Source organism: Notechis scutatus, chromosome 11 (assembly GCF_049901735.1).
Source record: "Notechis scutatus isolate UNSWTSFEM ecotype Mainland chromosome 11, rNotScu1.2, whole genome shotgun sequence".
Lineage (NCBI taxonomy): Eukaryota > Metazoa > Chordata > Lepidosauria > Squamata > Elapidae > Notechis > Notechis scutatus.
In genome coordinates, this window is record NC_142019.1 from 15,055,906 (window position 1) to 15,127,994 (window position 72,089).

Below are 72,089 nucleotides of genomic sequence, written 5' to 3' on the forward strand. Positions count from 1 at the left end.
ATGATGGGGGCAGGGTCAGGATAGTAAACATACAAATTACATTTATTGTTTTTCAATTTAAACAGAATGGATTCTTTGTTAGTTTCTTGTATTTCTTTCTTTTCCTTTTATGGTCTTTTGGTGGAGGAAACGGAATAAACCTTTTAAAATGTTCTGGCTGTTTGTTTTCAGAGGCAAGACTAAAATGGATAAGTATCTCCCAATACATTATCTATTAGATAAGTATTTTACATCCCAATATTATGCTTACTATCATGCAGTAAGATCACAGCCCATCAGCTATTTGTATCTGAAAGAAATAGAAGTGCTAAATAACAATATATTTTGCACGAGATATTTGGCAGATAAAATTCTCAGCTTCTTGTTGTCTGAGTGTTAGTTATTCCTTTTGTTGTTTGAGTGTTAGTTATTAACCTATGGCAACTGAGTGAATTAAGTAAACTCTCGCAAGCATCCCTCTTCGATTAAATGGATCTTCCCAATCAGCAATCTCTTTCTTTTCTTATAGAGCCAACATTCAGCTTCTTGCCAAGATGTATACTTGACCCTCCCCATTTGTTACTTTATATTCCTGAAGTTATAAGAGACCATTAATAAAAGTCATCCTAACATTAGCACTGCCACATTAGATTAACACGTATAACAAGTAGCTGTACAGCTTTTGTTTGCCTGAGGAACGAATGTTTCTCCTGTCTTGGTTCCCACTCTAATGGGGAATATACTTTGTTTAACTGCATTTGCATTGCATTTTTATTTTGTCCAGCATCCATCATTTTCTGGATAGTATACAGAGAATAAAACACCGTTTAATTCAGGATGCTGATAAGAAAAGCTCTTACGATGGAATGATTTTTGGATTGTTTATTAATTAGTTTCCCTTATGCAGAAAATTAACAGTGTAACCCTAGCTGATCTTGGCTGGTCATGGCAATGTTAAAGAAGATAAGACCTAGTTAGTACTTGTATAAGTGACTCCAAGAATATATTCAGCTTAACCAGAATATATTTTTCTCCCCTCTCCTCTCCCCTTCTCTCTCTCCCTTCTCCTCCTCTCATCTCCTTCCTTCTCCCTTCTCCCCTTTTTCTCCCTTCTCCTCCTCTCCTTTCCTCTCCACCTCTTCTTCCCTTTCTTCTTTTCCTTGAGCAGCCCAGAGTGATCGACAAGAGAGTATGAGGAAAGTCTTAAATATCTACATAAATAACTCAATCTTTATGACACTGTAATCTACATAAATATGGTATATACAACAGCAGGTTACAGCCTCTATGGCTCTGGATGCTCTTAATAAAACAAAGCAGAACTGGACCAGGTCATTGCTTGAATGAGAGGAATTCAAGGTTTAGGCTTAGGTTGCCCTGGCATATGGATAGATAAATTGCAAAAGGCAGCAATGATCGACCCTTTTCATTTTATCATCAAGGCAACACTTGGGTGCATTCCATTTATTCAACAGGAGTGGAGCTTAACTTGAAGCACCATCTTTTAAGTCAATAAATGAAGCAATGCTTACTGATGAGAAACACAAAAGTGAAAACAAAGTTTGTTTTACAAAACAAAAAAGCAAAATAAGTCACTGGCAAACTTAAAGAACAGAAGAAGCCATCTGGCTTCTGTTTTGTGCAAGTGCAGTCATTCTTTCTTCTTAATGTGATCACCTATGTGTTCAAACTGGATTTTTCTAGATGACCTCCTCCTCCTCCTCCTCTTCCATCACAGAAAACTAAAACTAAACTAAACCAAAATAAAATAAAACCCATCCAAAAAACTGTTGCTCACTGAGAACTTCAGATGAAGCTTTCAACAGCCTTGTTTCATCATTTCACAGGGGGCAAAATCATTAAAGCTGGATGGAAATGGATCTTCAAATATTTCTCAGCTAATTTTACTACCCCTTTCCCAGACTGTGTTTTACTGGAATTTCTCCTCCCCTTGGATTTTTTTTTAATTTAAATACAGCAGCTGGAAATCTTCAGCAACTTGGCTACCTTTCTGAAATGGAATTCATTTTCCATTGCTTGATATATTTTGTTTCTCCCAAAGGTCAACATTAATTGGCAAGACATTGCTTGTAGAAGTCTTGAGACTGATAAATGTAGGGGAAGATTCACACAGTAGTTCAGTTTAGTTCTTAAAAGAAGTGGGGAATATATATATATATCTGGTTCCTTCCCATCCTTTGTGCCAATCACCACCAAAACTCTGCCAATCTGAAATATCTACTTATAGCCTCAAATGTTGGGCTTGCTCTAATTTTCGGAATGGACAGAATATAGAATTATCAAACTCTGGATGAAACACACTTCAATCAACATGTTGAGGCTTTTCTCAACTGTTTTGATCAACCTATTAAAATATTCACTCTGATTTTCTGAAAACCGGGTTTGGGGGGAGAGAAAGGGAATGGAAAGATTGGTTTCTATATTAACTTTGACCAATGGAAAGGGGATTTATTCTTCGGATTCTAGACCTGGTTTGGATGTCCTGCTTTACAACTTGATTAATAAACTCTGGTAACATTTTTCTCCATCTATATTCTTAAGGGGAATGTCAACTAATTAAAAAAACCTGGCTTGAGATAAAATTTAGGAGCAACTTTAGTTGGTTCTCCATGACTTCTTCTGAAGACTGTGTCATGTGCTTCATGGGACTTGAAGCACAACACAGTCTTCAGAAGAAGTCATGGAGAACCAACTAAAGTTACCCCTAATTTTTTTTTCTGCATTTCATGATGAAATTGATCCATTTCATGTCCCAGCTGTGTTTGGAGGTCCGTTGCATGGGAACCAAACCTATGGATCAACGCTCAGATCTCAAAAGAACCATTTCCATTTCCAACATTTAGCAGAATGTCTTGTTTTAACAGAATAACAGAGTTGGAAGGGACCTTGGAGGTCTTCTAGTCTAGCCCCCTGCTCAAGCAGGAGTCCCTATACTATTTCAGACAAATGGCTGTCTAGTCTCTTTTTAAAAACCATGGTGATGAAGCACTCACAACTTCTGAAAGCAAGCTGTTCCATTGGTTAATTGTCCTCACTGTTAGGATGTTTCTCCTCAAGTCCAGGTTACTTCTCTCTTTGGTTAGTTTCTGCCATTGCTTTTTGTCCTGCCCTCCAGTGCTTTGGAGAATAACTTGACCCCCTCTTCTTTGTGGCAGCCCCTCAAATACTGGAATATTGCTATTATGTCACCCCTAGTTCTTCTTTTCTTTAGACTAGCCAAACCCAAATCCTGCAACCATTCTTCATATGTTTTTGTCTCTAGGCCTTTGATCATTTTAATTGCTCTTCTCTGAACTTTTTCCAAAGTTTCAACATCTTTTTTGTAATGTGTTGACCAAAATTGGTTGCAGTATTTCAAGTGTGGTGTTACTAAGGCTTTATAATCCAGTAGTACTAATACTTCATGTGACTTGTGGAATGCCATCTTCAGATACTAACAAGAATGGGGACTTCATGTATAACCACTTCACTTTCTCTACATCACAGATTCATAGTTTTGAAGGATCCTTCAGCTTTAATAGTTTATTTCTTCATTTGTCTTCTTTGCAATGTGAATTTGGGTTTTGAGACATAAAATGATACCAATCCCATTGTCTTCTTAGTTCTTCTCTCATATGTAGTGGACTTTACATGTTTATGGTGGAAATAATTGCACACATTCCTTCATCCTTTCTTAGTCTGCATTCTCATGAGATTTAATTTCAGTTTGCTAAGAGTGCTTCACACTTAATTTATACATAATTCTTCATTATCAGATGTATTCACACTTCTTAAAGTGTCTTGAAATCTTGGCTTCAAAATGTTTTTAGCATTTTCTATAATCTCTTCCAGAATGATAGAGGTTTCTTTTTTTCTTCCCACTTGTAAAATTATGAGATCATGTTTTGCAAGAGGATTCCGGCAAATGAAGCTATTGCTTATGGTATTTGTGAGTTTTTTGGCTTGTCATATCAGGTAGATTTGAGTCCTAATTTGAGTGTTTACAAGCTAATTGTAAGCAGTTCCATAACATTCCTCCTCAGCTAAACATAGATGCATTAAGAATAATTTTAATATTTCAGGGACTTGCATACCATTATCTAAAGTTCAACTATATACTCGCACAGAGGCAGAAAAGACACAATTGGAACATTGGTTTTAAGCTGTTCAGCCAAACTGCTTGAAGAATCCCCCCCCTCAAATATTTTTAATACTTTAAAAACATTTTTAAAAATTCCATATCCATCTGAACGGCGTGTTGTCTGGGCACAGTTAATTTTAAATAAAGATACAACAATAACCATAATTATACTAGTAATTTTAATAGAAATATCAATATTAATCACAAAATAATAATACAATTAGCTTGTCCATCTTGCAAAATTTTCAATACAAAAATAGATCAATGGATCTATGGTATGGAGCAGCAAACCAACCGCTGTACAAGAGTTCAAATCTATGCTATGCTATGCTGCCCTCAGAATAAGAGGAAGACTTGGTCCTGGATCTGCACCATCTGTCCAGCTAATAAAAGCCTGGGAATCTGTTTGGATACATTGATGAACTTAAAGTCCACAGAGAGGTTCTCCTGCAAGCATTTGAACCTCTCCCCAGGATGAAATCTGATAGCTGGTTATGTCTACTTTATGATGCACTGGAGCAAGCTACCAAGCTGACTATATATAGTTCTTTGCATCAAACCTGGACAATACTTTAGTACAGGAGTCCTCAAACTTGACAACTTTAAGACTTGTGGACTTCAACTCCCAGAATTCCTCAACCAGCTATGCTGGCTGAGGAATTCTGGGAGTTGAAGTCCACAAGTCTTAAAGTTGCCAAGTTTGGAGACCCTTGCTTTAGTATCAAATTGATAACAATATAAATGCAAACTGAAAAGAATACAAAATATTTCGAAAAAGCAAGATATTTAGGCAGCACCCTTGGTTATCTACAAGGGAGAGAGTGAGAGATTCCTGTGCGACATCCCAGCTATGGGGGATAAACTCCCCACTCAAGGTCACACTATCAAGCTTCACCATTTCTACAAAAATTTCTCCTAATAGTTCATAACGCAACAATTAAAGTGCATGATAAAAATCAATGAAATGCAATAAAACTAAAAGGAAAGGAATGGACTGCAAAAGTACCTTTGCAGCACAAACATTTTTTTAAATTACAAAATTCAGAGCAAGACACATTATGGAAGATAGATAGCTGTGTTGTTTCTTTGTGTCATATAATATATGTAGGTGTGTGCATATATTATTTATTGTTTGTTTATTTATTTAGTCATATTTATGTAGTGTATATTGGAGGTGGAGACCCTTTGAGAGCTGTATGTAATGAAATTTCATTTTAATGTATGCCGATATGTGTGCATTCCAAGTGACAATAAAGTTATTCTAAGTCTAAATCTAACTGCATGGCACATCTTACTCTAGAAAATGCAAACCCGATTGATTTGTTTAAACAAATACAAACCCTACACATTTTTTTCAACATGGTTATTGATAATCTGGGTCATGCTTAGTTCAAGGGTTTGGTTGTTTAACTCCTTTGCAAAAGTACCGATTCAGTTTAGCTTATTATAGATATTTCTATCTATAGACTGTGCAGATTTCCCACTATTCCTTTGCATGGATACCACCTGTGGAGCACCACATTCCACATCAAAAATCACACATTCAGTCTGATTCATTTATGAATTTATTCAATTTAGGCACTGCAGGACTCCAGGCTTTGGCTGGCCCACGATCTAGTAGACAATAAAAACTTAATACAGAGCAAGTAAACAAGAACTGTGACCAATGCAGCTCATAGAGCAGGGTTGCCACGTGGCCAAACTGAAGCATGTCCAAACACTGACTGTGTTGCTACATTTTGGGGGGGATCAGCTGAAGCTTTCATGTGTTTTTCAAGGGCAATCCCATGTAGGGTGCATTGTTGTAGTTGATCCTTGAGATGATTAGGTCATGTTAGAGGGACATTCTGATCCAGGAAGAAGTACCATTGTCCTACCAGATGGAGCTGTGCATTAAATTCTCTTGGCCAGAGCTCAGCGGTTAACCGAGCAGGAACTGTGAAACTAAGATTACTCCCAGATTGCGCATCATTCTTGAGTGGGGAAGTACTACCCCATCGAATAGTAAAGATGGAAAATCATCAGATCTCCCACATCTCTATTGACCTCAAGTAATTTGGCTACAAAAACTTGAGAAACTGGTCAGCAGCTTGTGTTGAGTAATTGTTGAGTGCTTGGCAAGAAACTCAGTTACAATAATCACAATTTTCTTTTATCCATGATCATCATTTGGAATTTCCAGAACTGGTTGAGAATTTTCTCTTACCACAGCTCCCATCATTGGGTCATTTAAACACGTACAAAAATTACTGTCATGACAGCAGATAGTCCTCAATTTACCACCATGACTTACTTATCCCAATATTTCTGTTCCTAAGTGAGACATTGTTAAGTGAATTTTGCTCCATTTTATCACATTTCTTGCCACCTTTCACGTTGTTAAGTGAATCATTGCAGTTGTTTAGTTGGTAACCCAGTTATTAAGTGAATCCAGCTTCCCCATTGAGTTTGCTTATCAGAAGATGGCAAAAAGTGATTGCATGATCCCAGAGTGCTGCAACTGTCATAAGTGTGTCATTGTGGCCTTGTGGGATGCCACAATGGTCGTAAGTGTGAAAAGGGGTCATAAGACACTTTTTCCATGCTGTTATAACTTTGAATGGTCACAAAATTAACTTTTGTAAGTCAAGGAATACCTGTAGTTACAAAATAGTCAATTAAGAGAAGCAAACTGGTAAGTTTGCCCTGATGACACTCCTTTTTGCTGTCTCTGATGTCTTGTATAGCTTGGTTTTATTTTTATTTTTTTCCCCTGAGCAGATAATGGATCATTCTAAATAAAAAAAGTGTTATTATTTTCTCATAATGCCAACAGGCTCTAGAAGCATTCTTCATTGTCATCTTTTTATTATGGTCATCGACCAATATTGAAATAATAACATAAAACAGAACAGCTACAACACATCTCTATATAAGTGAGGAAATATCATGCGGAATGAATTGCCAATCAAGTTGTATGTTACGCTGAACCTGCTCTCATCTTATGTTGGAACAGAGCAAGGGCTTCCATTGTAGCTTTGTCAGCTATTAATGGTGACTGGATTCTGCAGGATATTGACATAGATTTGGCGGTGATAAATATTGCTTTAGGGATTATCTGACTGCAGGTCAAACATCCATAACTCATATGATTTGACTGAGGTGCTAGGAGGCTATTTTGAAATTGTTGGAGAAGACCCAATAAACTAAGATATGTACCAATGACTCAGCAGTTCCTTTTCTGCCGGAGAGAAGCTTTTCTAGAAATAAAGATGATGTTAGACTATGCTTCCCAGCATAACAGCTTTCTAGACAATGGCTTTATTAAAATAACAAAGAATTTAGAACTTTGAGAAAAAGGGAGTCCAATCTCAATCATCCAGATCATGGTTGTCCCAAAGGTGCTTTTTCAAGAGGCAACTGGGCTTCCTGTTTTTTTCTTTGAAGGCCTTTTTGCTTCTCACCAAGAAGCTTCTTGGATGAGAAGCGAAACATCTTCAAAGAAAAACAAGAAAGTCCAGTTGCCTCTTCAAAGGTACCTTTGGTACAGTTCCCTGCCTTAGTCAACAAAGTTTGATGGGAAATTTTATCAACTCTTTTTGTTTGGCAATCATTCTTGTGTTTCCCATTTCTCCTTGTTTGGAAAGGAACAAATATCTACTAGGGACGCTTGCAACCTGGTTGAACCATGTCTCATAGCAATAAATTCGGGCATAGCATCTTTTCAAGGTGCTCTCTAAATAAATACTAACTAAAGTAGCTTCCCTTATGATGGATATTAAAGTTAATGGTGGATATCTTTCCCCTACATATAACCCATACATAGTTACAAACACCCAAGCATGATAAAATAGCTCTGGTAACCAAACATTTAAGGAGGAAACTTCAGTTTTCAGGGAGTAAGAAATAAATACAAAAGAATCTAGCTAGAATCTCAAGAGAGAAGCTGCATATCTTAACAATTATTTAATGGTATAAGAATGAAAAATATGTACGTCAGATAAATGTGATGTGTGGGATTTTTCTACTGGGATGGGTCAACATTTCTTTTGATTCATTTTTTGGATAACATTTTATTGTACCCCACTTTATCTTGTCTTTGGCTCATAGCTGCTTTATAGTGAAAGTCGAGGCAATTTTGGAGACAGTATTTCCAGAATGTATTCATCACCCAGGGGGGATAGGCAGCATAAGAAGTCAATATAAACAAACAAACAAACAAACAATATCCTCCCTTTTTTCCATCATAAATGAACTGGAGTGATGCAATGGTTAGAATGAAGTATTACAGGCTAACTCTGCCTATTGCCAGCCATTCGATGTTCCAAGGTCAACAAAATTAGGACCCAGATTGTTGGAGGCAATATGTTGACTCTGTGAACTGCTTAGAGATGGCTGTAAAAGCACTATGAAGCGGTATATACGCCTAAGTGCTATTGCTATAATTTAATCCATCAAAATCAGCTGAAACAAATCTTCATTATGGCCATTGACCAACTTAAAATTTTTATTGTTCTGTCCTCCATGTTTGAAATGGGAAGATTTTTGGGATTGAATTCCTAGCCTACCTCCATATGACCACAAGATACAGGTTCCTTCTAACTCTGAAAAGACTGGAAAGTCAAGTCATTGAATCTATCTTGGCAAAGATGAAGCCCATAACTCTTAGCAGATGGCTGACTTCTGAAGGCAGAGCTGGCTTTTTTCTACCTGACTCAGGCCTTAAAACTTTCAATGTATAATAAGGAGTTTTTTTTTTGGGGGGGGGACGGACAGGACGGGACACGCACAATTATCATGCAGATTTAATTCTTAAATTAGTACTCTTAATTTGCCCAATTTGTTCCTGAACCATTAGTCCTTTGGTATCCTTGATTGTCCTTCTAGGGTACCCCAATCTTCATTGTTTGATTTTGCTAAGTGTTGCTGATATTCCTTTTCTTGTTTAGACAAGTTGCCAATTGAGTATCATCTTGTCCACAGTTTTTTTTTTTCATTATTCTGGCCTGGGCATTGAGTCTCCATCGCAAATCAGAATATTCATAAAGAGATGGAAGAACAGGAAACTTCAAAACAAATAAATCAGGAGCTAGCTAAAAACACTGTTCATCTACTACTAAGACTACAGAATTTTATAGAGAGAACAGCCCCACTTTATCCACAGTTCAGCTAAGGTAGATTCTTTCTGTTTTTCACTTCTTAATTTAGTCTTATTTTTGATTCTTCAATATTTCCTTTCATAACCTTTCATAAATTTCAGCATTTGCTCCTGCTAATATATATTCCAATGACTTATAGGAGCCTCTCAATTTCTTGTGAATCATCTCTGGATGTTTGGAGTCTTCTTGGTTAACCTTGACTCAACTGTCAAGATATTCAAGTTCAGAAGATCCTTAGTCTTCTTCAGTGGCAGCATCAGGTGAGGAAAGTATACAGGAAATAAAAAAAAAGAAAAAATTAAACAGTATTGAATTTGGGAGTAGACTATTTCTAACCATCCTAACCGTCATCTCCCAGTATTTTCCCATCTGCAGAAACATACTTGTTGGACCATACCTCTAGTTTTTGATCTTTGCATTCTGCCGAAATTACGACGACATTAATTACAAAAACATAGCGCAATGCATAATTAAGTCTAACAATATTTAATTTCAATAGTAGCTCACATCCTGCACCATCGTGGCTTCTGCACCATTTTCAGGTTTTCACCCTGTGTATTAAGAGTTGTTTTCCTCTGCTGGGAAAAAAAAAAAAAAGATAATAAGCTTCAAGAAGAATGTGTTCTATATGTCACCAAAACCAAAGATGAAAGTACCGTTTAAATGAATAAACATATTTCTTTGAGGTGTTTATTGTATTTTTCATAATGGGGTGTTGTAAACAAAGGCTCACCAACGCCCACCATTATGTCAGCGGGAATATTTGTCAGCATCAATTTTCCTAATTTGCTTTCCAAAGGTATCGGTATTAGTATTTGTTTGATGTTTTGCAAATTTTTCTATCAGTCGCATCAATGAAATGCTAAATCTGTCTTCTTTTGAAGATGTTTTCACAGCAGTCTGGCATTGTCAACGTATATTTTCTAAACGTTCTGCAGCGCAGTGTTTCTTGGCACTGTCTTATTGCCAAAGCCAATAAGCTTCCAGGGTTCTCAGGGATGAAGGCAGGGTTTATTACAACTACCACAATATACAATCATTGCAACTAGCTTGAGATACAAGGAAGCCAGTTTGCTCTAATGGTTGAAGCATCAGGCTGGAAACCAGCAGACTGTGAGTTCTAGTTCCACCTTACACACAAAGTCAACTGGATGACCTTGGACCTACCTCTTGTGGCCTGTTGGCCGCTGGCCCCTCCAGCAGCCAAATCAGAGGAGGTGGTGGAGTGGGAGTCAGGGCCAGCATAAGACAACCTGAGAGCTCTGAGGGGGAAGAGAGAATGGAGCTGTTAAAGATAGAGAAAGGTGGAGGTGGAGCCTGGGCTGTCCATCAGCCCTCAGGTGGAGAGTCAACAGCCCCCGGGTCTGGAAGTGGCTGATGAGGAAGAGGAAGAACAGCTGGGTCCAATGCCTGATGTATGGATGCACAGAAGGCTGAGGAGAGGAGAGCAGTAGAAATCTATGGGCTGATCCTTGGGATAGAAGAGCCACTGCTGCTAGCAAAACTGCACCCTAGCTCTGGGGATAAAAGGCAGGGGGCGGAGATGAATAGATGTGTCAGACAACTGTTCATTTCCCCGCCAGACAGACTGGTTAGCTTGCTGTGAAAGAGAGTGAGAGATTTTCCCATGGCTGCTGGCACTCCTAATAAAGGAGTCATTGGTTTAACTACAGAGGGTTTGTCGAGTTTGGGAGTTGGGTCAGAACACTGCCATTCTCTCTCGCCTCTAGGAAGAAAGTGAAAGAGCAAACTACTTTGAAAGCACTTGTCAAGAAAACTGCAGGGACTGATCCAGGCAATCACTAGAAGTCAACATTGACTTTAAGGCACCCCTGAATAGCAGTAGCAATAGCCCTTAGACTTATATACCACTTCACGGTGCTTCACAGCCCTCTCTAAGCAGTTTACAGAGTCAGCCTATGGCCTTCGATAATTTTGGGTCCTCATTTTACTCACCTCAGAAGGATGGAAGGCTGAGTCGGCCTTGAGCTGGTCAGAATTGAACTCCTGGCAGTGAGCAGTGAGTTAGCTCTGCAATAATGCATTCTAACCCTAGCTCCTCCCTCCCTCCCTTCCTTCACAATAGCCTTTAGACTTATATACAGCTTCACAGTACTTCACAGCTCTCTAAGCAATTTAGAGAGTCAGCCTATTTTCCCCAACAATTTGAGTCCTCATTTTACTGACTGTGGAAGGATAGACTGCTGAGTCCACCTTGACCTGGTGAGATTTGAACTGCTGAACTGCTGGCGATTGGCAGTCCACAGGATTAGCCCGCAGTACTGCATTCTAACCATTGCGCCACCACGGCTCTAATAATATACTAACAAACAAAACGCCATCGGCATTCACAAAATCCCCCTCAGTCAATTGCAAAAAAGCAACTTAACTTGAGACGATGGACATTCTGAGACAATGCTTTTTATGTAGAATAGAATAACAGAGTTTGAAAGGGACCTTGTAGCTCATCTAGCCCAAGGAGGAGACCCTATTATTAAACAATCACATTTGCCAATGCCAGACTCTAGGGAAGGACTCACTAGGTTGCACAAAAATGCCAAATCCAGTCTGAACATCTGATTGAGTGTGAAACACTGGCGAGGGGAAAATAAGTTACTGTTTGACCACAAAACAGGTATAAACATTCTGCTACATTTTCGAACCAGTGCATGAACCAGTAACTAGTCAATCCTAAACTTTTCTCAATTTGTGTTGTTTTTTAAAAAATCTTCCCAAGCATGTTTAACTGTCCTTGTCCTTTTTGAGATTTTGCCTGAAAAACAAAATCAGAGTGATTTTCAATCGAAGCGAGTTCTATGGGGCAGATTTAAGTGCTGTTATCTCTTCTCCAAAATCGTAAGGGGCCTAAATCGGCTTCCCAGCCGAAATTGCCGCTTTTCAGCAGAAGAATTTCCATCCCTTTTAATTGTTGTTCCTCTGTTTTGCCTGAGAGCTGCAGCACTTCACTGCGTATTGTTCCCATTCTGCTCAAACTCAAATTAATCCTGGTCTTCTGCCTCCCAGACCCCTTTTAACTATACACCGCATGGAACAAGAGGTAAATAGGGGATGCCCTAATATTTCTCGCAGGCAGTAAAGGGTAAAGTATCTAGTTTTCTTGTTTAAGATCACAGGTACATCCAGAAATTACATTCAAGGGATTTGTGCTGCATTTTCCTCTTCTTCTTGAGTACGATGCCAATGTTGAAACATAAATGGGAAATATAATTAAAATAATTTATGAAGCTGTTTCAAGGTTTAAACATTTTCTAAAGAACAGAAAGTCAAACTATTTTTCTTTCTTTTTTCTTTCTATCTATTCCCTTCCTTCCTCCCTTCTCTTCCCTTCCCCTTTTCCTTCCTTCCTTCCTTCCTCTCTCCCTCCCTCCCTCCCTTTCCCTTTTCTTTCTTTCCTTCCTTCCTTCCTTCCTTCCTTCCTTCCTTCCTTCCTTCCTTCCTTCCTTCCTTCCTTCCTTCCTCTTTTAATAGGAGTTCCAAATAACTGGATACGTTCAATAGGTGAACCTTTTTATAAAATCAGATGCCTATGACCATTGTAATGTCTCCATTCACTTCTGGGGCACAGAAAATTGGATGGTGGGCTTTCTCAAGTAATCTCAGAAGGAAGAAAAATCACCCATCCATTTTCCAAGGCCAGGACAGTGGTCCCAAAATTGAAAAAGTCACCTGGGAAAAGTTTGTGTTGGGGACCTTCTCTTGCGATTGATTAGGAACATAGGAAACAGTAGCTGCAGAGTATCAGACACAGGATGATACAGTGAAACATGGGTATACATCTGATGTATACTGAGAAAGATGAGGCATTTGTCCTCACATAATTTGGCAAGTGCATTATTTGTGGTGGTTGTTCAGTTTCTAAGTTGTGTCAGTCTCTTCACAATCCAATGGATCATAGCAGGCATCTCCTATCATTCACTATCTCCTGAAGTTTGCTCAAATTCATGTTCGTTGCATTGATGACATTATATAACCCAAGGGTCTTCAAACTTGGGAAGTTTAAGACTTGTGGACTTCAACTTCTAGAATTCCTGAGCGAACATGACTGGGGGATGAATTCTGAGAATTGAAGTCTAAAAGTCTTAAAACTGTCAAGTTTGAAGACCCCTGATCTAACCCATCTCATCGGTTTTTGTTTTTATTTATTTATTTATTTATTTATTTATTTTATTTGGTTTGTCAATTGCTTACAAGATAAACATAGTTATGAATACATGGATACATATAAAGAAAATAAAAGAAATGATAGGAGAGGGACGGTAGGCACGTTGGTACGCTTATGCACGCCCCCTACAGACCTCTTAGGAAAGGGGTGAGGTCAATAGTAGACAGTCTAAGGTTAAAGTTTTTGGGGTTTGGGGAAGAAAACACAGAGTCAGGTAGAGTATTCCAAACATTGACCACTCTGTTTCTGAAGTTGTATTTCCTACAATCAAGTTTGGTGCAATTAACCTTGAGTTTGTATCTATTGTTTGCTCTTATATTGTTATGGTTGAAGCTGAAATATTCATTGACAGGTAGGACATTGCAGTGTATCATTTTATACACTATACTTAGATTGGACCAAAGGCGGCGTAGTTCTAGGTTTTCTAGGTCTAGAATTTCAAGTCTGGTGGCATAAGATATTCTTCAACGAGTAGAGGAGTGGAGAACTCTTCTTGTGAAATATTTCTGGACTTTCTCAACTGTGTTAATATCAGAAATGTAATGTGGGTTCCAGACTGAGGAGCTGTATTCAAGTATTGGTCTAGCAAATGTTTTGTATGCTCTAGTTATTAGTGTAATATTACCAGAGAAAAAGCTACGTAAGATTAGCTTAATAACTCTTAATGCCTTTTTGGCTATGTAGTTACAGTGGGCTCTAGCACTTAGATCATTAGAGATGAGTACTCCAAGATCCTTGACAGAGTTTGGATCATCAACAAGGTCTTGACTATTCAGCCTGTATTTTATTTTCTGATTTTTTTTTTATTTTTTTTTTGCCAATATGTAGGACAGAGAATTTATTTGTTGAGATTTGAAGTTGCCATTTGTTTGACCATTCTGATACATAGTCAAGGTCTTTTTGAAGGGTAGCAGTATTGTCTGTGGTGTTGAATAGCTTTACATCATCAGTGAAGAGAACGCAGTTGCTCTTGAAACAATCACAGAGGTCATTTATGTAGAGTATAAAGAGAGTTGGTCCTAGAACACTGCCTTGAGGGACACCACTGTTGACAGGTACTGAATTTGATAGGATGCTGTCTTCCTCTTCTCTTTTTGCCTTCCATCCTACCCAACATCAGGGTCTTCTCCAAGGAGTCCTCTCTTCTCATTAGGTGGCTCATTATTTGAACTTCAGCTTCAAACAAGTACATTAAAACTCCATTTAAATGATTTTCTCCTTTGAGGGACCTTTTTTCCTCCCAGAAATCAAAATTGAGGGGAAAAAATAAAAATGTGGTTGAATTTCTTCACCTGGCATGACATGACTACATATGAAGAATCCTTTCCCTGGATGTACTTGTGAAAGAATGTTTTTTTTCCCACCCAGTCAATGACACTTAAAATATTGTAGACCTAATTTAAGGCAGCTCTGCAACCTTTCTCCTGTCTGTTTTCTCCCCGCTCTGAAACCTGAATGCAAATCTCTCAATGGGACTGGAAACTATTTCCCGTGTCACTTGTATGCTGATCTTTATTTTGGATATATTTATGTCTGTTATAACCATGGCTGCTATTTTATTTTTACTAATAGGTAATTTAATTGATTTGAAGAGGGCTGAGCAAGCTACTGTTACTAAGCGGTCTAGAAGTGCAGTAATATATGAATCAAAATAAATAATGGTAAAAGAATAACCTTTCTTCTCCCATCTGACATTGATACCTTTGCATTTTGACAAAGAAGGAGAAGAGAGGCTATTCCAAAGATCAGGAATACAGACTTAGTGCCAAAGAAGGAGGAACGGGCAAATTGTAATGGGAGACATCATTTAGAAGTTACCAGAATGAATAGATCTGATTCTTTAATGAGTACACATTCATTATACAAACACACATGCATGGAAGTCATTTGGGTCAACTTATTTTCCAAGGCACCAGAAGCCAAGACAAGAAACAATGGATGGAAACTAATCAAAGAGAGAAGCAACCTATACATAAGGATAAACTTCCTCACAGTGAGAACCATTAACCAGTGGAACAGCTTGCATTTAGATGCTGTGGGTGCAAAACTTCACTGGAGGTTTTTAAGAAGAGACTGGACAGTCTGAGATGACATAAAGTCTCCTGCTTGAGCATAGGGGGTTGGGCTGGAAGACCTCTAAGGTCCCTTCCTCTTCTATTCTGATTAAGAAGCTACAAATAGGTTCTTTTCATATGCATTATTTGATGGGTGATGGAGGTGGTTTTTGTACTCATGTATCTTTACTTTAAAAAAAAACTAATTAAAACATTAAGAAAAGAATTTTAAAAAAGGAAAAAGGAAACAACAATGTACAAAGTACATTTTTATAATTACCCATATATTGAAAATGTTGAAGCCATGATTCATTGCAGTCATCCATGGTTGATGTATATTAATTAATTCTACAACCCACTAAATAGTTGGAGCCATATATTTGTGTTTCCAATGTTGAACAATAAATCTTTTGATTATATCATTTCATTTATCATTTTTATACAATTCATTTTCCCTGTCCCACACCCCAGTGATGGAGATAAATCTCAAATTGTAATTTCTTCTTACCAAAATGAAAGAATACATTTCAATAAAGCATTTTGTTTCACTGCATCCCCATAATAGTCGCTTCCAAAATATGATTTCTTGTTGAACAGGATGTGATCTAATGGTTGTTGTACTCATTCTAGACTGACTAATACTTAATTCACTTTGTCTCCGATTCAAAATCCTCCACAGAGTTTCAGCATACCCAAAATAAAGGGAGAGGGGGAAAAAAGGGAAAAACAGCAATAAAAACAGCTCTTTTTGTAAATGTTTCCACTTAGTCACTTCATAATTTGAAAAAGGATGAATATTTGATTTAGGAATTGACCTTGTATCAGAATAACTACTGTATCCATCTGAACAACAGTCTACTAGACCAGTAGCAAGAGAGCTCAATTTACATTCATGGCTCTTGCAATACATTTCCCATTGTCACCCAGTTCTCCTTCAGTGTGTTTGTGGTGGGGCAGGCTGTTCTCTCTCTATAAAAAAAAAATCTGATTTATATTGTCAGTATCTTTTAATTTATTTTCAGTTGATCTTCCTTCCATTTGCTTGTTCCTCACCTTCTTCAACCTTTGCTTTCTCCTGTTCTTTCACAACAAATTCCAAAAATTTTATTTTGTTTACTGTTAATATTCCTTCTCCCTCATTCTACCTCCTTTCCCACATATCATCCATAACTTATTATTAGCATATCTATAGATAGATAGATATAGATAGATATAGATAGATAGATAGATAGATAGATAGATAGATAGATAGATAGATAGATAGATATAGACATAAAGCTATGTAATTAATTGTAAATAATGTATTGCTATGCATGTATCTTCCTGCCTTTTGTCTTCTAAGTAGTACAGTTAATGTCCTGTTTTGATTGTATTAATACCTCTCTCTCCCTCTCTCTTTCTCCCCTCCTGTGTGTGTGTGTGTGTGTGTGTGTGTGTGTGTGTGTGTGTGTGTGTGTGTTAATATTGTAATGCCATTGGAGAGATTGGAAAGGCTGAAGACAGACAGAGTGGCCCTGCCTCAATCAAATTGTGCTGACAAAGGATTACTGACAATATTGCCAAAGTGATGTGAGCTATTATAAGACAAACTGTGTACCTTGACTTCAGCACTGATTCTTACAAAATTTAGCAGGTCTTAATGGTCCAGTTTTCCTGCAATGTTGCCCTTTTATTTGGAAAAGCAAAAAAAAAAAAAAAAACTTGTTAAGGGCACCTTTATAACTCGGATTAAATTGCTCAAGTGCATTGTTTCTATGAAATTTGACAGGCATCACTTTTCCTACCGCTATGTTGGCTAAACCCTTCTCCAGATTTTATCTCATTCTGATATAAAACAAACAATAGTTATGAGTGCCATTATTTGTTTATGTTTTTCCCCCCCAATATTGGATAAAAGGAAAGAAAAACTCTAATTTCCCATAATCTTCTAAAATCAGATTTGAGCCAATATATATTCTAGGAGTGAGGATGCATCTCAGATGTAGCCATTCAACTTATGTAACATATAATATTTAAAACAAGAAGAGGAGGGAGGGAGAGAAGGAGGGAGAAAGGAAGGAACGAAAAGGGAGGCAAGGAGGAAAGAAGGAAGGAATAGAAAGGGAGGAAATTAACAGAAAGACGAAGGAAGGAAGGAAGGAAGGAAGGAAGGAAGGAAGGAAGGAAGGAAAAGGGAGGGAAAGTGGAAAGAAGGAAGGAATAGTAAGAGGGAGGGATAGAAAGAGGAAGGAAAGAAAAGGAAGGGAGGGAGGAAAGAAGGAAGAAATAGAAAGAGGAAGAGAGGGAGAAAGGGACAGAAAGAGGAAGGAAGGAAGGAAGGAAGGAAGGAAGGAAGGAAGGAAGGAAGGAAGGAAGGAAGGAAGGAAGGAAGGAAGGAAAGAAAGAAAGAAGGAAGGAATAGAAAGAGGGAGGGAGGGACAGGAAGAGGAAGGAAGGAAGGAAGGAAGGAAGGAAGGAAGGAAGGAAGGAAGGAAGGAGAGAACCAGGAAAAGTCCACAAAACCAAATGATTTCCTTGGCTGTTCAGTCTTATGTGACATTGTTTTCAACTCAAACTGCAGCCATTAATAAAACTACAGGAAGAGTGAAAGTCGGAATTATAAATTAATGATTATTTGCTGTATGCTTGAACACAACATGTGGGGCACATTTTTACTGTGATGTTTTATCCTTATTTGGGACAACAGTAATTGAGTCTTAAACATGATAAACCATCTTGCTGTCTCAGTAGCAATAGCCGTCTGCAGTAGGTTTTTAAAGTCTATTTTTTTTTAAAAAAAAAGGTTAATCAAAGCTAATGAATCTATTTTATCCATTGCCAGGAATGTGTGCAGGCATCAGTAAGCACACGTTGTGTGTGTTATGTTGGATCACCAGGCGAAGCATGAAAATATGTAGAAGTCATGTGCAATAAGATTATTAATAAAAGAGATGGCATCATTGTTCTTGTTGTTATAGAATATTGCTTTTTTAAGGTTACCAAAGCGGTTTGGATTTCATTTTTTTGATATTCTATATGCTATATTCTGATGACTTAAATGACTAAAAATGCTTGCAGAGGCCATGACGTGATGTTAAAATTGGGCATCAGGGTAGGAATTCTGTACTTTGTGTGTGCAACCCAACAGGACAGACACAGACTTCAGAGGACAAGTAGGACGGCAGAAAAAACAATTACTACCAACCTGCCTTCAATCGAGGACCTGTATACTGCACAAGTCAAAAAGAGGGCTGTGAAAATATCTAGAGACCCCTCAAATCCTGGACATAAATTGTTTCAACTCCTACTCTCAAAACAACATTCTAGAGCACTGCACACCAGAACAACTAGACACAAGGACAGTTTTTTCCCAAAATAAGGAGGATTTTCTGACAGTGAGAACAATCAACCCATGGAACAGAAATTGCCTTCAGATGTTGTGGGAGCTTCATCACTGGAAGCTTTCAAGAAGAGACTAGACTGCCATGTGTCAGAAATGGTGTAGGGTCTCCTGCTTGGGTGGGGGTAGGTGTTCGACTACATGACCTAGAAGGTCCCTTCTAATTCTGTTAATCTGTTAAACCTGTTAAAATATGCTTAACCCAAAGAATTCATTTTGGGGGGTTTGAGAAACATATTGATTCATAAACTAACCAGGTTTATTACTGAATTGATTAATTCCTGTGTAATGCAGCCTGTAGAACATGAAAGACATCTCAGTATGTTACATTAACTATAAATATTGTCTTACAACTCAGCATTGTACAAAATGAACACACTCACAAATCCACCCCAGTAGCCAAATGAACATATTGATTCACTGGTTGGTATTGACATAATCTACTTAACCTACTTATCAATTTCTTGATTTCACTCCATAAAGTAACCCTACAGATTTGGGGTGTGAAATATGTCAACTACAGACAAAACAAAACAAGACTGGAATCTCTCTCTCTCTCTCTCTCTCCCTCTCTCTCTCTCTCTCTCTCTCTCTGTGTGTGTGTGTGTGTGTGTGTGTGTAGGACAATAACATCATCTTCCTTCCTTCCTTCCTTCCTTCCTTCCTTCCTTCCTTCCTTCCTTCCTTCCTTCCTTCCTTCCTTCCTTCCTTCCTTCCTTTTGTCCATTCCCCTCCCATTAACTCCTTTTGCTTGCTATCTTTTGCACCTCTTCTCTCCCACATTTTTGTTTCAAGAAGGGTACCCAGACTCTTGTCTGGGCTATTTGAAAAACATGCATTTTAATGCTATTCTCTAATTCAAGTTCTTTGTTTTTGAGTTATTGTATTTGCCAGGTTGAGCATAAAATGTTACACATCTGCTGTAGAGCTTGTTGGAGGCTATTTTCTCTGTCTCTGTCTCTGTCTCTGTCTCTGTCTCTCTGTCTCTGTCTCTGTCTCTGTCTCTGTCTCTCTCTCTCTCTCTCTCTCTCTCTCTCACACACACACACACACAGAATGAGAGAAAGAAGTCATATACCCCTTACTGTTCCTCCCTCTATTGTGTGTGTGTGTGTGTGTGTGTTTGTGTGTGTGTGCGTGCGTGTGTGTGTGTGTGTGAGAGAGAGAGAGAGAGAGAGAAAGGGAGGGAGGGAGAGAGGGAGGGAGGGAGAGAGAGAGGGAGAGTGTTTAAGAGTTAAGTGGGACCAAGTAGCTAGAGAGAAGGAGAGCGAAATGACCCCCATATAAGGACGTGGGTGTTTGGCATTATAAAAAAAACTATCCCCACTTTTCCTTTTCTTCTTCTGAACCAAACTCTACATCAAGCACTGACAAGCTCAACATGGGAAAATGACACAGGCAAAGAATGGATCCCTCATTTGAATGCTGGCAACACATTTGTAAATGAAACAAACTGTGGAGAAAGAGAGGGCTGCGTGGGTGAATTGGGGAGAAAGGGGACAAGCAAATCGCACCTTGTGGAGGAATTCTATAGAAGGTACATTCCTGGAAATATCCTAGAAATCTTATGGCTGCAAATTGACTTGTCTTCACACGCAGGTGGATTCCGGATCCTCGTTCATTTCGTTATGCAAAGGAAGGCCATGTTTAGGGTGCCTGTTGAGTTTTCAGGATTCTCATTTAAACATTAGAGTAGAGTAGAATAGAATAGAATAGAATAGAATAGAATAGAATAGAATAGAATAGAATAGAATAGAATAGAATAGAATAGAATAGAATTCTTTCTTGGCCAAGTGTGGTTGGACACACAAGGAATTTGTCTTGGTGCAAGTGCTCTCAGTGTACATAAAAGAAAAGATACATTCATCAAGAATCATCAGTTACAGCACTTAATAATAGTCATAGTGTACAATAAGCAATCAAATCATACTAGGAAACAGTCAATAAAAATTGTTAGGATACAAGCAACAAAGTTGCAGTCATACAGTCATAAGTGGGAGGCGATGGGTGAAACGAAGGATGGGAGAATTAATAGTAATAATAATGCAGGCTTTGTAAATAGTTGGACAGTGTTGAGGGAATTATTTGTTTAGCAGAGTGATGGCATTCGGGGAAAAACTGTCATTGTGTCCAGTTGTTCTAGTGTGCAGTGCTCTATAGTGTCGTTTTGAGGGTAGGAGTTGAAACAGTTTATGTCCAGGATGTGAGGGATCTGTAGATATTTTCACAGCCCTCTTTTTGACTCATGTAGTATACAGGTCCTCAATGGAAGGCAGGTTGATAGTAATTGTTTTTTCTGCAGTCCTAATTACTCTCTAAAGTCTGTGTCTTTCTTGTGGGGTTGCAGAGCCAAACCAGACAGATGACAGACTCAATATTTCCTCTGTAGAACTGTATCAGCAGCTCCTTGGACAGTTTGAGCTTTCTGAGTTGGAGTTAGATATTTGTTCAGAAATTGTAGCTTTTGGGAGTGGAGATTTGTTCTCCGAGCTTGTGGGTTGGTTTCCAGACATTTCATTACCAAGTTTGGTAACAACATCTTCAGCAGTCTGGTGATGGGAAGGTCATGACAGGTGAGGATCTAGTGATGGGTCAGATGTGGGTCATATCAAGTAAGGGTCTTGTGATGGGTCTTGTGAATCTTGTGATGGGTCTTGTGAGGGGTCAGGTGTGGGTCACGAGTTCTTCGGCTTGTAAGCCGAAGAACACCAATGCTGACAGTCCTTAAATTCCACTGAAGATGTGACCTAGCCTGGTAATGAAATGCTCAGAAACCAACTCACAAGCTCCAAGAACAAACCTCCACTCTCATCCTACACCTGAGCTACAGATATTTGCCACTATTGCAAATTGTAGACTTTCTTTTTTAGGATGGGACGGCCTTCTTAAAAGACTAACAAATAAACCAACCCCCTCATTTCTGTGGCAGCCCTCCAGGTAGTGCAAGATGGCTATAAGGTCTCCCCTGAACCTTCTCTTTATTAGGCTGAACAAACCTAGGTAGTGCAGTGGTTAGAGTGCAGTACTGCAGGCTTCTACTTCTGCTGACTACTGGCTACCTGCAATTTGGCAGTTCAAATCCTACCAGGCTCAAGGTTGACTCAGCCTTCCGTCCTTCTGAGGTGGGTAAAAAGAAGACCCAGATTGTTGGGGACAAGAGGCTGACTTTGTAAAACCGCTTAGAGAAGGCTGTAAAGCACTATAAAATGGAATATAAGTCTAAGGGCTATTGCTATTGCTAGTTCCCTTAGCCGTTCATCTTACGATTTATCATCCGTTGAAAGCTTCAATCTCCATAATAGCTTGACAACTATCAAAACTTCCCAATGCATCAATTCTACCAACCAGTGTAGATTCAGAAGGGTCATCCTGAGTACATAAGAGTGTCACAGAGTTAAAATGTAGTACTGCAGACTACTTCTGCTGACTGCTGGCTACCAGCAGTTCAGCAGTTCAAATTTCACTTGCTCAAGGTTGACTCAGCCATCCATCCTTCCGAGGTGGGTAAAATGAGGACCCAGTTTGTTGTGGGCAAGATGCTGACTCTGCAAACTGTTTAAAGAGGACTGTAAAACACTGTGAAGCGGTATATAAGTCTAAGTGCTACTGCTACCGACATTCCTCAGTCCTAGATTTGAGATCTGTCAGCTGTTGGTCTACAAAGGGATGGCTGGTAAAGACACATAGTAGAAGAAGCTAATAAAAGGAAGTTAGCAATGCTAATAGGTGGCATGATATCCATAAGTATGAAAAAAAAAAAACCAAGAGCCTTTTATTGCTTCTAATTTTTCAAAGACAAACTTTTGTCCTCTCCCAGATTTTTCTTTTTCTTTTTGGTAATACATCAAGCAAACATCAACATTAGCCCCCAAAGGAAGGTCCTCAGATAGGACCTTTGGTTCTTGAGTTGAGGTGATGGTTGCTTATGCCAGAGAATTCTTTTTGAAAAGGTAAATGAATGATGTCACCTTCAATCACTCCAGAATCATTGACTTACAAACTTCATTGCCTTTGGTATTTTGTGGCTCTCTGGGGTCTTAATAGCAGGTGAGAAGGCAGCCATTACCATGGAAAAAAAATAACATTTTGCTAGTCAAACAACCTCTTTAAATTCCAGCCATTAACGAGGTTTTTCTTTTCTTTTCTTTTTACAAAAAAATAAAAAAGGCCAATAAGAAACTTGATTCCTACAGTACCCTTGGTAACAATATTCTACTAATTTGACCAGATTCCAGTTGGACATGTATATATGTTATATTGCTTATAAGGATTCTCTCTCCTCTCCTCTCTCTCTCTTTCATTTGATGTCTCTCCCTCTTTCTCTTTCTCTCTTTCTCTCTTGCTCACTCCTTCCTCTTCCCCCGCATCTTTCCAGTCTTTCTTTCCCCCTCTCTATTTCTATCTATCTATCTCCCTCCCTCCCTCCCTCCCTCCCTCCCTCCCTTCCTTCCTTCCTTCCTTCCTTCCTCCCTTCCTCCCTCCCTCCCTTCCTTCCTTCCTTCCTTCCTTCCTTCCTTCCTTCCTTCCCCCATCTCTCCTTCCCTCCCTTCTTAACAGACATGTCATGGGAAACTAAACTTTGCTCCTTAGAACAGAGACCTTACATTTGAGGCTGGGGCAAAAGTTATCCGGTTGGACCTTTGATATACTTCAGGCTTTTGAAAGCAGAGCTGGAGGATTAAATTGTTAACCTGTCATCTTGTAGAGGACAGAAGAGAGATGAAGGGAAGGGGTGGAAAACCAATTAATGAAGATGTGCAAGCCAGAAAGAATAAGAATTCTGTTCTTGCACTCTTCCTGTTCTCATTATTTCTGCATCCTTATTCAGTTCAGGGTTACAGTTAAAAGCACTGGGAGAGCTGCAAGAGATAGATAAATGAGATAGATGATAGATAGATAGATAGATAGATAGATAGATAGATAGATAGATAGATAGATAGATAGATAGATAGATAGATAGATAGAGATTAGTGTAACTGTTGCTATTTTTGTTTTATTTTTATTATTAATAGCCCAATTCAATTCACTGCAGAATGAAGGTCTCTTCATCAAAAGTTATGGATCATAGTCTACTATACTGGTCTAGTGAAGGTTGGGAGAGACCGATGTTTTTCAACTTTCCAAACTAGAGTTGAAAGAAAATGCCTGGTTCAAAATCACCCAGCCAATTTCAAACTCTCTCTTTTGATCATCTGGAATTTTGCATCTGGTAGCCTATTACTCCTATAATGCACAACGTTAACTCCAATATTTCTGAAAAGCATCCACTTGGAAAAAATGCTTAGTAGGAATCTCATCCCAACACTATAAAATCTACATTTGTATTTCCCAACAATGGCAATTTCCAAGTTGAGGACTGTCTTCTATCTTTATAGCTACATGCAAACCACAAATGTGGAAACGGGGAAGTCACTGAAATGTTAACTCTTTGTATAACTTTCCCTACATCCCATAATAACAGAGTTGGAAGGGACCTTGGAGGTCTTCTAGTCCAACCCTCTGATCAGGCAGAGACCTTATACCATTTGAAACAAATGGCTTCCCATTTCTCATCTTAGAAACCTCTAGGACTAGAAACCTCTGGAGGCAAATTGTTCCACTCATTAGTTGTTCTAACTGGCAGGAAGTTCCTCCTTAGTTCTAGATTGCTTCTCTCCTTGATTAGTTTCTGTCCATTGTTTCATGTCTTGCCTTCTGATGCTTTGGAAAATAGGTTGATCCCCTTTTTTAGGGGGTAGCTCCTCAAATATTGGAACACTGCTAACATGTCCCCACTAGTCCTTTTTTTCACTAGACTAGTTATACCCAATTCCTGCAGCTGTTCCTTATATGTTTTAGCCTCCACCTCATTAATATTCTGTGTTGCTCTTCTTTGTACTCTTTTACATCTAATCTCATCTAGATTAGATAGGCCTGTTACTATATTAACACCAACCACAATGCCTCTAAAATATTAATGTTCTTCTTGGAAAAAAAATATCCTTTTCTGACATGGTGAGACCTAATTATTTGATCGAATGAATGGTGAGATGTTAACCATGAAGTTGAAAACTCTTGCTTTAAGAGATCATCTGTTTCCACATAAGCTGCCAATGGTATGTTACAATGTGCAATAAATTAAAATACAGCTGAATAGTTTGTCATTTTATTTATAAGATTTTTCAAAAATAATTTTTATTTACAAATGTTCACAAACATAAAAGAAAACATGAGAAAATGTAGAATAAGATTTTAAGGAAAAGAGAAAGAAAAAAAAGAGTTATAAAAAGCGTGAAAAAAGATACTAATAGGGAAAAATGTTATACGAAATGACTTCCAATTTTATAAACAAACATATTTGTTTGAGAAGCAACTTAGAACTAAGGAGAAATTTCCTGACAGAACAATTAATCAGTAGAATAACTTGCCTCCAGAAGTTGTGGATGCTGGAGGTTTTTAAAAAGATGTTGGATAACCGTTTGTCTGAAGTGGTGCAGGGTTTCCTGCCTAGACAGGGGGTTGGACTAGAAGACCTCCAAGGTCCCTTCCGCCTCTGTTATTCTATTCTATTCTATTCTATTCTATTCTACTCTATATTTATTTATTTGTTGTTTTTCATATTTTTGAACTGCCCATCTTCTTCAGAAAAGTTTCTCTCCTCCCCCATTATTAAAATCCATAATAATTCCATTTTTCATTCACATATTCAACCCTCTTATTTATAAGATTATTGGCCTCCTGTACCCAAGAGTTCATCATGCCAGGCCACAGTATCTGGAGGGTGTTTGTTAGGAGAACAATTATATTTTGTTAACCTGAGTTTGGGGCATTCTGTCAACTCTGCTATACAGTGCAAGCTTTTCAGTTGTCAGAGAGAATTAATTTAACTGTAGTCATGTTAGTAGAATTCCTTGAACTTGAAAAGTATTTTTACAATGCCAAAAAGGCTTTAAATCTGAAATCTATCCCATCCGGTTCCATTTGAATTACTATTATTATTGTACATTCTTTTAATTTCTTACCTTAAGTGACTAAACAGAAGGATGTGAACTCAATAACAGATGAATCTTTCGTATGTTTACTTGGAAATAAATTCTACTCTGTTATTTGGGCTTTATTTATTAATATACTTCCAACCATTTGTTTCATTTTCATAAGAGAGAGAGGGAAAGAGAGAGGGAGAGAAATGTATTTCTGTTCTCTCTCTCTCTCTCTCTCTCTCTCTCTCTCTCTCTCTCTCTCTCTCTCTCTCTCACACACACACACACACACACACACATGTTCTGATATATAGATATTGAACTACATTAAATATTTGATGAAAGGAGAGAGGCCGTTAACTTAGATAATCAAATGTATTGACAATTTATTTTAAGAGCAGTATATATTTTCCTAATCTGAATCAGGCATAGGTCAATAATAGCCTGGTTTGATTTTAGACAAGTGCTATATTTAAAAGCACTTGTCTATTTATTTTCTTTTTTAGTTTTTTTTTTATTTTAAAAACACCATCTGTAAAAAAAATAGAATGGGAAGGAACGGAATATGTCAAACTCAACAATCTTTCAGGAGAATATGCAGTGAAAGAATAAGACTGCTCGTCCATCATTGATACCTCTCTTTTCTTTGGTTGTCCTCTCTTTTCTTAACACCTGCAGTGTTGGAACACCCAAAACTTCTGAAAGAAGCCGTTCCACTGATTAATTGTTCTCATTGTCAAGGGATTTCTTCTTAATTCTAAGTTGGATCTCTCTTTGATAACTTTCCATCCATTACCTCTTGTCCTGCTTTCAGGTACTTTGGAAAATAGGTTGACTTCTTTGTGGCAACTGCTCAGATATTGGAAGACTGATATCATGTCACCCCTAGTCCCCCTTTGCATTAGACTAGATATACCCAATTCCTGCTACCATACTTCATATGCTTTAGTTTTCAATCCCCTAATCATTTTTGTTGCTCTTTTCTGCACTCTATCTAGAGTCATGAGAGATGGGTAGACAGTTGTTTGTGACTCAAACCTTCTAGAGACATTTACAATCACAGATGTTCACCCTTAGATGACTGTATACAATGCATTAGCTTCAGTATTCAGAAGTGCTCTGTAGTTTATAGGACAGGATATATATAGGCTATCAGAATGGTATATACTGTCCACCTTCCTTTCAGCTGTCTGAGAACTTAAGGGAAGATGGACTGTATATAATTCTAATAGCCCATTTTTCTAAAAGACATTTATGCCGATTTAAACAAGGACATTTAAGTCCTCCTGCTTTCTTACAAAGATTGAATCCACGCAGCCTTTGAAATTTCCCATTGTGGTAGCTTTTGCTTCCAGGCAGATTTGACACTTTCTCTCAGTTTTAATGGCAAGGCCTTTTGTGAAAAGAAATCTGAGTTTGTTTTGAAATAGCCATTACCAGCAGGAGGATAAAAGGGGTCATTGCTCAAGTTGCTTGAGATTGGGGTAAGAGAAATGATTAGATAGATAGATAGATAGATAGATAGATAGATAGATAGATAGATAGATAGATAGATAGATGATAGAGAGAGATGATAGAGAAAGATGATATATGGATGGATGGATGGATGGATGGATGGATGGATGGATGGATGGATAGATAGATAGATAGATAGATAGATAGATAGATAGATGATAGATAGATAGATAGATAGATAGATAGATAGATAGATAGATAGATAGATAGATAGATAGATAGATAGATGAGATAGACAGACAGACAGAACCTTCTCATGAAATACAGAATACCAAATGTGTATAGAAAGAGAACAAGAGACAGACAGCCTGGTAGTTAAAGATACCCAGTTGGAGATAAGCAGATTGTGAGTTTTAGTTCTGCCTTAGGCCCAAAAGCCACTTTGGGCTCATCCCTCTCTCTCAGCCCTAGGAAGAAGGCAAACATGTAAATTTCAGTTGTCAAATTCTAATTTTGCTTGTAGGCAATGGATTCCTTTTCCTAAAGCCCATATATAATTTGTGGAGGTTTGCTATTCATTCATAGGTCCCTCTTTGATTTCAGAGGGTGAAAAGGAGAAAAGAAATAGAAGAAAAAAATACATTATCTGTTCTACTTTTGTTCTGTAACCCTAAAAGTAGAAAATTGTAAAGCTTCACCCAGAATTAACAATTGAGTCTAAATTCTGGTTCTCTTTTTCATTGATATTTAGACACACAAACAACATACATGGAAGTATTTTAAATTTATTTGATTACAATAGAGATGACCTACTTCCCCAGCTGCTATTCTTTATATGCTGCATTTGTCAGCTCTGTTGTAATAAAATGTATTTATTTATTTTATTTGGTTTGTCAATTGCTTACAAGATAATAGGGATAAGTAAAAACATAGCTATGAATACATGGATACATATAAGTAAAATAAACATATATATAAAAGAAACAATAGGACAGGGATGGTAGGAATGTTGGTGCGCTTATGCACGCCCCTTACAGACCTCTTAGGAAAGGGGTGAGGTCAACAGTAGAAAGTCTAAGGTTAAAGTTTTGGGGGTTTGGGGGAGAATCCACAGAGTCAGGTAGAATGTTCCAGACATTGATCACTCTGTTGCTGAAGTCATATTTGCTGCAATCAAGTTTCGTGTGATTAACCTTGAGTTTGTATCTATTGTTTGCTCTTGTATTGTTATGGTTGAAGTATTCATTGACAGGTAGGACATTGCAATGTATGATTTTATATACTATACTTAGATCGGACCGAAGGCAGCGTAGTTCTAGGTTTTCTTGGTCTAGAATTTCAAGTCTGGTGGCATAAGGTATTCAGCAACGAGTAGAGGAGTGGATAACTCTTCTTGTGGAATATTTCTGGACTTTCTCAACTGTGTTAATATCAGATACGTAATGAGGGTTCCAGACTGATGAGCTGTATTTGAGTATTGGTCTAGCAAATGTTTTGTATGCTCTAGTTAGTAGTGTATTTTTTCCATGAAGAACCCCAAACAAAAGTTGTTTGAAAAAAAGAGTGCTATATGTACATTGCTGAGTTTATTATTTGCTCAGCAAATGCTTGACTTTTATGCAGTTTATAAGGGGCTGATCAGGTGCTGACTTTATTTATACAGTGAATGTAGGAAAGTGTCTTGAATTCCAGTCCAGGATCCATTTGCCTAGGATTAAGGTAAAGGTAAAGGTTCCCCTCGCACATAAGTGCTAGTCGTTTCCGGCTCTAGGGGGCGGTGCTCATTTCCGTTACAAAGCCGAAGAGCCAGTGCTGTCCAAAGACGTCTCTGTGGTCATGTGGCCGGCAGGACTAAATGCCGAAGGCACACGGGACGCTGTTACCTTTCCACAAAAATGGTCCCTATTTTTCTACTTGCACTTTTACATGCTTTCAAACTGCTAGGTTGGCAAAAGCTATGTCAAGTAACGGGAGCGCACTCCGTTATGTGGCGCTAGGGATTCGAACCACATAACTGCCACCTTTCTGATCGACAAGCTCAGTGTCTTAGCCACTGAGCCACTGCATCCCTAGGAATGCCTATGATTAAAATCTATGAAATACGGTTGGCTTTCTGAGAGTTAAACCTGTCTGGGATAGTATGCCTGTAGTAGCTCATCTTTGTTTCATGTTATCTGGTCCATCCACTCTTCTCCAGAGATGTAATGAAGTTCCATTGCTATTACTGGCAGATGTAAAATTAGAGATAGGGAGGGCAGAAGTTGAATTTTTGATTAGATATGGAATGAAGTAGATTTACGGAGACATGAATCAGTTTTGTATTTGTTCACCATAAGTCCATCTCTGCATTAGTCTATAAATGTAGACAGATTCATGCTTTTTTTCACATTAATTATACCCGATCTTGCTGATATTGGGCAGGAAATACCATGGGAAAGTAGTACAATTGCTAAAGATTTCATGCCATTTAGATGGAAAATACCACATTTTAAACACAGTTGAACACAGGCTGTTTCTCCCCCTAAATCAACAATAAAAAAGAATGCAGCAATAGCTAAAGTAACATTACATAAATGCAACATAAGAAAGGAGAAATAAAATTACAACAACAATAACAATAATAAAAGAAGATGATGATGATGAGGAGGAGGAGGAGGAGGAGGAAGAAGAGAAGGAGAAGAAGAGGACAAGGAAGAGGAGGAGAGGAAGGGGAAGGGGAAGGGGAAGAAGAAGAAGAAGAAGAAGAAGAAGAAGAAGAAGAAGAAGAAGAAGAAGAAGAAGAAGAAGAAGAAGAAGAAGAAGAAGAAGAAGAAGAAGAAGAAGAAGAAGAAGAAGAAGAAGAAGAAGAAGAAGAAGAAGAAGAACAGCAACAGCAACAATTTAGCACCCATGTTACCAATTTAACAACTGCAGCTATTCACAACAACTGTGGCAAGGAAGGACATAAAATGGGGCAAAACTGTAGAAGATGACCAGGCTGAATCTGAGAGGGGGTCAAACACATCATCAGTCTTGAATCCCTTTATGCTCACAAGAGATTTAAGTCCAGCCCACCTTGAATTCCATTAGCTATTATCTACTGCCAGTTTGCTGTGACTGTTAGTAGTTCAGATTCTTGTAGCTTAAGCTTGCAATAAATCTATATATTCATTTGAGTTGCCTGGATTCCTGATTTCCTGTGCTTGACAAAAACTCACTTAACAACTGTCTTACTTATCGACAGAAATTTTGACTCAATTATGGTTGTAAGTTGAGGACTACCTATACAGTGAGTCCCATAATATCATGGTGTGAACTTTATTTCCAGGCTGCTGAATTTCACTCTAGTACCTATGTCATACTGATGACCAGAACTACTTGTGTGTAGTTTTTATTACTTATGTCTAGTGCTCATGACATGAAAGAAAAAAAAAGTTTCTTTCAACACATAAAAAGAGTCAAAGAAACAATCAGTCTACTAATGGGAGAAGATGGTAAAGAAGTAACAGACAATACAGAGAAGGCAGAATTGATTAATTCATACTTGGTTGCATCTGTCTTCATGCAAAAAGAAAACATTACTCAACTTACCAAAACCAGAAGTGTAAGCGACAGGTTAGGAATGCAAATTAAAATATGCAAAAACAAGGTAAGAGGACACCCATCAGCTCTAGATGAATTCAAATCAATGGATCCTGATGGACTATATCTCAGAGTTCTGAAGGAATTGGCAGACGTGATTTCAGAACCATTGAAACATATCTTTCATAGGTCTTGGAGCACCAGAGAACTACCTGAGGACATGAAAAGAGCTGATGTAGTTCCCATCTTCAAAACAGGGGGGAAAAAATTAAAGACCAATCAGCTTGACATCAGTACCTGGGAAGATCTATGTCCCATGTTCATGCTATTTCTGTGTATTGATAGAAACTTCCACGGTCATGTCACTTCCTTCTCATTACCTCCCCACTTAAGTCTGTTTGATCTATATAAATGTTTTTTCTGCCCCTGGGCTCAGCCTTGTTTCTTGTGCACCAAAGGAGCAGAAATAGAAGCTGTGTCTTCCTTCCCATTTTAGCCCATACCACATAGCAACAGTAATAACACTTAGACTTATATACTGCTTCACAGTGCTTTACAGCCCTCTCTAAATAAGTTATAGAGTCAGCATTTTGCACCCAACAATCTGGGTCCTCATTTTATTAACCTCGGAAGGATGGAAGGCTGAGTCAACTTTGAGCCGGTGAGAATCGAACTGCAGAACTGCATTCTAACCATTATGCCATCATGTCTCTTGGTGAAGGTGAGATGATGAAAAAGGAAGAAAGGCAACAAAGATGATTAGGGGACTGGAGGTTAAAATATATGAAGAACGGTTGCTGGAACTGGGTATGTCTAGTTTTATGAAAAGAAGGACTTGGGGTAACATGATAGCAGTGTTCCAATATCTCAGGGACTGCCACAAAGAAGAGGCAGTCAAGCTATTCTCCAAAGCACCTGAGGGCAGGACAAGAACCAATGGGTGGAAACTAATCAAGGAGAGAACCAACCTAGAACTAAGGAGGACTTTCCTGACAGAACAATTAACCAGTGGGACAGCTTGCCTCCAGAAGTTGTGGATACGCTAACCCTGGAAGTTTTTAAGAAGAGATTGGACAAGCATTGGTTTGAAATGGTATAGGGTTTTCTGCTTGTGGGAAAGGTTGGACTAGAAGACCTCCAAGGTCCCTTCCAACTCAGTTAGTCTGCTATTCTGAGATGCTAAGAGCCCCTTTTTGAGCCTGGAGACTGCTTCATCTAGTTAGGGTGTTATAAATTAAAGGCTGTCAGTATTACAATGTATATTAATAGTCACACCTCTTTTTAATGGGTTTGGCATTGGCAGCCGAGAGGAAATACAAGTCATCGGAGTTTGCTCGTGCACACCCCGACAAAGGAATCCGTAATAAATCTTCCTTGAACAGCACTCACCATAAATATGTATCACATAAGGCGTCTGTTTTACATTCTGCATATAAATCAGCTCAGCGCTGAATAGCAATGAATCAGCTTTCAATGCCTGATTTGATAACAAATCGACTCGGATCCGAGAAAGCAGAATTTACAGCTCTCTGCTTGAAGACAGATAGTCAATACTTAAGCTGACTGCCAAGTTAACTTTCCCTCACCCAGCAAGTTTACACAAGCTGACATTTAGGGGATAAGGAAGGTTGGGGTGTTGGGGAAGGAAGGTGAGGCCAAAAGGTAATCTTTTTTTTTTTTTTGGTGATAATTCTCACCTGAAAGGACATTTCACCTTCTTGGGGGAATTCCTCCCCACCTCTACATGCTGCTGAATATGGCTCCTGACAACATTTGGAAGTAAGATTTGGATGAAGTGGGAGGGAGGGACAACACCTCCTTAATGTCATGCATAAAATGTGCTGAAGGAAAAGTTGATGACTCTATTGGAATTTCAGGAGGGGGTTTCATTGCTCCCAGTATTTCAGATACTGAGTGATTATTCTGCAGAACAACCTACATATCTCCAAAGTCAAATCAACTCTCTGTTGACTCAAACTCAACTTTTGATGGCTTCATAAACATGTCTATACCATTGTCCTTGGCAGCAGTATGGAAATGGGTTATCATTCCTTTCTTCTCATGGGGTGTGAACTTGTTTAACAGATTAATACAATTGGAAGGGATCTTGTAGGCCATCTAGTCCATCCCCCTGCCCAAACAGGAGACCCTACACCATTTCTGACAAATGGCAGTCCAATCTCTTCTTGAAAGCCTCCAGTGATGAAGCTCCCACAATTTCCGAAGGCAAGCTGTTCCATTGATTGATTGTTCTCACTGTCAGAAAAATTCTCCTTATTTCCAGATTGAATCTCTCCTTGATCAGTTTCCATCCATTATTCCTTAGCTTGACCCCCTCCTCTCTATGGCAGCCCCTCCAATATTGGAAGACTGCTATCATGTCTCCCCTTGTCCTTCTCTTCACTAGACTAGCCATAGCCAGTTCCTGCAACCGTTCTTCATATGTTTTAGCCTCCAGTCCCCTCATCACCCTAGTGCTCTTCTCTGCATTTTTTCTAGAGTCTCAACATCTTTTCTATAGTGTGGTGACCAAAACTTGATGCGGTACTCAAGGTATGGTTTGTTTCTGAGTTCTTGGTCTAGTCTACAGGTGCCTTGGTTTTTCCTTGCAGACGTTCCATTACCAAATTAGGTAACATCATCAGTGCTTCTAAGGAATGGAGCTTGCTCTCAGTTTATATTGTAGCGGTTCACCCTGTCAGTGTTGATGGAAGTACTCTTGGGAGTTCTTTATTGGGCTGTTTACTGTTAGTTTGTTTGGCAACTCCTTGGTTGAGGCATTGTTTATTTCTTGATTGTTGATCTGATGTTAATCTTGGAATTAATCTATACTCATCTGCAACCTCCAAAACCACTCCCACCAAGATTGACAGCCACTACAATATAAATTGAAAGCAAACCCCACTCCCTACTACCACCACAGATGGTGTTATCTAATTTGAGTAATGAATTGTCTGCAAGAAAACAACCAAGATCAGAGAACACCAAGGACTCCTCATTTCAACCCCAAGCTATAAATATTCTCCTTTGCTAGTCATAATTACACAGAAGGGGTACAATTCTGAAGAATTACATGGAGTCCTACATTTAAAAGTAAAAATAGCATTTTATTGCTTCCCCTCCTTACAGGTTCTGGTTCTCTGTGTCCCATCATTGCTGTGAAAAATCATCACAACAAAATGTTCAGACATATATGAAGTATGCATTAAAGCACTTCATTATCTGAATGTCTTCTAAAGACATATATGCTCCAACATACTTCAGCCTCCAAAACTCGCATTAAATGCTTCTTATAAGGGATGGAAGAGAAGTTTGCTTCATTTGTATTTCAATGCAAATTTTAAAAGTCACATTTTAATTAATGCAGGCAGGAACACTTAGTTATTATTCAAAAGTCATCATTCCTTGACTTCTGCAGTGCAATTTTTCAATCTTTTTAAGAGATGTATCCGCGTGAAATTGTGCATGGTATTGAAAATGATGTTCCAAATGCATTATTTTAGGAGCTATCATTTACCAAAAATTCTACACATTAGGCATTATTGCAAGCAAAAAATACACATTTGGAGAAATCAGTGTTAGAATATTTATACCTTTCATCATGGAAAAAAAAACAAGATTCTATGTTTGAACAATGAAAATTGACAGATTTGTTCATCTCTACTTTCAATGACTCAACATGTCATAAATATCATAAATATCTCCCATTCTCCAGTATTGAAGTCAGAAATATATACATATATATCCTGTTGTGCAAGCAATCCACTTAATTGGACAAGTTTTTTTTTCTAAGTCATTACAACCATTTTAACAAAGTTGCAGGTGTCAGTCAAACCAAATCAAATTTATTTGATTACAGACCAGAAGATAAAATACAAAAGTCACAATTAAAAGAAAAAGAAAAAAAGTATAATTGTTCCAAAAAATATCTATAAAGGATTAAACTTAATTCTACAGTATGATGTGTTGTACAAACTACAGAATGGTACTTGTCTGTGGGTCAAGGAAATAAAATCAGACTTTTGAGATAAAACAAATCTTGGCAACCAAAATATGTAATAAGGAGTGGAAATAATAATTCTAATATTAGGGCACTACAGAATTAGCATATTTCATTATTTCAATTATTCCTCCATCATAGGGATGCTGTCAGTGTCCAAAGAGGATTTTGGGGGGGAATCTTTCTTCAGTAATGGCTGTTGGGAAATCATTAAATTTGGGTAAGGATAAAGCCCTTCTAAATATGTCACTACTGATAATATTTGTAGCTCAGGGTTGAAATCAGAGGTCCTTGATAGATAGAATTCTTTTATTGGCCAAGTGTGATTGGACATACAAGGAATTTGTCTTGGTGCTAATGCTCTCAGTGTACATAAAAGAAAAGGTGCATTTGTCAAGAGTCAAGAATCATAAGGTACAACACTTAATAATAGTCATAGGGTACAATAAGCAATCAAATCGTACTAGGAAACAGTCAATATAAATCGTAAGGATATAGGTGACAAATGTACAGCCATACAGTCACAAGTGGGAGGAAATGGGTGATAAGGAGTGATGAGAAGATTAACAGTAGTAGTGCAGACTGTGTAAATAGGTGGACAGTGTTGAGGGAATTATTTGTTTAGCAGAGTGATGGCAGTTCAGGAAAACCTGATGCTCTCTGAGCTTGATAATTTTCTTGAAAACGTTTCATTGCCCAACTAAGTAATATCATCAGTGCTAGTGCTACTGATGATGTTACTGTAACACTGATGATGTTACCTAATTTGGCTAATGAAACCTCTGCAAGAAAACAACCAAGCTCAAGAGTGGACCAAGGACTTCTCATATATGTCAGTGATTTTGCAAAGTGATCAATAACAATTTGCATACAATTTTCAATGCTGGTGTGTATCTGCTACAATCCTCTTTATGGAGATTCTCAGTCATCCAGGTCATGGTTGTTCCAAAGCGGCTTTTTCAAGAGGCAACTGGACTTCTGTTTTTTCTTTGAAGATGTTTCACTTCTCATCCAAGAAGCTTCTTCAGTTCAAGAAGAAGCTGAAGAAGCTTCTTGGATGAGAAGTAAAATGTCTTCACAGAAAAATCAGAAAGTCCAGTTGCGTCTTGAAAAAGCACCTTTGGGCCAATCCTCTTGTAGGTTACTGCAAAACTACTTTATAGTGAAGCAGACAATTCTACTAGAGTTTTGCATTCCTTGTTTTATACCTGACATGGCACAGAGACAAAAATCTTCAATGTGCTTCAGACTAACAGACTGGAAGGGACCTTGGAGGTCTTCTAGGCCAACCCCTGTTCAAGCAGGGGACCCTTTACAATTTCAGACAAGAATAGTCCCTTCTCAAAATATCTATTTCATATACCTATATCACCAGGCTTGAGATTTTGGGCTTGTAAAACCTTGTATTATGCCGCCTACGGTTAGACTTAAGCGTAACACACAAAATTATCTGCTACAATGTCCTACCAGTCAATGACTACTTCAGCTTCAACCGCAACAATACAAGAGCACACAACAGATACAAACTCAATGTAAACCGCTTCAAACTCGATTGCAGAAAGTACGACTTGAGCAACAGAATGGTCAATGCCTGGAATGCACTACCTGACTCTGTTGTTACATCCTCTAACCCCCACTCATTTAACCTTAAATTATCCACTATTGACCTCACCCCATTCCTAAGAGGTCTGTAAGGGGTGTGCATAAGGGCACCATTGTGCCTACAGTTCCCTGTCCTATTGATTCTTTTTATTTGTACCTATTTCTTGTATTCTTACTCATGTTTATTCTTATACCTATTATTTTGTAAGCAATTGACAAATCAAATCAAATAAATAAATAAATAAGTAAATAAAAGTCTCAGGTGTTGAAGCACCCACAATTTCTGAAGGTAAGTCATTCCATCGGTTAATAGCTCTTACTTAGGAAATTTCTCCTTTGCTATGGGTTGGAACTCTTCTTGATTAGTGTTACTATATGTCCCAAGTAAATGCTGGAGCAAAGTTCAGTTTCTACCAATGTGTAGCCTTTTGAATCTAGAATTTGAGATGCTAATAGATTTATTACCTTTTGAAGTGGGGGAGAAAAAATATCCCTGGGAACCACAAGGAGACAAATATAGTCCTTAGCTTTAAATCAGCCTTCAAACACACATGCACACAAAGACACACACACAGCCAGGGCAATAATAATAATAATGGTCAATCTTTGGCTGATATAATGCGGGCCAGAGTTCCGTTTTCACCGCCTCACAGGATTTCCTGTCTGGTTGCAGGAACAAAATGTGGAAATGAATCAGTGAGCCAAGGATTCCTTCCCACTAAAACGGTTGGCAGTTGTTCCTCTTACACGGGAAGTTGAACATTAATATCAGTATTATTATTTGTTAAATCCAAACAGGCAATTATCTACAACGTGGAATATAACTTTCTCCCTTTCTCCCATTTGTTTCTTTATGGTTTTCTCTCCTGTCCTCTTTCTCTCTCTCTCTCTCTCTTTCACCACTTATTTCATTTTACTATCTTATTCTTACACTCTTAGAAGAAATGCACGAAAAGTTATCGTTTAATTATCCATCCATCGTTTTTCATTTGTTGGGAACTTCTGATTAGGATCCTTGCCACAGCATAGTCTACCAGTGCTGAAGTTATATTTGATTGAATCAGACAGGCAATCTTTGTTGGAACACAGCTGGGACTCTATATTTCTCTTATTCCCCTCCGGGAAGAGTTCAATTATAGATATTTATTTAATCAGTTTGCATACCTGTGTTGTGGAATCAGTCCCAAGAAAGAGCACAAGGTTCAGGAGAAGAACCAATGATAACAAAATAACAGAATAACACAGTTGGAAGGGAAGTCTTCTAGTCCAGCCCACCACTCAAGCAGGAGACCCTATCCCATTCCAGACAAAGGGCTATCCAGTGTCTCCTTCAAAGCCTCCAGTGACGGAGCACCCACAACTTCTGAAGTTTCTCCCTAGTTCTAGATTGCTTCTCTCCTTGATTAGTTTCCACCCATTGCTTCCTGGCCTGCCTTCAGGTGCTTTGGAGAATAGGTTAAACACACACACACACCACCTTCTTTGTGGCAGCCCCTAAAATGTTGAAACACTCAGAGGTGGTATTCAGCAGGTTCTGGCCAGTTCTGGAGAACCGGTAGCAGAAATTCTGAGTAGTTTGGAGAACTGGGAAATCCCGCCTCTGACTGGTCCTGCCCCTATCTCTTCTCTGCCTCCCGACTCCCAGTTGATTGGCTGGGTCTTCTTTGGCTGCCCTGCACAGGAGAACAGAGCTGGAAAGCAGGTTAGCGGGGAGGGGAGGGAATGGGGATTTTGTAATAACCTTCCTCTGCCACGCCCACCAAGACACGTCCACAGAACTGGTAGTAAAAAAAACTTTGAATCCCACCACTGGAAACACTGCTATCCTAGTCCTTCATTTCACCAGACTAGACAAACCCAATTCCTGCATCCTTTCTTCATATGTTTTCATCTCCAGGCCGCTAATCATGTTGTTGCTTTTTTATGCACTCTTTCCAGAGATTCAACATCTTTTTTTTTTTTATAATATGGTGACCAAAACTGGATGTTTTGTCACCGTATTATGGACGTTCTAAGTATGGTTTATATAGCAGTGCTAAAGCTTCGTGTGAACCTGATCGATCTTGATAATAGGAAACCCCAAATGTCTAAAAGTGTTCCAAGCTGGAAAAAAAATCTGCTCTGTATTGATACCAAGCTTGATGGAGCTTCTTCAACCCTTCCTTGGGAAGATGTGAATGGCAGTGAATGTTTGGTTTTTGTAGTTGCAACTGCTTTTCCCAAATTTTCTCAACAAATTTCAAATACACTTTTTTTTTCCTGCTTGTCAGGGTTCTGACAGAAGAACTATTCTCATCATCTAAAACAGACGTAGTTATTTTGCTCCTGTCCACGGGCAGCAACTTCTCTTATATCCTGTGGCTCTCACAATGCCTTCCTGAAAGACGTAGGTTTCATATTCTTTCAAAACTTGCATTCTATGACTTTTCAAGGCCTCTACGGGTAAACAAAGGGGGACCTTCACACGTCTCTTGTGGTTGCCTCACTGTTTGATGACAGTCATGAGAATAGAGGCTACACAGAATGCTTCCACGCATCAGAGAGAAATCGTTAATCAAGAAGGGGACTGTTCCTGGGAATGTGTCCCCAAGTAGCCATAGCTACTTAAAAAAGGGTGAATAAATGAATCCCTGTTGTGATAAATATGCACATTTACCACAAGAGGGGGCACCCATGAGGAATACTGCACTTACTGTACAAAAAAAAATGGATGGAGTAAAATCTGCCTTCATCCCCACCACATTTGATTTCTCCCCAATCTCTACTACTTCTCTTAATCTCTCCCATATGCGAATAATATCCTTTCCAAAAAAAAATTTTTTTTAAATACGATAACAGTAATTGAGCCCAGCTCAAGGTTTTTTTTTTTTTTTGTTTTGTTTTGTTTTGTTTATTGTTCACAGCTTGATCTCTTGCTGTTTTGGGCCACACAGGGAAGGAATGGCTTCCTCCAATCTTTCTGGAAAGGGATAGTAAGGTTAACAAGTTTGTTTTCCCATTCAGATGTATTGGATGGCGTCTGATCATCTCCGGGGTGTGCTGGTGTCAGAGAACAACTCTTCTTTCCACACTAAGATCTTGGCGGGGACCACCAGAACGGATGGTCTTGTGTGGGCTTTTTCTGGCTATAATTACTTCACAAAAACCCAGGAGGCGGCAGTGTCCTGGGTCTGTACATTGGAAAGCAAGAATCAAAGTCAAAGGAATCATGAGACAAACCTCCTCCCCTCCATTATGTGTGTGTGTGTGTGTGTGTGGTCATTTCATAAGCAGTTTCATAGACAGACAAGGCCATTTCAAAAAAATAAAATCCTCTCTGTTTTAAACACCCTTATCTTAAAGCTGGTAAATATGCTGTTTGGTTGTTCCTGTTGTTATAGTTCTTTTAAGGGGAGAAGTCAGATGTTCTTCCTCCCCTCTTTAAATGAGACAAATGATCTGATGCTGTGATTAAAACATCTGGCTCCTATTCCTGCAATAATAATGGATGCTTTTTTGTGTGAATGTGGAGTTTAAAGTGTGCCTGTGTGCCTGACTTTACAGCACTTTGGGTTGGACAGGATTGTTAATATAAGTGTGTAATCTACTGTAAGTATGTTAATATAAGTATGGGCATGTCCATGTGTGAAAGAAATAATCTGTGTCATCATTCTCTGGAGTATGACTAGTTCTATCAACATTACCTAAAGCTCTGGAGGAAATGGAAGAAGAGAAAAAAAACAATTGCATCTTGATATGATCCATAAAGCAGTATTACAAAGCAGCAATGGAACTTTGGCCCAGTAGAAGATTTGACCATCTAGTTATGGACAACAACAAACACTGTTGTTACAAATATTAGAGCATAGAATAACAGGGTTGGTAGGGATCTTGGACGTCTTCTAGTGCAACCCCTGCTCAAGCAGGAAATCCTATACTATTCCAGATAAATGATTGTCCAATTTCTTCTTGACAACCTCCAATGATGGAACACCTACAATTCCTGGAGACAAGCCATTCCACTGATTAAATTGTTCTCACTATCAGAAAATAGTTTCAACCTTAGTTCTAGACTGGATCTCCCTTTAATGTTATTCCACCCATTACTTCTTGTCCTGCTCTTTGGAGAACAGGTTGAACAGGTCCTCTTCTCTGTGACAGCCCCTCGAGTACTGGAAGATATTTCCTCTCCCCCTTCCAAAAACTTTGTTCCCACTGGACATGCAGTTAGTACTGGAGAATATTGCAAATGTATTCCAGAGCACAACTAGAGGTATACAACATAGCATATCGTAATTACTCTTACTTGCTTTCTCTGTTAATTGAGAGAGAAAATAGTGTATGCACTACTAAAGCAAGGATAATTCTTCATCAGTTAAAAACAAGGCCCAGTACATTTTGCAGGTGCTTCCTATCACCACAATTTTGCAAATAGCTGTCTATTCTAGCTAAGTAATCCAATACACCAGAATTCTCAGCATCTTGAGAAAAAAGAGGGATAAGGCAAAGCAACTCTGAAAATTGGCTGGAAAATGGCAAGAAAAGATTGAGAAAAGTTTGCCAAATCTTACAGAGTTTTCAAGACTGTTCAACCTACTTCTCTTTGCAGCCTGTATTAGTATTTTGATTAGATAACGGCTAATGACTTCCTTCTTGGGCTCTAAGATCATTGCAGATGGCGATTGCAGCCATGAAATTAAAACATGCTGGTTCCTTAGGAGGAAAGTTATGTCGAACTTAGATCGCATATTAAAAAGAAGATATTACTTTGCTAACAAAAGTCCATAAAGTCAATGTTATGATTTTCCCAGTAGTAATGTATGTTTGTAAGAGCTTTGAGTGCCAAAGAATTGATTCTTTCAAATTGTGGTGCTGGAGAAGACTCCTGAGAGATCTTTTGGACTGCAAGGAGATCCAATCAATCTATCCTAAAGGCAACCAACCCTGATTGTTCTTTGGAAGGACAGATACCAAAGATGAAGCTTCAATACTTTGGTCATCAAAGTAAGAGAAAAGAGGACTTATTTGGAAAAGACTCTGATGTTGGGAAAGACTGAAGGCAAACATGAGAAGGGGAGGGCAGAGGATGAGATGGTTAGGTAAGGTCATCGGTGCAATGGACATGAATTTGGGCAAACTCCAGGAGACAGTAGAAGACAGGAGTGCCTGGCATGGTATGGTCCATGCAATTGTGAAGAGTCAGATATGACTAAGCAACTGAACAACAACAATGACTTCCTTCAATATTAATGATCATTTACTTTTCATCCTTCTTTGCCAGCATCCAATGCAGTATGGACCTCTACATTTCTTGAACCTCTTTTGGTGATGACTTTTGTTGCATTCACAAACCACAAACTGCAAAGCTTTGGGGATTTGATTGATTGACAGTGTGCCATCCATAGCAACCACATATCATATAGATATTGTAAATTTCCTCTAAGATGATCTGTCTCCAATCCAAATCCTTCAGGTCCTTCTACGAGATGCCCATCACTTGCTGTTGGTTGTCCTCTTCTTTCCTTTCCTTCTACCTTTCTGACCATTACAGCCTTTTCTGGAAAGCTGAATCTTCTTACAATGTGTGTCTGAAATTGGTGACTATGGAGAATCTCAATCATCCAGGTCATGGTTGTCCCAACTGAACTTTCTTGATTTTTTTCCTCCCTGAAAACATTTTCCTTCTCATCCAAGAAACTTCTTCAATTCTGAGCTGAACTTCTTCGGTTAAGAAGCAAAATGTTTTCAAGGAAAAAACCAAGACAGTCCAACTGTCTTTTGGAAAAGTATCCTTGGGTGTCTGAAATAGTAATTTAAGCCTAGTCATCTGTGCCTTGAGTGAGAATTATGATGTAATAGATTGTGCCTGTCTTCAAAATTGGGATTGTTAAATGTTTCTACACAAAGGCGATGTAGACAAGATGTTTATTACAGAAAAGCATGCCTGATGCTGGAAGTTTTCAACAATGGCAGCCCACAAAAGTGAATCATTTATTTAGTTCCCAGGGTTTTCCTTTGGTATAATGTCTTTTAAAACAGGCTTTTTGTACCCTGTTGAGCATATTTCACTTTGTACCCTGCTGAGCTTATTTAAATCCATAATAATTATCACAAAATCTGTGAGAACATTTACAGCTTGTTCCAAGAGAATCTTTATGAAATTCAGCTGAGTAATGTCTCCAGATACACTGTTCCAAAGTCTTGAGGTCTCCTTCAAACCATCCAGGATCACTGTGAAACTTGTAAAATTCTGTAGAGGCATGTATAAACTCATTTAACTAGGACACTGTTCTGTCACATATATTGTGGTGAAATCTGGGCCATTTTATGACCTTACCTTCTTAGGATTAAGGGGGAAAATGTTAAAAAATAGCACCTTAATCATACAACTTACTGAACTATTAATCCAAGTCCTTCCATAGGGGTCTGTTTTTCATGCTTAGAGTTGAATATCAGCTGTATCATATTTTCCATAACATGAATTCTAGCTGTAGGGTATGTGAATTCTCTCACCTTGATCATTTATTATAAATTCTGGTAAAACAGATTAATATTCTAGAATCTCAAACTGGCTATATTTTCCAGTGTGTGTGTGGGGAAAATGTGTTGTAAAATCTCTCCTGTGAAATAACAAAACACATTTTCATTTAAGTGGGTAAAAAGAGAGAAAGAGAGAGGGGGGAGGAAGAGAGAGAGAGGGAGGGAGAAGTAGAGGGAGGGAGGGAGTGAAAGAGAGAGAGAGAAAGAGAGAGAGAGAGAGAGGAATCATTATAGCAGAATAGTAATTTACTTTATATGACCTTCAATTGATTATCCCGTGCCTGCTACACAAATATTACTGGTGCTATTGATTGTAAAACCAACCAAATAGATCTCTAATAGCTTTTACAGAGAGGGGAAAATAATTATTCTAGCACAGTAGTCAAACATACATAAACTAGTGTGGAAGTATTAATGTGTGGTATGATTACTTATCTGTCTGAAAGAGTAAGACAGAGACCCTTGATAGCAACATAGCACCTAAGGGGGCATTGATGGGAGATTGTTCTTGAGAATTCATTGCTGTAAGTAAGAGTTGAAGGGTTGATTAATAAAAGGGAAGTCATAGGAGCTTGGTATGATACCAATGATATCAAATCCATGAGTCATCTTCAACAGTTTTTAGTTAGTTAGTTTACTTTATTAAATGCCATCTTCAGTGTACATTAAATGCCATCTTCAGTGTACATTGTAACTATAAAAATAAAACACAAACACACATCCTTCATATTCTATGCAATTGAATTGAAAAACCCTGATATTGCATTAATATAGTACTATACAGTAGAATTCAACAGAGCTACTGCCCTGGGATAGAAGCTGTTTTTCATCCTATTTGTCCTTGTTTTTATTGTCCTATACCGTTTGCCAGATGGTCATAGTTCAAAAAAAGGGTGCCCAGGATGAGATGGATCTTTAAGAATCATCCTATCTTCCTGGATTAAGAGAAGGCTGTTTTTCTTGGAATGAACTGATTTTTTTAAGGGAACTGATAGAGAGAAAGAAAGAGAGAAGAGAGTGAAAGGAAGCCATCAGTAATGGGGATTTTTTTTTAAACCTTATCTAGTGCAGTGCACCCAATGATGGTTTAATCTGCCTGTTGACTTCTGGCTCTGCTTCATTTGTGATACACATCATATAGTCTCTCAGGTAGCACTTTTCAGAGTCTCAGCCAAGGTTTTATTGGTGTTTTTTTTTCATTCCCTGAATTGCTACTGAAAGCTTTTGAATGAAAGAACTTTATGATTAAACAATGGACATTCCAGAGCAAAGCAAATGCTCATGGATTAGTTATGGTCTTTCTACTTTTGGCTAATACATGTACTTTAAAGACCTAAAGTGTGAGACTGGGAACAGAAAAGCGGTGACACAACTTTAAAAATAAACCTGAACTGAAGAGTATTGGGTTTCTTGCTTGAGTAATGAGTTGGCCTAGAAGATCTCGAACGTCCCTTCTAATTCTGTCATTATGTTCTTTTGAGAACAACTTGGGGGTTGAAAACAGCTGAAGAATACAATGGAGGCCCAGGAGAAATAAAGTAGTCATAATAACAAGAGGTCCTTGGGATGGAGTCGATAGGTGAACAAATCTAGCCCAAACATTTGGCTTACTGTACAACCGACCATAATAATAATGCAAGATCTGAATTTGAGAGTTATATTAGTCAGACAGCAAGCCTGGAAGTGCCAAATTTCTCCCAGTCCTTCAGGAACAATAGGGTTCAAATGTTAATTTTTTTCCTTCCTCTTTGATTTTAGCAGTTGAGGTTGTTAAGAGTGTAACACTCAAAAGCCGGAGTCACTACTATCTTACAGCTTGATTTATGATTTGCAGGCAAGAGATAAGCATTTTTCCTTGCTAAAAAGGGAGAGCTTTTTCTCACCCCCATCTTCTTAAAGAAACAGAGCCAGAATTGCTGTCTAAAAAAATGAAAAGTCTACAAAAATTCAGGCAAGAACATCTAGTAGATGGGATTTTAGCTTTCAGCCCACGGGGAGAAAAGCAGCAATATAATGATAAAATAAAAATGTAACCTTAGTAAGTCTTCTTCTCAGTTTGAATCACTACCACCAACATCATCTTTAAAAGGTATCTGGATGAATGCATAATAGCCACGTGTAGCACAGTGATTGGGTGATCCAAGCTCAACCATGGAAGCTCCCTGTTTTTCCTTTGCTCCTGCCATATTATTCATCGGGCGGGGGGGTGGGTATAGTTTGAAGGAGAATAGAGTAGAAGTGGAGTGGAGTGGAAGAGAGAAGAGAAAACAGAAGAGGAGAGAAGAGAAAACAGAATAGAATAGAATAGAATAGAATAGAATAGAATAGAATAGAATAGAAAGAAAGAGAGAGAAGAGAAGAGAAGAGAAGAGAAGAGAAGAGAAGAGAAGAGAGAGAGAAGAGAAGAGAAGAGAATTCTTTATTGGCCAAGTGTGACTGGACACACAAGGAATTTGTCTCTGGTGGATAAGCTCTCAGTGTACATAGTAATAGGTCATATACCATAGATGATGGTTACAATCATTAATCATAAGATACAACAGCAAGTGATAAATCATAAATAGAGGAAAAGATGAGAAGGATAATATCAATGCAGCCTACATGGGTAAATATCTTTAAGCCTAAGACAGGGCTGTGGGAATTAGATCTTTAGCAGTGATGGCACAGGGGGAAAATGTGTCTAATTCATTTTGGCATGTAATGTCCTATAGCTGTGTCTGGGGAAGGGGAGCTGAAACAGAAATTTTGTACGCTAGAAGAGAATATATGTAGTTCAGGGTTGAACTGTGGAGTCCTTGATTGTTTTCTTGCAGATATTGCATTACCCAACTAGGTAACATTATCAGTGCTAGAAAGAAGTGGAGTTTGCTTTATTGTCTTGGCAGTGTTAGCGGCAGTATGCTTGGTGGTTTCTTGATTAGGCGGTAACTCTTTGATTGTCTGAGTTGGTAGTTCCTTGTGATGTTGTTTACTGTTTGCCTAGCATTAATCTTGGTGTTAATCTCTGCTTATCTGGATATTGATTGCTGGAGAGGAGGTGTTTGGTACTTTTGTTTCATTTTTAATCTTTGTGACTGTCTCTTTTGAATGGTATGTAGTTGTTGCTTATCTCTATGTGCATGTTGATGGCTGATTTGTCTGATTGCCAGGCTTTTCCTTCTAGCCCTGATGATGTTTATCTAGTTGGGTAATAAACTGTTCATAAGAAACAAGGCAAACAACCAAGCTCAGAGACGACCAAGGATCCCATATTCCACTCTGTCTTGAGCTCCTGTAAGAAAATGAGATAGAAGTAGGATAAATAAATGCACTTCTTGGGCAGAAAATTCCACAATGATCTCCTTTCCTTTTTCTAACTCCAGTGATCTGACTTGCTTGAAGCAAGAACACACTTAAAAAACAGTTTAGGAAGGTCCACATTGGAAAATTGTTTTTCCTTAAATAGTTGAGACTCCAGGCATTGAACAATTATACTCAGGAAATAGCCAGGAGCCTCTGTGGGCCATGTAGAATGAGTATACGATGTTTTCAGTAGTTTGTACAAATTAGCAACGGCTATCAGTAAACATCTATTCCTGGATCTGATATGTTTAGATTGCATATCACAGTTCTAGCTTATTCATTTTGGAACATTCAGGACTGCTGGAGCGTATTGGAATATTCACAGCAGCTTCATCTGTTTGCAAGGGCACCGTGACATAAATGGTGTTATTCTTCCAGTGCTATGCAATTGGAAAGGAAGGGAACATACTGGTATTGGGGTCAAGGGGCAGGGCTTGCCAGCAGGTTGGAATCCCACCTGTGCTCACTGATTGGCTGAGCCAGCTGTCAGAGTCATTGAACACTCGGCAGGAGGATACGGGAATGATTAATTGCCCTGTCTTGAGAGTGGAGAGTTCCTAGCAGCAGGATACTCCGCATATGTAAATATAAGTGGTCTCCGTGCTATAATGGGGACCAAATGAAATGAATAAAAAGACTTGACAAAAGGACTTGACTTGGAATGTTTAGGTTTTGAAGATTAGTTTCTATTATGTCCCAGTGGGGGCAAAGAATATCCAATGTGGGAAAGAGATATAGCTTAGTGTTCCTCAAAATGGAATTATCCTACTTCAACAAATCAGAGAAGAGAGAAAGAGAGAGAGAGAGAGAGAGAGAGAGAGAGCAGAGCGAGTAGCTTTTCATGCCAGAATGGTGCCAAGGAAACCCCAAATCTGGACCTCCAGTTAGCTTTGATTCAAAACAGAACTGAATCGGTATAAGAAGGTGCTAAGACAAACAACTGAGGATTCAGTTAAGCAATTGGATTCAAGCCAGAGCGATTTGGGGCAGTGGTGGGATTCAATTTTTTTTTACTACTGGTTCTGTGGGCCTGGCTTAATGGGCATGGCAGGGGAAGGATACTGTAAAATCCCCATTCCCTCCCGACCCCACTAACCTGCTTTCCAGCCCCATTCTCTTGTGCAGGGCAACCAAAGGAGACCCAGCTGATCAACTGGGACTCAGGAGGCAGAGAATAGATGGGGGCGGGGCCAGTCAGAGGTGGTATTTGCCGGTTCTCCAAACTACTAAAAATTTCTACTACTGGTTCTCCAGAACTGGTCAGAACCTGCTGAATACCACCTTTGATTTGGAGGTTTTAGAATTATGGATTGGGTTTTTGTCATTGGAAATGAACGAAAGATTTGGGAGAGCAGAGAGAAATTATAATTCATTTATCACTAGGCGAATTTGGACTGTGAATTTGGTAAGTTGGTGCAAATCGCCGCCTATTACAGTTGGCAATTCATCATAATTTTTTTTTTATATTTTTCAATGCAGGAATCTGAGCTTGGAGTTTGTTCACGTGTGTTAACTAGAATCCTGTTTCTAGCTTGATCTTATATGCTGAAAGAAAATTCTAATGGATAGAGATTTAGTTTGAGGGACATTTTACCCTTATTTTATTATTTACAATCTTTTCAATATACAGATTTAAAGAATTATTTGACTTGTAGCACTACAGAGTATATTGGAGACCTGTATTACAATGCAAAATCTCATGGGCAGCTTCCTTCCGATTGGTGCATTATTGCAAGATTTGCAGATTTAGTTCAATTTACATGGAGATTTGCAAAGTTTAAATGCATCGAGTTTTATTTATATTGGGAGTGTATGTTGCAAAGCTCTCCTTGAAAAATCTCACCAGGCTTCAAGAAACCCCTCAGTCACTATTTCCCAACCAAAACTAAAGAATTCTACTGTTTTCTCAACATTATTTATTCTTTAATGATGTATCAACTTCTTCATACAAACACTTTTAAAGGGAAAAAGAAAGAAAGTCATTGAATTTTATTAGACGTTTCAACTTACAATAACTGTCCTCTTCATTTACTACAGATTTCACTTGGCTAAATTCCAAGGACAATTCAAGCACAGGCTGCAACAAATTGTGGTTAGATGTGTGTTCTAGAGACAGATTTAGAATATGTGTGGTGCATGAGCATAATTTCAACACATTTCATGTGCTTCCATCAAAAGCAAGTTGATACATTTTCTCTCTTGATCATATTTCAGGACTTGTCATGAAAACGGAGATTCTCAGTATGTTTTGCTCACTTTCGTATATTGTCTCTCTCTCTCTCTCTCTCTTCACTTTTCTAGAAACATTAAACCAAGCAGCTCCAGGCTACTTAAATGCTAGTTCATGTAAGTAGGCCTTCTATCACCTTACAGTGTCCTTCAGATGCGCTCACCACAAACCCCCAACGTTCTCAGCCACACAAGTGGAGATGAAAGGAATTTCAGCCTGCATGGAGAAAGGCTTTGGAAGGCATTAAATCACAGGGTCCAATTAAACCCATTCTTGGAAATCTTCCTATTTTAAACATTGTCTTAATTTACATCTGCTGTTTGAGACTCTTAATTCGCAACTTCTTCTTTTTCTATTTGGCACCATGTGTTACGTACTGCAAGCTATTTTAGGTAGGATTTTGCTGACCTTTATCTGCTGATGTATTTAGAGACATATGTATGTGTATGCTTGCTTATGTGAAATATTTATATTCTGCTTTTCTCTTGAAGAAACAGATGGGTCATATCGCAGACGTGGCCTTATTAATATAAGAAAAAGGCACGGATAAAACAAGGCAATGAGATTTTATCCTAGACCAGGTGTGTCAAACTCAATTTCATTGAGGGCCACATCAGGGCTGTGGTTGACCTCGGGGGGGGAGGTTGGGGGAGGCGTGGCCAGGTGGGTGGGCATGGCTGACTGAGTGGGTGGGGCCAGCTTGACGCCACTCCCAAAATTGCTTACATGTTTCCTCTTTGTATTGGGTAGACCAGGTCGAAGCCATGCTGTCCTGGTGTTTCCTCTTTGCATTGGGTAAACCGGGTCGAAGCCACGCTAGCCCAATGTTTCCTCTTCGCATTGGGTAGACCGGATCAATGCCATGCTGTCCTGGTGTTTCCTCCTTGTATTGGGTAAACCAGGTCAAAGCCACGCTAGCCCAATGTTTCCTCTTTGCAGTTTGGAAACCGGGTTGAAGCCACGCTAGCCTGATGTTTCCTCTTTGCATTGGGTAAACTGGGTCGAAGCTATGCTAGCCCAATGTTTCCTCTTCGCATTAGGTAGACCGGATCAATGCCATGCTGTCCTGGTGTTTCCTCTTTGTATTGGGTAAACCAGGTCGAAGCCACGCTAGCCCAATGTTTCCTCTTTGCAGTTTGAAACCGGGTTGAAGCCACGCTAGCCTGATGTTTCCTCTTTGCATTGGGTAAACTGGGTCGAAGCTATGCTAGCCCAATGTTTCCTCTTCGCATTGGGTAGACCAGGCTGAAGCAATGCAGGCCCCTTACATTTTCCAAGTCGGTCCCACAGGCTGGATCCAACCACATCATGGGCCAGATCTGGCCTGTGGGCCTTGTGTTTGACACCCCTGTCCTAAAGTTTCATTTGAAGCATTCTTGGATAGGATAGTAACTCTTTTCTTATGTTTAAAAAAAAAAAATCAAAGCACTTTGTATAGCACCTTGGCAGCACAATGGATCTCCTTCAGATTGAGTCTGCCAATGAACCCACCTAGGACATGGATTCTCTTCTAACATTTTTTAAATCATTTGCAATCTATCTATTCTGAACAATGTTGATTCTAAGCTTTTCCTGCAGATTCCAAAGAGATCCAAAATGGATTGGTTAATACAAAATGTGTGACAGATATTTTCACTCATCCCAAAGTGTCTTTCAGCATCTCTGAGAGGTGTCTTGGCACACTGTACTGAAATGGATTTGGTGGATAAGATCCCACTGCTTCTCAAGGCATTCTGAGGGCTGTAACACAACAATCGTTGTAAGATGTTTCTCCAACTGTTCCATCAAAATGTATTCTTTGTCAATCAAATAATTAATTTGGTAAATTTATTTAGCTGCCCATCTCACATACATGACTCTGAACAGGGTACAAAGTTAAGAAAAAAACAGAAAAAATAATACAATACAATAACCAAAAACAAAATTATATATATATATATGGTATTCAGCTTTGTTCGGAGTATTTTCCCACGTCATTGTAGTTGTGCTTTTAAAGTTGTAGCAACGTTTCGGCAGAATCTCATCTGCCATCATCAGGCTTCTGTACAGAGAGATTCTGCCGAAACATTGCTACAACTTTAAAAGCACAACTACAATGACGTGGGAAAATACCCGAACAAAGCTGAATACCATACATGTAAGTACCCACGAAAACTACAAAAAAACAAATGGCACACTAGGACACACCATATACCAGAAGAAAACACACACCAACCGCTACCTCAACGCCCAATCCCACCACCACCCAGCACAGATAAACTCCGTGGCCAAAACACGAATCGCCAGAACCAAACGCCTGGCAGACAAGACACACATTAAGATTGAACTATGCACCCTGACTAAAGTACTGACAGCCAACGGCTTCCACAAAAGCAAAATCACCAGCTTGATCCACAAAAACACACTGAAACATAATAGAGACCCAGAAGATGAACAGACTTATGGAACAGCTGTCCTGCCCTACATAAGAGGTACTACAGACAAAATTAGTAAGGTACTACACAGACATCACATCAAGACTGCCTTCAAAACAGACAGAAAAATAGCAGCCATCCTTAGCAACCCCAAAGATAAAATTGACCTGGAAAACCAAGGCATGCCCTGCCACATACATTGGACAGACCAATAGAAGAATAAGCACCCACCTGGATGAACACAAAAATGCAGTCAAAAAGCTGGAACACACTTCCTCACTAGTCCAACACATGGAAGCCACAGGTCATAGCATCAACTTCAATGGCACCAAAACCCTAGCCACTATAGAAAACCCTAGCCACAGAATCATCAGAGAAGCCATAGAGATTGAAAAAAGACCAGAAAGCATGAATAGAAGAGATGATTCCACCAGGCTGTCAATCATTTGGAAGCCTGTACTCACAAACAAAAAAATCTCCACACCACAAGCCAGGCAAACACCTGGGCACAAACAGATCCCCCCTGATACCTCCAGCTCAAACACATCCCAACCAGGCACCCAGATGAAACCCAGCTTCCTAACTAATGATAGCCGTCCATTTACCCGAAGCCAAGCTGCACTAAAGGCCTCCAATAAAGTAACACAATGCTGCCAGCCAATCAAGATACAAAAAGAGCCAAAAAACAGACAGAAGATATTAGAGACACCAATCAAGCAGAACACAGCAAACTCCGAGACCAATAAACACAGACCAAGACTCCCAACCAATCAGGATGAAGAAAAAACCATTCTGGCACAGCAATAGGCTGCCCCAAATTTAAATCTGAAACCACTGTAAAAGTCTGACTCACAGACAGACACAATACAGAAGCCTGATGATGGCAGATGAGATTCTGCTGAAACGTTGCTACAACTTTAAAAGAACAACTACAATGCGGGAAAATACCCAAACAAAGCCGAAGGCCATACATAAGATACTCTCAATGAAAGCTTAGCCATGGCAAGGGACCTCTAACGTCACCAAGATACTCTCAATCTTACATGGAAAAGACCTAACATGCCAAAACCTGCATATATGCATGCATGTAGGTATGTATGTGTATATATGTATGTATGTATGTAGTTTTCTTAAGTTTTCTTAAGTTTTCACGAGTATTTATTTATACAAAGCGGAATAACATACATACGTACATAAATACATACATATATACATACATACATTTTGTAATAAATTCTCTCTTCAGTTCTATTTTAGTTCTCTAGAGCAACTAGGAATGTCATTGTGTTTATGTTCCATCTTAAAACCATTGTGTTTGGTTGCTTTCCCTTCCCTTCCCTTCCCTCCCCTCCCATCCCATCTCATCCCATCCATTCCACTACCTCCACAATCGTATTATTATTTGTGTATACTCATCCAGGATTCAATGACGTACACTTGTGAAAAGCCCTTACTGTCACCCTTGGTTTTGATGTAGCACTTCACCCCTATTTCCCTAAACTGCAGTGGAGCGGGTTTAAAAAAAAAAAAACACTTCCCATTTTCTCACACCTTTGGCAAGAATTCCAGTGCCTAGTAAATAAAGTGGCTGCCTGCGTCCCTCTTAGCAAAAGCCATATATCTGCTCACAGTTGTGATTTGCGCTGTTTATATCCTTTGCCCTTGAACTCTGCTTATTAATGCAATGTTTCTCCAAATGATGCCATATAAGTCTGCTGCAAGCATCTTCAGGGTGAGATGCACACAAAGGCAACCGTAGGAGGCCACAGCAAAGATGGGAAATGTGGAGGGCAAGGGGAGAGGAAGGAAAGAAGGAAGAAAAGAAGGACGAAAAGAAGGAAATTGAATGATGATATAAGAGAAAAAGAGAGAGGGAGGGAGAAAGGAAATCGAAAGATGGTGTAAAAGAAAGAGAAAAAGAGAAAGGGAGAGAGGGGGAGAGGGAGGGAGAGAGGAAGGAAGGAAATTTAAAGATGCTGTAAAAAGGGAAATGGAAGGAGGAAGGGAGGGAGCGGGGAAGGAGAAAATGAAGGAAGAAGGAGGAAAAGAAAGAAGGAAAGAAATTGAAAGATGATGTAAAAGAAAAAGAGGGAGATGGAACAAGGGAGGGAGGGAGGGAGGGAGGGAGGGAGGAAGGAAGGAAGGAAGGAAGGAAGGAAGGAAGGAAGGAAGGAAAGGAAAGGAAAGGAAAAGAAATAGCAAACAAGTTTCATGCAATGCAGATAAGTTGCTCATATACACAGAATATTTTTAAGCCAATCTCTCCAATTTGTTTCAGTAAGTCGAAAACTGCACATCTACCTCTCTTTCCTTTTTTACCCAAGCACCTGTGGGGTTGGCTACCTTGATGCATGACTTTCAAAGGAAAGAGAATATTAACGCTAAAGTTGATCTTCCCAACTATCTTGTAAACCTGGGTGATAATATCATCCCTCTGTTTGACACATTTTTCTGTGTAGGAATGTGCAGTCAAGAGAATGAAGGTGGCTTGTCCATTAGGGCTATGAAGATTTAGAAATGATTGCAGGGTGACTCTGTCATTACGCCGGCATTCATTAAAGGAGGCATGCCTGTTTTTTTTTTAGATCTCAGTGTAAGACTCAAAAAATGATAAGTCTACCTCAGAAGTCACACTGAAAATGTCTTGCTGTAATGATTTGATACATTTAAGCAGCAGCGGCAGAGGTGGTATTTATTCAGCCGGTTCTGACCAGTTCTGGAGAACTGGTAGCAGAAATTTTGAGTAGTTCAGAGAACTGGCAAATCCCACCTCTGACTGGCCCCTCCGCCATCTATTCTCCGCCTCCCATTGAGTCCCAGCTGATTGGCTGGGTCTTCTTTGGTTGCCCTGCACAGGAGAACAGAGCTGGAAAGCAGGTTAGTGGGGTGGGGAGGGAATGGGGATTTTGCAGTAACTTTCCCCCAGGAATGGAGAGAGAATGGAGATTTTACAGTATCCTTCCCCTGCCATGCCCACCAAGCTATGCCCACCAAGCCACACCATGCCTACCAAGCCATGACCACAGAACCGGTAGTAAAAATGTTTGAATCTCACCACTGACAGCAGATATCTTTGGTTAGGTTTAAGGAGGAATCTAGAAAAAAAGATGGTTGCTTTAATACATGACAAAACTGAAACACTTTTTGTCTGAACAATGTTTATACCAATAAAAGAGAATATTTATAGCTCAGGATTGAAATGAGGGGTCTTTGGTGCCATTTGAAGACCCCCCCACATAATTTCTGTAGTTTGCACAGCCTTTTTATCTGGTCAGTCCTTGGCTAAGTGAGAACTTCGCCACTTTCCTTGTTCATCGTCTTTGTTTCCATTCTGTGTTCAGATCTGACTTACAAAAGGTTCCTGATGGGTTGCATCCCTTGCTGTGAAGGTTTTTCTACTTCATACTTTTCAAGATATAGTCCTGGGCTGCATCAACAGAGGGATAGTATCAAGATCATGAGAAGGGATAGGACCATTTTATACCATATTGGTGAGGCCACACTTGAAGTACTGAGTCCAGTTCTGGCCACCAGGATACAAAAAATATATTGAGATGCTAGAAATGGGCAGATAAGAACAATGAAGACAATAAGGGGTCTGGAGGCTAAACTGTACGATGTTTGAGGGAACTAGGTATGTCTAGTCTATTGATGAGTAGATTTAGGGGAACGTGATAGCTATCTTCTCATACTTGAAGCGCTGTCACAGGGCAAAGGAGATTGGACTGGAGAGCAGGACAAGATGTAAAAGACAGAACCTCGTTAAGGAGAGATTTAGTTCAGAAATAAGGAGAAATTTTCGGACAATGAGAACAATTGATCAATTGTTGCCCCCCAGAGTTGTAGGTCCTCCATCGATGGAGGCTTTCAAGAAAAGATTGGACAACCATTTGGGGTAATATAAGACTCTCTCCTTCAGCAGGGGGTTGGGCTAGAAAACCTCTGAGATTCCTTTCCAGTGCTATGATTCTATTTTCTATACTTTTCAAACATTTACAATTGTGAATTTTCTACCGAAATCTCTGTGGCTGTAGCTTCCTCCTGCTCTAAAAATGTAATCCGTGATGTCTTCCTCTAGGTAGAAAATGTTGCAAGGAAAATCAGGAAGGCTGCAGAAAAAAAAAATCAAATGGAATGGAATGAGGGATAGAATGGAATGGAATGGGATAGAATAGAATAGAATAGAATAGAATAGAATAGAATAGAATAGAATAGAATAGAATAGAATTATGAATTATGAAAGAGCAGAACGGAACGGAACAGAATGGAACAGAACAGAACAGAATAGAACAGAGCTGGAAGAGTCCTTGGAGGTCTTCTAGTCCAACCCCCTGATCAAGCTCAAGTAATGAAGTACCCGCAACTTCTGAAGGCAAGCTATTCCACTGGTTAATTATTCCATTAGGAAGTTTCTCCTTCATTCTAGGTTGCTTCTCCAGGTAGGTAAGGAAGTAGGTAGAAGAAGCAGGTGTTAATGACATGACACCCACATGCCTTGCCTGGGTGCATTATCCACGTGGTAAGGTATGCTGAAAAACCATGCCCACTTCTATGACAATTTCACTGTATTTTATTCTCCACAGAACAAGGCCATTTCCCTCAAACTGAATGTTGAATTATGTTTTCTTTTTCAAAGGTGCAAGAAGATTACTTTTCTCACTGAGGGCAACTTGTTTTATTTCCAAACAGCCTTTGAGGTTGCTGGTTCATAAAAAAAAACCCTTCAAGAGAGAGGCAGCTGTTTGTGCTTAGGCTGCCTGTGTGTGTCAGCCCAATCAATGGTTGTTTCTCCTAATTGAATGCTCAAGATCCTTTTATTGTGAGCTGAAACATCCATCAATTTTACCATGTTGGCCCTTGATTTCTCACATTGTGGAGGAGCTCCATGAGGTCATCAGCTATCTGAAAATTAAGACATTAGAACTGACCACTGGCCCTTTCAATAGGAAATCAATAAGTCCTCCTCAGAGACAAGTGGAGCTGGAAGTCACAAAAACCACAGGAAAAGCAATCGAAGATGCCTTTACAGGTGTTCCTTATCTTACAGCTGCAACAGAGACCAACATTTTTTTGTGGGGGAGCAAGGCAGGTAACTGAGTTTTGCCCCATTTTATGACTTTTTCGCCACTGTTGTACCTTATGATTCTTGACTTGGCAAATGTATCTTTTCTTTTATGTACACTGAGAGCATTTGCACCAAGACAAATTCCTTGTGCATCCAATCACACTTGGCCAATAAAAGAATTTTATTCTATTCTGTTCTATTCTATTCTATTCTATTCTATTCTATTCTATTCTATTCTGTTCTGTTCTGTTCTGTTCTGTTCTGTTCTTATTGTACCCTATGACTATCATTAACTGTTGTACCTGATGATTCTTGACTCTTGATGAATGTATCTTTTCTTTTATGTACACTGAGAGCATTTGCACCAAGACAAGTTCCTTGTGTGTCCAATCACACTTGGCCAATAAAAGAATTCTATTCTATTCTATTCTATTCTATTCTATTCTATTCTATTCTATTCCTATCCTATCCTACTCTGTTCTGTTCTGTTCTATTCTGTTTTATTCCACATTCCATTCCATTCCATTTCATTCCATTATTCTCTTCTCTTCTCTTCCACTCTAGTCTATTGTTATTCTATTCTATTCTATTCTATTCTATTCTATTCTATTCTATTCTATTTCTATTTCTATTTCTATTTCTATTTCTATTTCTATTTCTATTTCCATTTCCATTTCCATTCCATTCCCATTCCCATTCCTATTCCTATTCCTATTCCTATTCCTATTCCTATTCTATTCTTTGCATAGAGAATACTATTCCATTCCATTCCATATTTTCTATTCTATTCTATTCTATTCTATTCTATTCTATTCTATTCTATTCTGTTCTGTTCTGTTCTGTTCTATTCTATTCTATTGCTAATTGCTGCAGTTGTTAATGTGGTCATTGAGAAAATCTGGTTCCCCCCCCCCCCAACAATAACATCACCCAACTCCCCTGAGAAGATTGGAAACGATGGTCACATGATCCTGGGACAGTGCAACCATCATAAATACCTGCCAGTTGCCAAGTGGCCAAATTTTGATCCCATGATTATGGGGAGGCTGCAGTGGTCGGAAGGGTGAAAACCAGTGCCGTTGTAATTTTGAATGGTCATGAAATGAATGGTTCTAAGTTAGTGACTACCTGCAGTTTGAGAGAGCTTGCTCTATCATAGCGTAGTGATCTAATACCAATAGCAATAGTCCTTAGACTTATATACTACTTCACAGTGCTTTACAGCCCTTTCTAAGCAGTTTGCAGAGTCAGCATATTTCTCCCAACAATCTGGGTCCTTGTTTTACCGACCTCAGAAGGATGGAAGGCTGAGTCAACCTTAAGCCTGTGAAATGCTAGCAATCGGCAGTCGACAGAATTAGCCTGCATTCTAACCACTGTTCCACCATGGCTCATAATGTGGAAGGATAGGGCATAAAGAAGAGGGAGTCAACCTATTCTCCAAAGCACCAGAGGGCAAGTCAAGAATCAATGGATGGAAACTAACCAAGGAGAGAACCAACTTAGAACTAAGGACAATAAGAACAATTAACCAGTGGAACAGGTTGCCTTCAGAAGTTGTGGGTGCTCCAACACCAGAAGCTTTCAAGAAGAGATTGGACAGCCACTTGTCTGGAATAGGTGGCCTAAGCAGGGAGTTGGACTAGAAGACCTCCAAGGTCCCTTCCAACTCTGTTATTCTATATTTTGTTCAAAGGTGATATTCAGCAGGTTCTGACCAGTTCTGGAAACCGGTGGTGGAAATTTTGAGTAGTTCGGAGGACCAGTAAATGCCATCTCTGACTGGAGATTTTACAGTATCCTTCCCCTGCCACGCCCACCAAGCCATGCCCACAGAACCGGTAGTAAAAAAATTTGAATTCCACCACTGATTTTGTTTTCTATGTTTTTTTTCACAGTCCTAGCTCTGCAATGTGATGGTTACACTACTCTTCTCCAACAAATCTCTTTGTGGAATTTATTTACTACTGAAGATATGCAAGGAAAGAGTGAGTCTACTTTTCCTTTGTTCTCTCTGAGTTTCATGAAAACATATACTATATTTACAGTATACTTTTTTGTATTTATTTGTAGAGTGAATGAAGGGAGGAAGGGAGGAGGAGGAAGGGAGAAAGGGGGCAATATTGTTCAGATGGTCTTTGTGAGATGTTGGTTCAAAAAAACTCAACTCTAGGAAAAGAGAGTTAACATGCTCTTAACCTGGGATAAAAGGAAATTGAGTGACATGTTACATCGGGCATGAGAGGTGTTGGTTTTCTCTTCCATGCCTTGGAGGTGGTCAAATTTTCAGCCAGCTTTCAGAAGAACATCAGCTTTGTCCTTTCTTGGGCAGCTATTACTTGCATTATGGTAAGCTTGATGGTACACTGCATACACTGATTAAGAAGATATGGCAAATGTCATTCACAAGAGAGCAATTTTCCTCCCTGGATAGAAGGAGTTGGAAGGACAAGGGGAGACAAAAGAGAAAACCCGCTACAGTTGATTATTCAACTTCCTACTCATGCGTGGTTTGTTTATTTCATATTTATTTGAGGTTTTTTTTCGATGAGTAGAAGCATAGCTGATATCTAAAATGCAAAACATAGCTGTACCATTGATACGAATTGGATAGTTTTCTGCTATTAATAATCTTTTAGAGAATTTTAACAATTCCAATCAGATAATTCTTATTGGCTTGCCTTCACTCTGAGCAACAGAAATTTGAAAGCTTGTTTATTGTGAAATTAACAGGAGAATCACTGCAGAGGAGGCAGAAAGGACTTCACTTACAACAGTTCATTTAGTGACCGCTACAAAGTTACAACAGTACTGAAAAATGTGACCAATGACCATTTTTCATGGTTACAACCTTTGCAACATCTCCATGATGATGTGATCAAAATTCAGACGCTTGGTAGCTGGTTTATATTTATGATGCGGAAGGAAGGAAGGAAGGAAGGAAGGAAGGAAGGAAGGAAGGAAGGAAGGAAGGAAGGAAGGAAGGAAGGAAGGAAGGAAGTATATTTTAAAAAAATCATTAGAAGGGTTCCCTCAACTAAAATTAATTGCCACCTTCAAACAAATGGAGCAGTTCTATATCGGTTACCCATCCTTTCTGAAAATTGAGATGTTTTACTTAGCAGGAAAGGGAACTGTTAATTGTTATGATAAAAAGATGATTGTCCTTTTGTCTTCTGCATCAGGTGTAAAAGTGCTATTTAAACTAGGCAATATAGAGAAAATGTGTAAAAAAAATCCAATGAGCAACCTTGATTCATGGAACTATTTGCACTTTTAATGTAAAAAAATACTCTACTGTTGGGTTGTTGGTTTTTTGCCAACAATATCAGCAAAAAATCCACCTCTAGAGGAAAAGCCTGAAACAAATATCCACAATCTCAGATACCTTCACAATTTCTGATATGACAACCAGAGCAACGTCTTGAGAATTCCTCAAATGGCAGCTACATTGCTGGTGGGACATCAGTTTGGAATGTTGAAATAAACAATCACTGTGAAGCATGGTGAGAAGAAATGAAAGGAAATTGACAAAAGGGGAAATGAAAACATAAAATGGCTGGCGAGGGTGGGAAGGTGGGAAGCAGAAGTATTTATAGGGAAACTTTCCAAATCTCAAATCAAGGAAACATTTATTGGGAGGTCTAATTTTCAAAGAAAAATGGAACACCATCGATGTAGAATAGAATAGAATAGAGTAGAGTAGAGTAGAGTAGAGTAGAGTAGAGTAGAGTAGAGTAGAACAGAACAGAACAGAACAGAACAGAACAGAACAGAATAGAATAGAATAGAATAGAATAGAATAGAATAGAATAGAATAAATACCTTTATTGTCATTCATTCAAAATACAATGAAATTTGAAAGCAACTCCAGCACAGTGCCCCAAACACTACATCACAATCACACTACACAGTATTTAAAAAGAAAAATAATTAAAGTAATAATAATAATAATAATTAAAAACCTAGTCTAAAACTATTTAAAACATATATTAAGTTAGATAGTTTAAAAATGCCACTTTATACATACCTGTAGAACTAAATCACAAATGTACTGCTTGATTCAAGACCATTATTGCCTTGGAAAAGAAACTGTTTCTATTAGTCCTGATTTTAAGACACCTATAACGTCTCCCTGATGGTAACAATTTGAAATATGAATGTCCAGGATGAGAACGGTCTGTGGAGATTTTTTGTGCTCTAGAGAGGAGTCTGGTCTTCGCAATCTCTTCCAAAGAAGAAAGAGAGCAACCGATGATTTTTTTGTGCTGTGTTTATAACTCTCTGGAGCATCATCTTATCCACTACAGAGCATCCAGCATACCACACCGTTACCCAGTATGCCAAAATGCTCTTGATGGTAGACCGGTAAAAAGTATCCAGAGATGGTACATGATTGTAGATGGTACATTGGAAAATGCATGGAAGATTAATAATAAATAGAATGGAGATCTACAACAAACCAAGGGTGCTTTGTTTTTGAGATGGTTATTGAAGTGATAGAGCAGTTTACATTTCACACAAAAATAACACTTGCAGAATGCCCATGGAGCAAATGTAACCCACTAAGACTGTCAGGTGCAAGAAATCAAAAACCAAAATGGACTTCAAAAGAACAGCAAAGATGGAAACTAATCAAGGGAAAACCAACCTAGAACTAAGGAGAAATTTCCTGACAATGAGAACAATTAATCAGTGGGATAAATTACCTATAGAAGTTGTGGGTGCTCCATCAAGGGAGATTTTTTAGAAGAGACTGTACAGTCACTTGTCTGAAATGGTATAGGGTTTCCTGCTTGAGTAGTGGGTTGGACTAGAAGGCCTCCAAGATCCCTTCCAACTCAGTTATTCTGTAGTTCAGCTTCTTCTTCTTCTTTTTCTTCAGCGTTTGTCTCGCGCTCTGGCGAGGTCCGCTAATGTCCTTGAGTACTGCTTCCACGCCTCTCTGTCTGCCACGTATGTCGGGTCTGTCTTCGCGATCTCTAGATCGGCCTTGATCGTGTCCATCCAGCGTTGCTTAGGTCTACCACGCGGTCTCGCTCCTCCGACAATCACCTTCATCGCAGATTTGATGATGGATTCTTCCTTGGCGCGACTCACATGGCCGAACCATCGTAGCCGGGACTGCCTCATGACCATGGGGATGGGCACGACGTTGAACCGTCTGCGCACTTCTTCATTCCTGACGCGATCGAGTAGGGTGAGGCCTACCGACCATCGGAGCATTCGCATCTCCATTGTCTGGAGTCTGCTTTCGACTTCTTTGGTCGTCGGCCAGCACTCTGTGCCGTATATGGCCAGGGCGCACCACAGAGTTATAGATTTTCGCCTTCAGGCGCATCGGCATCTTCTTGTCACAGAGGACGCCCGTGACGGACTTCCATTTGCCCCACGCTGCGTTGATCCTGGCTGCCACCTCAGTTTGTAGTAGGCCTTCTTCCCAAGAGTAGTTCCCAGGTACTTGAAGGTGGAGGCGCGCGGTAGCTCCTGCCCATTCACGTGGATGGAGCCTGTCGTTTCGTTGTCAGTGGTCAGGTATTCGGACTTCTTTAGGTTCAACCGAGCCCGAACTGCTCGAGGCGGTCGTGCCACTGTTGGACTAGGTGCTCGAGTTCAGCCTTGCGCAGGTTGGCCAGGAACACATCATCGGCGTAGAGCAGCGTCCATGGGCGGCGTGTGCAGGTCTTATTCTGTAGTTCAGCGTTTTGTGTATATGTATATGGATTGGAAGACCTCTTGGGTCCCTTCCAACTCATTCTGTTATTCCTTCTATGATCATGTATCCATCCCATCAAGCCCAAAGAAAGTCCAGGATGGTATAGGATCTCCTAACATGGGCAGGAGGTCTCCAAGGTCCCATTTTTCTATATTTTAAGTTTATTTCATGCTACGTACACACAAGACTTTGAACTACTAAGAGTCAAGGGGACTTGGCACCATATATGAGTTAATGGATCGGAGTGGGGACATGATAACAGTATTCCAGTATTTGAGAGGTTGCCACAAAGAGGAGGGGGGATCAACTTATTTTCCAAACCACCAGAGGGAGGGACAAGAATGGATGGAAACTAACCAAAGAGAGAAACAACCTGGAATTAAGAAGAAACTTCCTAACAGTGAGGACAATTCACCAGAGGAACAGCTTGCCTTCAAAAGTTGTAGGTGGTTCATCACTGGAGGATTTTAAGAAGAGACTGGACAACTATTTCTCTGATTGGTATAGGGAGGTTGGACTAGAAGATCTCCAAGGTCCCTTCCAGCTCTATTTTGATTGATTGATCGATATCAAGGGGGGTGGAGTTAGGTCTCTTACAGAGGCATAGAGATTCCAAACTGATGATGCATTTGACCCCAGCCTCAATCTCAGCCTGGTCTTCTACTTCAACAATTCCATGACACCTAGGTGATTTGATTTGGACTTCCAAATTGATGCATAGAAACCTGTTTCTGGGAATGTCAGAACTATCCAAAAATAGTCCCAACCCATTCAGAGGCATTGTCAGAAGTCAACCTCCTACTTCCAAAAAGTCAGTCTTGCCACCGAAATCTATAAATCAAATACTAAGTAACAAAACAGCTCCACGTTTTGGTTATTTTTAGGCGACTTAAACTCTTACAATCATCAATGGTTTCAAATCACTTTTAATTTGTTATTACATCAAACATGTACTTTATTTCCTGTTTCTTTTCAATCAACTACCTCTGATAATATAATTGGTACTTTTCCTATTTTTCTCCAGCTTTCTCTCTCATTCTTTTTGTTTAACTTAAGCTAGCACTTTCTACCAAACGTGAAGTCTCAGTTTTCTCTACCAACTCTTGTTAGGAAGCATCTAATGACTTTATCTCATATAACAAGGTCTCCTCCCATCTGTCTGAACTAAATGCATAATTTAAAGAGCTCTTAATCGGTAATGTCATTCCCATTTGGTCAGAGGCAGCCTTCACTTTATGATGTTAACTTTTCCAGCAAAGGGCAACAACTTTTCCTTTCTTTTCTTTTTTTCCCCTTTTTTTCTCTTCCTCCCCAAGGATGCACGGCAAGGCAATTTCTCATGTAAACCATTTATTCAAGACATTCTGACATCTTAGCAAAACAACTGGGTGACAATGGATAACCTTCATCCCTCTGCTTTCTATGGGAGGAAAACACTCTGATGGAGCGAAATTGGGCCACACAAAAGATTATTGGGAGAAGGAAAGAAGGAAGGAAATTAAACCAAGGTTGTCATTTTTTTCCCTCTCCCTCTCCTGACACTTTAAAATTTATATTATTCACAGTCCATTCAATTAAAAGAACATTAGTAAAAAGTTCTTCGGTAGACAGGCTTAAAATCCTAGGAAGGGTGGTGCCACATGAGAAATTATTTCAGGCTCCCTAATTTTCCTTTGCCATCTGTAAAATTTCCTAAACTTGTTGCCTTTGCAAATTTATCATTCTTTGCTCATGTGTGTATCAGTATTTGTTTGGTGGCAGTGGGTAACTTGAATTGACTTTAGGTTGATGATTCATGGAAAATTCAAAGTTAACTTTTCTATGGGGAAAAAAAAATTCTAAGGCCTGAGTCTCTATCAAAATGCCCAGATGGTCCTAAATTGTAATTTTAGTGTGGACAAAGAGGGAAATGTATTAAAAACAGAAGACGCAATAACAAATGCATTTAATTTGATTTATATAGAATTAGATGTGTGCTTGTGGACGAGTAGGCATAATATGTATACAGGTATTCCTTGACTTACGGCCACAACTGAGCCCAACATTTCTGTTGCTAAATGAGACATTTGTTAAGTGAGTTTTGCCCCATTTTGCAACCTTCCTTTCCACGATTGTTAAGTGAATCACCACGAGTTGTTAAGTTAGTAACATGATTGTGAAGTGAATCTGGCTTCCCCATTGACTTTGCTTGTCAGAAGGTCTCAAAAAGTGGATCCCTGGGACACTGCATCCGTCATAAATGTGAATCAGTTGCCAAGCATCAAAATTTTAATCACATGACCATGGGGATGCTGTAATGGTTGTAAATGTGAGAAAAGGTCATAAGTCATTTTTTTCAGTTCTGTTGTAACTTCAAACGGTTACTAAATGAACTGTTTTAAGTCGAAGACTACCTGTATATGGGAGACAGTGAATTCTAGTCCCACCTTAGGCATGAAAGTTTGCTGGGTGACTTTGGGCCAATCACCAGGAGACTGTGAGTTCTAGTCCTTCCTTAGAAGTCGGCTGGGTGACTTTGGGCTAATCATGGGGAGACAATGAGTTCTAGTCCCACCTTAGCAGTGAAAGCCAGCTGGATGACTTTGGGCCAGTCCCTCTCTCTCTCAGCCCAATCTACCTCACAGGGTTGTTGTGGGGAAAATAGGAGGCGGGAGGTGCACTGGATATATTCACTGCCTTGAGTTATTTGTAAAAATAATAAAGGTGTGATAAACGTAAATAAAATACATGAATATTTATATCTTGGCCTTTATAAATCTCCCATTCCACCCCAATTTGCCGCCTTAAAACAAAATCAAGAACAATCCACAGTCCAGTAAAGTTGTACATCCTTTCTTTAGAAGATAAAGACAGAGAAGGCAATTTTTTAAAGAATCTGTCCAATTACTACCAGCATGATGGTTTAATAAGAGCCAAGATGGAAGAGGTACACTGTGGGATCACAGTCACAGTGGGCTCCAGAGTATCTGGTTACTGTAGGCTGTATAAAAAATAATTGTTACTGTTATTATTTCAGCAGGAAAAACAAGAGCGGTATTACTAGCCACAGCATGAAACCAACACAGCCCAATATTATATATGTTGGAAAAAAAATGCTCAATTACTATTGTGGGAAACGATTCTTTAAAAAAAAAAAAAGATGTAGCTCTCAGTTTTCCTTTCCCTTATCTTTTTATTTTTTTATTTTTACTATTTATCCATCATTTATACAGAGCTTTGAGATTTTTGGGAAGTTATTATCCTAAGATTTCAAGGTAAGGAGATTCTAACAAGATTCTCACAATCCGGACCCACAAAATTTGATAGATGATTGAACTGAAACTTCATTGTTGTGCTTTGCACAAGGAGTTGAACATGTCTGCTGGGTGATGTAAGGGTGTAAAAAGATTTGGGAACTTTTCTTCAGTACCATAATTTATTTTTTTAGTAACTGGGTTTTTGAAATGAGCTAAGCGTTCTTAGATCTTGGTCTTCTTGAAGGTTGAATTTCACCATTTTGTTTCCATTTCTACTCAATTTAAAAAGAACCACCCCAGGACTTTCTTCTCCTGCCCTATCTTGAAGATATCTACATTTTTGCTAAGAAAGGAGCCAAGCTACAATGTTCATCCCTCATTTTCTTATATAGAAAAACACCAGACTTTTCCTCTTAGATGTTGGGAGTTGGCAAGATGCAATCTTTGGAGTAGAGTTTATTCTAAATGGACTTTCTGTAGTCCATTTAGATGTTTCGATTCAAAGGTCCATGGCAGCCCAATCTCATACATTGACCTGTCTCACTTTTAGATAACCCCTGAAACCTTCTGCAGACCGTCTTGCAAAAAAACCTGTCACGGTTCTCGACGTTCATCATAAAACAATTCTCCATAAAAATCACCTTTCTTAAAATTCATCACAAAAAGCTCCTTGTGTTGAACGGACAAATATATCACAATGGGCAATGTGTGTTTCCACCGCAAACTCAATTACCTCGTGCAGGGAGAGGGTGAGTGCTTACGCGGATGCCTGTTTTTAATCTAAGGACGCATTCAAATGACAAATCAAAAGCCCTGATAGAATTGAAGGATCTGCAAGTTGGAAGGCTAAACCTCAGAGCTCCTTTTATGCAAAAGCACAGATCAGCTTTAAGCTGGAGGTCACGTTGGGGTCACAGTTTTAAGTGGTTTTCAGGCTTGAAATTGCCATAAACGAAGACAATAGGAAGTCCACGGTGAAGCTGAGGAATAATATTTAGATAATTGTGAGATCCTTCATCCGGGATTCAGAAGAAGTTCAACTCGATTGAACTTGGGCTCAGCAGGAAGTCTAACTTGTGTTTGAAGAGGCCTCCTTGCCTTCGGAATCTTCCCCGGGAATGAGAGACAAGCAAAGCATAAAGCATCTTCTCGACCTTGGTTCTGGAGGAAAAAATCTACAGAGGAAACCAAACAATAAATAACCCAAATTATATTTATAACGGCTGTGGCAACCCACATACACTATTGGCCCAGAGAAGGAGAGGAGGATGTTTTCACAGTCATAAAAACTTGAGGCCATTTAATTCCAGCCTTTGCCAAAACACACTTAGTGGATGTCTCTTTTGAGCGCATGTGCATTTAATTCGGTTGCTGTAATAAACATATATATATATATATATATATATATATATCCCCTCCCCCACAAAAGGACAGAGCCGTGGCTATATAAAAGGACATACAATGACACATCTTCCATCTTCCAGCAAATAAAAAAGCTATCAGCTCATAACAAGGCGATGATAAAAGGTGCTGAGGCCAGTAAGATTAAGACTTTGTAATAAGGTTCGGGCGCCAAAACTGACAGCCATTTTCTTTTATATTTATCATGTCTTCACATAGGGGTGAGAAGCCATGGCTCTCTCCCATTGCCAGCCAGAATTTATGGCAGCACCATTATTAGGAGATTGAGCCAAAATGGGACCGAGGTCCGTTTTTCCCTCCCTCCCTTCCCTCCTTCCTTTTTTTCTGTGGGGCACCACAATAGCCTCTTCCATTATGAGGGTGACAGCTTTGTCAGTGCTTAGCACGGAGTCTTGTCGAGTACTTTAATATCATTAGCACTATTTTCTTAATGTGTCTGCTGTTTCCAACAGCCTGAAAAATACCGTAGATCATCCGAAAGGGGAGAAAAAGACGTTATCTCACCCCACAACCCTGCCTCGAAGTTTGCTAGTCAAGTGACTCTTCAAAGCAGAGAGGAATTGGTCTTCCATTATTTTATTGCCATATCTGGGGAGGAGGAGGGAGGATTTTAATCAAAATAATGGGCCCATTCCTCTTTATTGATTAACAAGTAAATATGTATAAATATGTAGTTAGGCTGGGCGACCGTTTTAAGGGGGGATATTGGAAACTATATCATTAATAGCTCCACGGGCAACATTAGTGGATGTTTGTCTCGATGCTGCACAATTGTGTTTACCTCCCTCCTAGTATTTTTATTTTTTATTTTCCTGATATTGCTAAGGTGTGTGCATGTTACATACATGGGGTCAAAGGTCACAGAGAAGGAGCTCCATTCTCATTTGCTGCATGCCCTGTCCATTCAACCTTATCACCTCAAAGGTATGTAAATGTGTAGTTTGGGAACCAAATGCCACTGTGGTAACAGTCGATTATAATAACCATGGTATTAGATGATTGCATATGTTTCTGAACATTGCTGGAGGACCCATTAGGATGTATTTAATTCTAGGGAGTGAGACCTACTCCATCCATAACTCTCTGCTTTTAGTACATTTGCTCCTGTTCTATGTTTAGTATTGGTAATATTGGTTTATAATTGTTGTGGAGGGAGGGAGGGAAGGAGAAAGTAGAAGTAGAAAAAGGGAGAAGTAATTATGGTGTTTGATTGGGGAATTTCCACTGAGGGCACATGGAGAGTAGTTCATGGCAGGGAAGGAATAAAATTTGTCAAGATGGGAGCCAGAATGATGCAATCAACCCACCGCTTCTCACACATAAAAAATGGGATGGACTTTGATCATGGACGTCCTGACTCATGGACATTCTGGATCCCTGATATATTTTGGAAGACTCACACTGGAAAATCGCCTCTACGCAATATATACAATTAGTAATATATGCAATATGCAGAAATCAGCTACATTAAGGGAGGATAGACAATGTATTTATATGTAACACTTTACAATGAATACATGCAACGTGAAACAATTCATTAATTAAAGCAGGGACACAGCCTTGATACTTTTGTGTCTATATTTTTTTTTCCATCAGGTTGTAGTTATTACTTGTCCCCTACATTTGCTAAGTGATGCTTTGAGCTTTGTGTCGTGCAGAGGATTGCAAAAAAAGTGTTCTTTAACCCAACCACAAATGTGAATCAGTTCACAACTTGTGGGGTGCTGGTGGATACACCCATCCTCCCCATGACTGTTTATGAACCTAATATGACTTCTCTAAAGTCTTCCACATTGTTGGACAACACCATTCCTCATTCCGAAATATGCATATGGAAGAAATTGTATCTGAAGCCACCCAGAAAGCAGCAGGCTGGAACAGGATCAGCCTAAATGTCCTGGTTATCTTTTTTTATCCCCTGAGAAAGGGGGCATCTATAGGGTGAGAGTGCAAGAATCCAGATGCTAGACATGCCTATGCAAATTAAAGCCCACTCCTTGTCAGGCGCAAAGAATCAGGACCATTTGTGAAGTTGAAGCATGGAAGATTTTTTTTTCAAGCCTATACACAAGAATCTGATCAACTAAAGTTCATCCCAAAATTGGCATCAGCTAATGGTCAACGAAATTCAGGAGGGGTTGGACTTGGAATGCTTGTGGGAATGCCACAACTCTAAACTGATGACGTGTTAAACTCCACCCTCCCAGCACTGCCTACTGTTCTGTGCTGATTATTTTTATATGCAATCCACATAAAAAGAGGTGGAATTTTAATTGTGTGGGTCAGAGCCACTCCCTTGACTTTCTAAATTTCCCCCATGGAGACCTCTGCCCTGCAATTCTGCTTTCTCTCTTATGAAACAAAGGTTTTCTTACTTGGATTTTACTCATCAAAGCTTGGAAGGAAAGGGATCTCATTGGCTTGGATGCCATGCAACTTGTCTGCCACAAGAGCCCTGGTTAATTTAATGACATCCCCAAAGGATTTAATTAAATAACCCTTCTATAAAGGGGTGAACTCACCCTTGGCTTCCTTCCCAAAGAAAGAGCATAAGGCATGTACTGGTTTTCTTAAAGTTCCTTTTCATGTGCCATACTGACATTCACAAGGTTATTGCTCTCATAATCACCCTCGCTGCATTCTTGCCTAGAAAAATAATCTCTTATATCCATCACACTTTTTACCTTCATGCTGGAAACAAACAAGTGCCAACAGAAGAGATTCATATTTGGAATCGACCCTGGTCTGTGTTTGCATTACACAGGAGATTTAATGGACATTCTGATCCTTATGTTTGGACTATCACAGCCCAGTGTTTGGTTCAGATGGATATCTGCTGATGCCTTGACTTACGTTAGTCAAAGATTTATTTATTTATCCTTTTGTTCCCAATGGGTCTCATATGCTCTTGAGCAAGAGAAGGAGCCCTTAAGGTGGGCTTCAAGAAAAGTTAGGTTATTATGGGATGCTTTTTTTCCCCCATTCCTTTTTGCTCTCATCCAGTGTTAAGGACGCTTAAGGTATTTCTTTTTTAAAAAGTGTTTGAATGCCGCTTATATAGTTATTGTTTGTTTTTTGATATTTACAATTTGAGACGTTTTCTTATTCTTGATGTGTCTTCTTAACAGCATAACAGAATTGGAAGGGACCTTGGAGGTCTTCTAGTCCAACCCCATGCTCAAGCAAAAGACCCTATACCATTCCAGACAAATGGCTGTTCAATGTCTTCTTAAAAACCTCCAATGATGGAGTTGTTCCAGGATGGAGTGTTGTTTTTTTTCCATTTCCCGGACTGATTCGAAGATTGGATGTCCTTTCTATCTATGAGGGTTGTGCAGTTCTTCAGAAGGATGTGTCTTTGTGTGTCTTTACTTTGATGAAGGCTTGAGAAAAAGGGCTCTCCCAAGACTGTGTTGTGAAATAGGAGTAGTAAAATAATATCTTCTAAAGCCAATGTAAAGATGCCACTTTGCCTATTCCAAGTGCCTTCGATGACCCTTATAATAGCCCAGAAGAGGAACATATCCATGCACAGCATTTTCCTCCAATAATTCTAGTCAATTGCTGGAAATGTCAGAAGGGCAGGATCCTTCTGATTTATTCAAATGCTGGCTAAGCCTGCCAGACAAAGGTCTATTTATTTCTTAAAATAATATTCCACCAACTTTTCCCCTGTTATGTTTCATCAGGCATTTCACTGTCTTGCTGGCGTGACAAACGACTTTTAACTATATCTTTATTTTGCTCAATTAAGCTGTAATTCTTATTGTGGATGAAGTTGCCATACCCAAGTGCAAGAAAAGATACATATTTTTAAAAAGGTGTTGAAACTATGGAAAGAGCACAAAGAAGAGCAACAAAAATAGGCTAAAACATATGAAGAACGGTTGCAGGGGGGACATGAGATCAGTTTTCTAATATTTGAGGGGCTACCACAAAGAATTGTGGATCAACCTATTTTCCAAAGCACCTGAAGGCAGGACAAGAACCAATGGATGGAAACTAATTGAGGAGAGAAGCAACCTGGAACTAAAGAGGAATTTCCTGACAGTGAGAACAATTAATCAGTGGAACGGTTTGCCTTCAGAAGTTGTAGGTGCTTCATCACTGGAGGTTTTTACGAAAGGACTGGACAGCCGCTTGTCTGGTGTAGTATAGGGTCTTCTGCTTGAGCAGAAGATCTCCAAGGTCCCTTCCAGCCCTGTTATTCTGCTATTTAAAAACCAGGGCACAAATAGAAGCTTCATCTTGCAAACGGAAAAGACTATCTCTTTTTTGCCATTAAACCCAAATTGGAAAAGCTTACAGGCTGTTTGGCAGTTCCAAAGCATCCATAATACCTCTTATGAGAAACCTGGAGGCCCTGCAATTAGCGAAGAAGAAGCCAACCATTATTTGATTACTCAGGTTTTTGGCTGTCATGCAACTCTACCAGGGGAAAGCAAGTCTTCTATAATACAAGGACCGGATGCTGCGGTTGTATTGACTTCTCTGTCATGTTTGTTTCAGCAGCTCAGTCACAACCAACTCGCCAAATTTTCCTCACTGTCCTACATGTCCAGGCAGCCTTATGAAAATGAAGCTGCCTTGTTTTCTACTTCATAAATCACTGTCAAGCCAAAGAGAGATGAGAGAAACGAGTACAGATTTCTGAGATTATGACTCCTGGAAATGACGCTATTAACTCTACAGAGAGAACCACTTGATTTTCATAAGCCCTGTTGACTTAGCAGAACTGAGACCTCAGTGGAGAGAGATAGTAATTGGAAATCAACATGCAAATCTTTTCACCTTTCCATTCCTCCCCAAATGTCTTCCTCTTTTATCTTTCTTTTCCCTTCAAGATATTTGTACACTCATGAAAATCCCCAAAGTAGTAAAGCCACTGTGACTGCCATTATGGAGCTTCTTCTGCCCAGGACTTTCATGATTTGTTATATTTTATTTCTGTGTTGCTTTTCCTCTCCAAGGAAGGATTCTCCTCTTTAATCACTAAGTGCCTTATCAATTAAATCCAAGTCATCAGGTTTGGAAACAGAAGTACATTATGTATTTAAGTGTTATAATGTTGTTATACTTTGGAATTGTTCTTTGGTTGTAGCGTTCATTGCATTTACCTAATATTAGTTTTGGACCATAATAAAGATAATTAATTTTTCTTGAGGAAGGACTGAAATTGCAGAGTGGGGTGAGGTCCAATTACTCTGCTATAGAGGAATTGATGAAGATTGGACCAGGCATGGTTTGCCTCTGAAAGTTGTGGGTGGCTTATCATTGGAGGTTTCCAAGAAGAGATGGGACAGCCATTTGTCTGGGATGCAATAGGACCTCCTGCCTTTGGCAGGGGGTTTGCCTAGAAGACTCCAAGATTCCTTCCAGCCCTATGATTCTAAGTCTAAGGTCTTCAGAATCATATCACAAAAGTTTGGACCTCTAAATGCAGTTGTCTATCTTCTTGTCATAGAATCATGTTTATAGCTAAGCCATTGACAAAGCAAACCCAGCTCTACCACAAGTGTTGCTCTCTACTTTCTCCAACAACAAAGTAAACCCCCAAATAATACAAAGAAAATTTTGAAATTATTTTTCAAGAATCCTGAGGACAAGGGGAAAAAAGAGAAGCTTCTAATGCAGGGGAAGTAAAATTTCAAAAAATAAAAATAAAAAAAAGAAGTCAGATCTCAACGTAGCATT